Below are 64111 nucleotides of genomic sequence, written 5' to 3'. Positions count from 1 at the left end.
AGTAACCAATATAAATAACAGAGTAACCAATATAAATAACAGAGTAACCAATATAAATAACAGAGTATCCAATATAAATAACAGAGTAACCAATATAAATAACAGAGTAACCAATATAAATAACAGAGTAGCCAATATAAATAACAGAGTATCCAATATAAATAACAGAGTAACCAATATAAATAACAGAGTAACCAATATAAATAACAGAGTAGCCAATATAAATAACAGAGTATCCAATATAAATAACAGAGTATCCAATATAAATAACAGAGTAACCAATATAAATAACAGAGTAACCAATATAAATAACAGAGTAGCCAATATAAATAACAGAGTATCCAATATAAATAACAGAGTAACCAATATAAATAACAGAGTAACCAATATAAATAACAGAGTAGCCAATATAAATAACAGAGTATCCAATATAAAAACAGAGTAACCAATATAAATAACAGAGTAACCAATATAAATAACAGAGTAGCCAATATAAATAACAGAGTATCCAATATAAATAACAGAGTAACCAATATAAATAACAGAGTAACCAATATAAATAACAGAGTAGCCAATATAAATAACAGAGTATCCAATATAAATAACAGAGTAGCCAATATAAATAACAGAGTAACCAATATAAATAACAGAGTAGCCAATATAAATAACAGAGTATCCAATATAAATAACAGAGTAACCAATATAAATAACAGAGTAAGCCAATATAAATACAGAGTGTCCAATATAAATAACAGAGTAGCCAATATAAATAACAGAGTAGCCAATATAAATAACAGAGTGTCCAATATAAATAACAGAGTAAAATAACAGAGTATCCAATATAAATAACAGAGTAACCAATATAAATAACAGAGTAGCCAATATAAATAACAGAGTAGCCAATATAAATAACAGAGTATCCAATATAAATAACAGAGTAACCAATATAAATAACAGAGTAGCCAATATAAATAACAGAGTAGCCAATATAAATAACAGAGTATCCAATATAAATAACAGAGTAACCAATATAAATAACAGAGTAGCCAATATAAATAACAGAGTAGCCAATATAAATAACAGAGTATCCAATATAAATAACAGAGTAGCCAATATAAATAACAGAGTATCCAATATAAATAACAGAGTATCCAATATAAATAACAGAGTAGCCAATATAAATAACAGAGTAGCCATATAAATAACAGAGTAGCCAATATAAATAACAGAGTAGCCAATATAAATAACAGAGTATCCAATATAAATAACAGAGTTGCCAATATAAATAACAGAGTAGCCAATATAAATAACAGAGTAGCCAATATAAATAACAGAGTAGCCAATACAAATAACAGAGTAGCCAATACAAATAACAGAGTAGCCAATATAAATAACAGAGTAGCCAATATAAATAACAGAGTAGCCAATATAAATAACAGAGTATCCAATATAAATAACAGAGTAGCCAATATAAATAACAGAGTAGCCAATATAAATAACAGAGTAGCCAATATAAATAACAGAGTAGCCAATATAAATAACAGAGTAGCCAATATAAATAACAGAGTATCCAATATAAATAACAGAGTAGCCAATATAAATAACAGAGTAGCCAATATAAATAACAGAGTAGCCAATATAAATAACAGAGTAGCCAATATAAATAAACAGAGTAGCCAATATAAATAACAGAGTAGCCAATATAAATAACAGAGTAGCCAATATAAATAACAGAGTAGCCAATATAAATAACAGAGTAGCCAATATAAATAACAGAGTAGCCAATATAAATAACAGAGTAGCCAATATAAATAACAGAGTAGCCAATATAAATAACAGAGTAGCCAATATAAATAACAGAGTAGCCAATATAAATAACAGAGTAGCCAATATAAATAACAGAGTAGCCAATATAAATAACAGAGTAGCCAATATAAATAACAGAGTAGCCAATATAAATAACAGAGTATCCAATATAAATAACAGAGTATCCAATATAAATAACAGAGTAACCAATATAAATAACAGAGTAGCCAATATAAATAACAGAGTAGCCAATATAAATAACAGAGTATCCAATATAAATAACAGAGTAACCAATATAAATAAACAGAGTAGCCAATATAAATAACAGAGTAGCCAATATAAATAACAGAGTAGCCAATATAAATAACAGAGTAATCAATATAAATAACAGAGTAACCAATATAAATAACAGAGTAGCCAATATAAATAACAGAGTAGCCAGTATAAATAACAGAGTAGCCAATATAAATAACAGAGTAGCCAATATAAATAACAGAGTATCCAATATAAATAACAGAGTAGCCAATATAAATAACAGAGTATCCAATATAAATAACAGAGTAACCAATATAAATAACAGAGTATCCAATATAAATAACAGAGTAACCAATATAAATAACAGAGTAGCCAATATAAATAACAGAGTAGCCAATATAAATAACAGAGTAGCCAATATAAATAACAGAGTAACCAATATAAATAACAGAGTATCCAATATAAATAACAGAGTAGCCAATATAAATAACAGAGTATCCAATATAAATAACAGAGTAACCAATATAAATAACAGAGTATCCAATATAAATAACAGAGTATCCAATATAAATAACAGAGTAACCAATATAAATAACAGAGTAGCCAATATAAATAACAGAGTAACCAATATAAATAACAGAGTAGCCAATATAAATAACAGAGTATCCAATATAAATAACAGAGTAACCAATATAAATAACAGAGTATCCAATATAAATAACAGAGTAACCAATATAAATAACAGAGTAACCAATATAAATAACAGAGTAACCAATATAAATAACAGAGTAACCAATATAAATAACAGAGTATCCAATATATATAACAGAGTAACCAATATAAATAACAGAGTAACCAATATAAATAACAGAGTATCCAATATAAATAACAGAGTAACCAATATAAATAACAGAGTAACCAATATAAATAACAGAGTAACCAATATAAATAACAGAGTATCCAATATAAATAACAGAGTAACCAATATAAATAACAGAGTAACCAATATAAATAACAGAGTAGCCAATATAAATAACAGAGTATCCAATATAAATAACAGAGTAACCAATATAAATAACAGAGTAACCAATATAAATAACAGAGTAGCCAATATAAATAACAGAGTAACCAATATAAATAACAGAGTATCCAATATAAATAACAGAGTATCCAATATAAATAACAGAGTAACCAATATAAATAACAGAGTAGCCAATATAAATAACAGAGTATCCAATATAAATAACAGAGTAACCAATATAAATAACAGAGTATCCAATATAAATAACAGAGTAACCAATATAAATAACAGAGTAGCCAATATAAATAACAGAGTATCCAATATAAATAACAGAGTAACCAATATAAATAACAGAGTATCCAATATAAATAACAGAGTAACCAATATAAATAACAGAGTAGCCAATATAAATAACAGAGTATCCAATATAAATAACAGAGTAACCAATATAAATAACAGAGTAACCAATATAAATAACAGAGTAACCAATATAAATAACAGAGTATCCAATATATATAACAGAGTAACCAATATAAATAACAGAGTAACCAATATAAATAACAGAGTAGCCAATATAAATAACAGAGTAACCAATATAAATAACAGAGTATCCAATATAAATAACAGAGTAACCAATATAAATAACAGAGTAGCCAATATAAATAACAGAGTATCCAATATAAATAACAGAGTAACCAATATAAAGAACAGAGTAACCAATATAAATAACAGAGTAACCAATATAAATAACAGAGTATCCAATATAAATAACAGAGTAACCAATATAAATAACAGAGTAACCAATATAAATAACAGAGTAGCCAATATAAATAACAGAGTATCCAATATAAATAACAGAGTAACCAATATAAATAACAGAGTAACCAATATAAATAACAGAGTAGCCAATATAAATAACAGAGTATCCAATATAAATAACAGAGTATCCAATATATATAACAGAGTAACCAATATAAATAACAGAGTAACCAATATAAATAACAGAGTAACCAATATAAATAACAGAGTAGCCAATATAAATAACAGAGTATCCAATATAAATAACAGAGTAACCAATATAAATAACAGAGTAACCAATATAAATAACAGAGTAGCCAATATAAATAACAGAGTATCCAATATAAATAACAGAGTAACCAATATAAATAACAGAGTAACCAATATAAATAACAGAGTAGCCAATATAAATAACAGAGTATCCAATATAAATAACAGAGTAACCAATATAAATAACAGAGTAACCAATATAAATAACAGAGTAGCCAATATAAATAACAGAGTATCCAATATAAATAACAGAGTAGCCAATATAAATAACAGAGTAACCAATATAAATAACAGAGTAGCCAATATAAATAACAGAGTATCCAATATAAATAACAGAGTAACCAATATAAATAACAGAGTAACCAATATAAATAACAGAGTGTCCAATATAAATAACAGAGTAGCCAATATAAATAACAGAGTAGCCAATATAAATAACAGAGTGTCCAATATAAATAACAGAGTAGCCAATATAAATAACAGAGTATCCAATATAAATAACAGAGTAACCAATATAAATAACAGAGTAGCCAATATAAATAACAGAGTAGCCAATATAAATAACAGAGTATCCAATATAAATAACAGAGTAACCAATATAAATAACAGAGTAACCAATATAAATAACAGAGTAGCCAATATAAATAACAGAGTATCCAATATAAATAACAGAGTAACCAATATAAATAACAGAGTAACCAATATAAATAACAGAGTAGCCAATATAAATAACAGAGTATCCAATATAAATAACAGAGTAACCAATATAAATAACAGAGTAGCCAATATAAATAACAGAGTATCCAATATAAATAACAGAGTAACCAATATAAATAACAGAGTAGCCAATATAAATAACAGAGTAGCCAATATAAATAACAGAGTAGCCAATATAAATAACAGAGTAGCCAATATAAATAACAGAGTATCCAATATAAATAACAGAGTTGCCAATATAAATAACAGAGTAGCCAATATAAATAACAGAGTAGCCAATACAAATAACAGAGTAGCCAATACAAATAACAGAGTAGCCAATACAAATAACAGAGTAGCCAATATAAATAACAGAGTAGCAAATATAAATAACAGAGTATCCAATATAAATAACAGAGTAGCCAATATAAATAACAGAGTAGCCAATATAAATAACAGAGTAGCCAATATAAATAACAGAGTAGCCAATATAAATAACAGAGTAGCCAATATAAATAACAGAGTATCCAATATAAATAACAGAGTAGCCAATATAAATAACAGAGTAGCCAATATAAATAACAGAGTAGCCAATATAAATAACAGAGTAGCCAATATAAATAACAGAGTAGCCAATATAAATAACAGAGTAGCCAATATAAATAACAGAGTAGCCAATATAAATAACAGAGTAGCCAATATAAATAACAGAGTAGCCAATATAAATAACAGAGTAGCCAATATAAATAACAGAGTAGCCAATATAAATAACAGAGTAGCCAATATAAATAACAGAGTAGCCAATATAAATAACAGAGTAGCCAATATAAATAACAGAGTAGCCAATATAAATAACAGAGTAGCCAATATAAATAACAGAGTAGCCAATATAAATAACAGAGTAGCCAATATAAATAACAGAGTAGCCAATATAAATAACAGAGTAGCCAATATAAATAACAGAGTATCCAATATAAATAACAGAGTAACCAATATAAATAACAGAGTAGCCAATATAAATAACAGAGTAGCCAATATAAATAACAGAGTATCCAATATAAATAACAGAGTAATCAATATAAATAACAGAGTAACCAATATAAATAACAGAGTAGCCAATATAAATAACAGAGTAGCCAGTATAAATAACAGAGTAGCCAATATAAATAACAGAGTAGCCAATATAAATAACAGAGTATCCAATATAAATAACAGAGTAGCCAATATAAATAACAGAGTATCCAATATAAATAACAGAGTAACCAATATAAATAACAGAGTATCCAATATAAATAACAGAGTAACCAATATAAATAACAGAGTAGCCAATATAAATAACAGAGTAGCCAATATAAATAACAGAGTAGCCAATATAAATAACAGAGTAACCAATATAAATAACAGAGTATCCAATATAAATAACAGAGTAGCCAATATAAATAACAGAGTATCCAATATAAATAACAGAGTAACCAATATAAATAACAGAGTATCCAATATAAATAACAGAGTATCCAATATAAATAACAGAGTAACCAATATAAATAACAGAGTAGCCAATATAAATAACAGAGTATCCAATATAAATAACAGAGTAACCAATATAAATAACAGAGTATCCAATATAAATAACAGAGTAACCAATATAAATAACAGAGTAGCCAATATAAATAACAGAGTATCCAATATAAATAACAGAGTAACCAATATAAATAACAGAGTATCCAATATAAATAACAGAGTAACCAATATAAATAACAGAGTAGCCAATATAAATAACAGAGTATCCAATATAAATAACAGAGTAACCAATATAAATAACAGAGTAACCAATATAAATAACAGAGTAACCAATATAAATAACAGAGTATCCAATATAAATAACAGAGTAACCAATATAAATAACAGAGTAACCAATATAAATAACAGAGTAGCCAATATAAATAACAGAGTATCCAATATAAATAACAGAGTAACCAATATAAATAACAGAGTAACCAATATAAATAACAGAGTAGCCAATATAAATAACAGAGTAACCAATATAAATAACAGAGTATCCAATATAAATAACAGAGTATCCAATATAAATAACAGAGTAACCAATATAAATAACAGAGTAGCCAATATAAATAACAGAGTATCCAATATAAATAACAGAGTAACCAATATAAATAACAGAGTATCCAATATAAATAACAGAGTAACCAATATAAATAACAGAGTAGCCAATATAAATAACAGAGTATCCAATATAAATAACAGAGTAACCAATATAAATAACAGAGTATCCAATATAAATAACAGAGTAACCAATATAAATAACAGAGTAGCCAATATAAATAACAGAGTATCCAATATAAATAACAGAGTAACCAATATAAATAACAGAGTAACCAATATAAATAACAGAGTAACCAATATAAATAACAGAGTATCCAATATATATAACAGAGTAACCAATATAAATAACAGAGTAACCAATATAAATAACAGAGTAGCCAATATAAATAACAGAGTAACCAATATAAATAACAGAGTATCCAATATAAATAACAGAGTAACCAATATAAATAACAGAGTAGCCAATATAAATAACAGAGTATCCAATATAAATAACAGAGTAACCAATATAAAGAACAGAGTAACCAATATAAATAACAGAGTAACCAATATAAATAACAGAGTATCCAATATAAATAACAGAGTAACCAATATAAATAACAGAGTAACCAATATAAATAACAGAGTAGCCAATATAAATAACAGAGTATCCAATATAAATAACAGAGTAACCAATATAAATAACAGAGTAACCAATATAAATAACAGAGTAGCCAATATAAATAACAGAGTATCCAATATAAATAACAGAGTATCCAATATAAATAACAGAGTAACCAATATAAATAACAGAGTAACCAATATAAATAACAGAGTAGCCAATATAAATAACAGAGTATCCAATATAAATAACAGAGTAACCAATATAAATAACAGAGTAACCAATATAAATAACAGAGTAGCCAATATAAATAACAGAGTATCCAATATAAATAACAGAGTAACCAATATAAATAACAGAGTAACCAATATAAATAACAGAGTAGCCAATATAAATAACAGAGTATCCAATATAAATAACAGAGTAACCAATATAAATAACAGAGTAACCAATATAAATAACAGAGTAGCCAATATAAATAACAGAGTATCCAATATAAATAACAGAGTAGCCAATATAAATAACAGAGTAACCAATATAAATAACAGAGTAGCCAATATAAATAACAGAGTATCCAATATAAATAACAGAGTAACCAATATAAATAACAGAGTAACCAATATAAATAACAGAGTGTCCAATATAAATAACAGAGTTGCCAATATAAATAACAGAGTAGCCAATATAAATAACAGAGTGTCCAATATAAATAACAGAGTAGCCAATATAAATAACAGAGTATCCAATATAAATAACAGAGTAACCAATATAAATAACAGAGTAGCCAATATAAATAACAGAGTAGCCAATATAAATAACAGAGTAACCAATATAAATAACAGAGTAACCAATATAAATAACAGAGTAACCAATATAAATAACAGAGTATCCAATATAAATAACAGAGTAACCAATATAAATAACAGAGTAACCAATATAAATAACAGAGTAGCCAATATAAATAACAGAGTATCCAATATAAATAACAGAGTAACCAATATAAATAACAGAGTAACCAATATAAATAACAGAGTAGCCAATATAAATAACAGAGTATCCAATATAAATAACAGAGTATCCAATATAAATAACAGAGTAACCAATATAAATAACAGAGTAACCAATATAAATAACAGAGTAGCCAATATAAATAACAGAGTATCCAATATAAATAACAGAGTAACCAATATAAATAACAGAGTAACCAATATAAATAACAGAGTAGCCAATATAAATAACAGAGTATCCAATATAAATAACAGAGTAACCAATATAAATAACAGAGTAACCAATATAAATAACAGAGTAGCCAATATAAATAACAGAGTATCCAATATAAATAACAGAGTAACCAATATAAATAACAGAGTAACCAATATAAATAACAGAGTAGCCAATATAAATAACAGAGTATCCAATATAAATAACAGAGTAGCCAATATAAATAACAGAGTAACCAATATAAATAACAGAGTAGCCAATATAAATAACAGAGTATCCAATATAAATAACAGAGTAACCAATATAAATAACAGAGTAACCAATATAAATAACAGAGTGTCCAATATAAATAACAGAGTAGCCAATATAAATAACAGAGTAGCCAATATAAATAACAGAGTGTCCAATATAAATAACAGAGTAGCCAATATAAATAACAGAGTATCCAATATAAATAACAGAGTAACCAATATAAATAACAGAGTAGCCAATATAAATAACAGAGTAGCCAATATAAATAACAGAGTAGCCAATATAAATAACAGAGTAACCAATATAAATAACAGAGTAACCAATATAAATAACAGAGTAGCCAATATAAATAACAGAGTATCCAATATAAATAACAGAGTAACCAATATAAATAACAGAGTAACCAATATAAATAACAGAGTAGCCAATATAAATAACAGAGTATCCAATATAAATAACAGAGTAACCAATATAAATAACAGAGTAGCCAATATAAATAACAGAGTATCCAATATAAATAACAGAGTAACCAATATAAATAACAGAGTAGCCAATATAAATAACAGAGTAGCCAATATAAATAACAGAGTAGCCAATATAAATAACAGAGTAGCCAATATAAATAACAGAGTATCCAATATAAATAACAGAGTTGCCAATATAAATAACAGAGTAGCCAATATTAATAACAGAGTAGCCAATACAAATAACAGAGTAGCCAATACAAATAACAGAGTAGCCAATACAAATAACAGAGTAGCCAATATAAATAACAGAGTAGCAAATATAAATAACAGAGTATCCAATATAAATAACAGAGTAGCCAATATAAATAACAGAGTAGCCAATATAAATAACAGAGTAGCCAATATAAATAACAGAGTAGCCAATATAAATAACAGAGTAGCCAATATAAATAACAGAGTATCCAATATAAATAACAGAGTAGCCAATATAAATAACGAGTAGCCAATATAAATAACAGAGTAGCCAATATAAATAACAGAGTAGCCAATATAAATAACAGAGTAGCCAATATAAATAACAGAGTAGCCAATATAAATAACAGAGTATCCAATATAAATAACAGAGTAGCCAATATAAATAACAGAGTAGCCAATATAAATAACAGAGTAGCCAATATAAATAACAGAGTAGCCAATATAAATAACAGAGTAGCCAATATAAATAACAGAGTATCCAATATAAATAACAGAGTAGCCAATATAAATAACAGAGTAGCCAATATAAATAACAGAGTAGCCAATATAAATAACAGAGTAGCCAATATAAATAACAGAGTAACCAATATAAATAACAGAGTAGCCAATATAAATAACAGAGTAGCCAATATAAATAACAGAGTAGCCAATATAAATAACAGAGTAGCCAATATAAATAACAGAGTAGCCAATATAAATAACAGAGTAGCCAATATAAATAACAGAGTTGCCAATATAAATAACAGAGTAGCCAATATAAATAACAGAGTAGCCAATATAAATAACAGAGTTGCCAATATAAATAACAGAGTTGCCAATATAAATAACAGAGTAGCCAATATAAATAACAGAGTAGCCAATATAAATAACAGAGTTGCCAATATAAATAACAGAGTAGCCAATATAAATAACAGAGTAGCCAGTATAAATAACAGAGTAGCCAATATAAATAACAGAGTAGCCAATATAAATAACAGAGTAGCCAATATAAATAACAGAGTAGCCAATATAAATAACAGAGTAGCCAATATAAATAACAGAGTAGCCAATATAAATAACAGAGTAGCCAATATAAATAACAGAGTAACCAATACAAATAACAGAGTAGCCAATATAAATAACAGAGTAGCCAATATAAATAACAGAGTAGCCAATATAAATAACAGAGTAACCAATATAAATAACAGAGTAGCCAATATAAATAACAGAATTGCCAATATAAATAAAAGAGTAACCAATATAAATAACAGAATAGCCAAAATAAATAACAGAGTAGCCAATATAAATAACAGAGTAGCCAATATAAATAACAGAGTAGCCAATATAAATAACAGAGTAGCCAATATAAATAACAGAGCAGCCAATATAAATAACAGAGTAGCCAATATAAATAACAGAGTAGCCAATATAAATAACAGAGTAGCCAATATAAATAACAGAGTAGCCAATATAAATAACAGAGTAACCAATACAAATAACAGAGTAGCCAATATAAATAACAGAGTAGCCAGTATAAATAACAGAGTAGCCAATATAAATAACAGAGTAGCCAATATAAATAACAGAGTAGCCAATATAAATAACAGAGTAGCCAATATAAATAACAGAGTAGCCAATATAAATAACAGAGTAGCCAATATAAATAACAGAGTAGCCAATATAAATAACAGAGTAACCAATACAAATAACAGAGTAGCCAATATAAATAACAGAGTAGCCAATATAAATAACAGAGTAGCCAATATAAATAACAGAGTAACCAATATAAATAACAGAGTAGCCAATATAAATAACAGAATTGCCAATATAAATAAAAGAGTAACCAATATAAATAACAGAATAGCCAAAATAAATAACAGAGTAGCCAATATAAATAACAGAGCAGCCAATATAAATAACAGAGTAGCCAATATAAATAACAGAGTAGCCAATATAAATAACAGAGTAGCCAATATAAATAACAGAGTAGCCAATATAAATAACAGAGTAGCCAATATAAATAACAGAGTAGCCAATATAAATAACAGAGTAGCCAATATAAATAACAGAGTAACCAATACAAATAACAGAGTAGCCAATATAAATAACAGAGTAGCCAATATAAATAACAGAGTAGCCAATATAAATAACAGAGTAACCAATATAAATAACAGAGTAGCCAATATAAATAACAGAATAGCCAAAATAAATAACAGAGTAGCCAATATAAATAACAGAGTAGCCAATATAAATAACAGAGTAGCCAATATAAATAACAGAGTAGCCAATATAAATAACAGAATAGCCAAAATAAATAACAGAGTAGCCAATATAAATAACAGAGTAGCCAATATAAATAACAGAGTAGCCAATATAAATAACAGAGCAGCCAATATAAATAACAGAGTAGCCAATATAAATAACAGAGTAGCCAATATAAATAACAGAGTAGCCAATATAAATAACAGAGTAACCAATACAAATAACAGAGTAGCCAATATAAATAACAGAATTGCCAATATAAATAAAAGAGTAACCAATATAAATAACAGAATAGCCAAAATAAATAACAGTGTAGCCAATATAAATAACAGAGTAGCCAATATAAATAACAGAGTAGCCAATATAAATAACAGAATTGCCAATATAAATAAAAGAGTAACCAATATAAATAACAGAATAGCCAAAATAAATAACAGAGTAGCCAATATAAATAACAGAGTAGCCAATATAAATAACAGAGTAGCCAATATAAATAACAGAGTAGCCAATATAAATAACAGAGTAACCAATACAAATAACAGAGTAGCCAATATAAATAACAGAGTAGCCAATATAAATAACAGAGTTGCCAATATAAATAACAGAGTAGCCAATATAAATAACAGAGTAGCCAGTATAAATAACAGAGTAGCCAATATAAATAACAGAGTAGCCAATATAAATAACAGAGTAGCCAATATAAATAACAGAGTAGCCAATATAAATAACAGAGTAGCCAATATAAATAACAGAGTAGCCAATATAAATAACAGAGCAGCCAATATAAATAACAGAGTAGCCAATATAAATAACAGAATAGCCAAAATAAATAACAGAATAGCCAATATAAATAACAGAGTAGCCAATATAAATAACAGAGTAGCCAATATAAATAACAGAATAGCCAAAATAAATAACAGAGTAGCCAATATAAATAACAGAGTAGCCAATATAAATAACAGAGTAGCCAATATAAATAACAGAGTAGCCAATATAAATAACAGAGTAGCCAATATAAATAACAGAGTAGCCAATATAAATAACAGAGTAGCCAATATAAATAACAGAGCAGCCAATATAAATAACAGAGTAGCCAATATAAATAACAGAGTAGCCAATGTAAATAACAGAGTTGCCAGTGTAAATAACAGAGTAGCCAATATAAATAACAGAGTAGCCAATATAAATAACAGAGTAGCCAATATAAATAACAGAGTAACCAATACAAATAACAGAGTAGCCAATATAAATAACAGAGTAGCCAATATAAATAACAGAGTAGCCAATATAAATAACAGAGTAACCAATATAAATAACAGAGTAGCCAATATAAATAACAGAATTGCCAATATAAATAAAAGAGTAACCAATATAAATAACAGAATAGCCAAAATAAATAACAGAGTAGCCAATATAAATAACAGAGTAGCCAATATAAATAACAGAGTAGCCAATATAAATAACAGAGTAGCCAATATAAATAACAGAGCAGCCAATATAAATAACAGAGTAGCCAATATAAATAACAGAGTAGCCAATATAAATAACAGAGTAGCCAATATAAATAACAGAGTAGCCAATATAAATAACAGAGTAACCAATACAAATAACAGAGTAGCCAATATAAATAACAGAGTAGCCAGTATAAATAACAGAGTAGCCAATATAAATAACAGAGTAGCCAATATAAATAACAGAGTAGCCAATATAAATAACAGAGTAGCCAATATAAATAACAGAGTAGCCAATATAAATAACAGAGTAGCCAATATAAATAACAGAGTAGCCAATATAAATAACAGAGTAACCAATACAAATAACAGAGTAGCCAATATAAATAACAGAGTAGCCAATATAAATAACAGAGTAGCCAATATAAATAACAGAGTAACCAATATAAATAACAGAGTAGCCAATATAAATAACAGAATTGCCAATATAAATAAAAGAGTAACCAATATAAATAACAGAATAGCCAAAATAAATAACAGAGTAGCCAATATAAATAACAGAGCAGCCAATATAAATAACAGAGTAGCCAATATAAATAACAGAGTAGCCAATATAAATAACAGAGTAGCCAATATAAATAACAGAGTAGCCAATATAAATAACAGAGTAGCCAATATAAATAACAGAGTAGCCAATATAAATAACAGAGTAGCCAATATAAATAACAGAGTAGCCAATATAAATAACAGAGTAACCAATACAAATAACAGAGTAGCCAATATAAATAACAGAGTAGCCAATATAAATAACAGAGTAGCCAATATAAATAACAGAGTAACCAATATAAATAACAGAGTAGCCAATATAAATAACAGAATAGCCAAAATAAATAACAGAGTAGCCAATATAAATAACAGAGTAGCCAATATAAATAACAGAGTAGCCAATATAAATAACAGAGTAGCCAATATAAATAACAGAATAGCCAAAATAAATAACAGAGTAGCCAATATAAATAACAGAGTAGCCAATATAAATAACAGAGTAGCCAATATAAATAACAGAGCAGCCAATATAAATAACAGAGTAGCCAATATAAATAACAGAGTAGCCAATATAAATAACAGAGTAGCCAATATAAATAACAGAGTAACCAATACAAATAACAGAGTAGCCAATATAAATAACAGAATTGCCAATATAAATAAAAGAGTAACCAATATAAATAACAGAATAGCCAAAATAAATAACAGTGTAGCCAATATAAATAACAGAGTAGCCAATATAAATAACAGAGTAGCCAATATAAATAACAGAATTGCCAATATAAATAAAAGAGTAACCAATATAAATAACAGAATAGCCAAAATAAATAACAGAGTAGCCAATATAAATAACAGAGTAGCCAATATAAATAACAGAGTAGCCAATATAAATAACAGAGTAGCCAATATAAATAACAGAGTAACCAATACAAATAACAGAGTAGCCAATATAAATAACAGAGTAGCCAATATAAATAACAGAGTTGCCAATATAAATAACAGAGTAGCCAATATAAATAACAGAGTAGCCAGTATAAATAACAGAGTAGCCAATATAAATAACAGAGTAGCCAATATAAATAACAGAGTAGCCAATATAAATAACAGAGTAGCCAATATAAATAACAGAGTAGCCAATATAAATAACAGAGTAGCCAATATAAATAACAGAGCAGCCAATATAAATAACAGAGTAGCCAATATAAATAACAGAATAGCCAAAATAAATAACAGAATAGCCAATATAAATAACAGAGTAGCCAATATAAATAACAGAGTAGCCAATATAAATAACAGAATAGCCAAAATAAATAACAGAGTAGCCAATATAAATAACAGAGTAGCCAATATAAATAACAGAGTAGCCAATATAAATAACAGAGTAGCCAATATAAATAACAGAGTAGCCAATATAAATAACAGAGTAGCCAATATAAATAACAGAGTAGCCAATATAAATAACAGAGCAGCCAATATAAATAACAGAGTAGCCAATATAAATAACAGAGTAGCCAATGTAAATAACAGAGTAGCCAGTGTAAATAACAGAGTAGCCAATATAAATAACAGAGTAGCCAATATAAATAACAGAGTAGCCAATATAAATAACAGAGTAGCCAGTATAAATAACAGAGTAGCCAATATAAATAACATAGTAGCCAATATAAATAACAGAGTAGCCAAAATAAATAACAGAGTAGCCAATATAAATAACAGAATAGCCAAAATAAATAACAGAGTAGCCAATATAAATAACAGAGTAGCCAATATAAATAACAGAGTAGCCAATATAAATAACAGAGTAGCCAATATAAATAACAGAATAGCCAAAATAAATAACAGAGTAGCCAATATAAATAACAGAGTAGCCAATATAAATAACAGAGTAGCCAATATAAATAACAGAGTAGCCAATATAAATAACAGAATAGCCAAAATAAATAACAGAATAGCCAATATAAATAACAGAGTAGCCAATATAAATAACAGAGTAGCCAATATAAATAACAGAATAGCCAAAATAAATAACAGAGTAGCCAATATAAATAACAGAGTAGCCAATATAAATAACAGAGTAGCCAATATAAATAACAGAGTAGCCAATATAAATAACAGAGTAGCCAATATAAATAACAGAGTAGCCAATATAAATAACAGAGTAGCCAATATAAATAACAGAGTAGCCAATATAAATAACAGAGTAGCCAATATAAATAACAGAGCAGCCAATATAAATAACAGAGTAGCCAATATAAATAACAGAGTAGCCAATGTAAATAACAGAGTAGCCAGTGTAAATAACAGAGTAGCCAATGTAAATAACAGAGTAGCCAGTGTAAATAACAGAGTAGCCAATATAAATAACAGAGTAGCCAATATAAATAACAGAGTAGCCAATATAAATAACAGAGTAGCCAGTATAAATAACAGAGTAGCCAATATAAATAACATAGTAGCCAATATAAATAACAGAGTAGCCAAAATAAATAACAGAGTAGCCAATATAAATAACAGAATAGCCAAAATAAATAACAGAGTAGCCAATATAAATAACAGAGTAGCCAATATAAATAACAGAGTAGCCAATATAAATAACAGAGTAGCCAATATAAATAACAGAATAACCAAAATAAATAACAGAGTAGCCAATATAAATAACAGAGTAGCCAATATAAATAACAGAGTAGCCAATACAAATAACAGAGTAGCCAATATAAATAACAGAGCAGCCAATATAAATAACAGAGTAGCCAATATAAATAACAGAGTAGCCAATGTAAATAACAGAGTAGCCAGTGTAAATAACAGAGTAGCCAATATAAATAACAGAGTAGCCAGTATAAATAACAGAGTAGCCAATATAAATAACAGAGTAGCCAGTATAAATAACAGAGTAGCCAATATAAATAACATAGTAGCCAATATAAATAACAGAGTAGCCAATATAAATAACAGAGTAGCCAATATAAATAACAGAGTAGCCAATATAAATAACAGAGTAGCCAATATAAATAACAGAGTTGCCAATATAAATAACAGAGTAGCCAATATAAATAAGAGAGTAGCCAATATAAATAACAGAATAGCCAATATAAATAACAGAGTAGCCAATATAAATAACAGAGTAGCCAATATAAATAACAGAGTTGACAATATAAATAACAGAGTAACCAATATAAATAACAGAGTAGCCAATATAAATAACAGAGTAGCCAATATAAATAACAGAGTAGCCAATATAAATAACAGAGTAGCCAATATAAATAACAGAGTAGCCAATATAAATAACAGAGTAGCCAATATAAATAACAGAGTTGCCAATATAAATAACAGAGTAGCCAATATAAATAACAGAGTTGCCAATATAAATAACAGAGTAGCCAATATAAATAACAGAGTAGCCAATATAAATAACAGAGTAGCCAATATAAATAACAGAGTAGCCAATATAAATAACAGAGTAGCCAATATAAATAACAGAGTAACCAATATAAATAACAGAGTAGCCAATATAAATAACAGAGTAGCCAATATAAATAACAGAGTATCCAATATAAATAACAGAGTAGCCAATATAAATAACAGAGTAGCCAATATAAATAACAGAGTAGCCAATATAAATAACAGAGTAGCCAATATAAATAACAGAGTTGCCAATATAAATAACAGAGTAGCCAATATAAATAACAGAGTTGCCAATATAAATAACAGAGTAGCCAATATAAATAACAGAGTAGCCAATATAAATAACAGAGTAGCCAATATAAATAACAGAGTAGCCAATATAAATAACAGAGTAGCCAATATAAATAACAGAGTAGCCAATATAAATAACAGAGTAACCAATATAAATAACAGAGTAGCCAATATAAATAACAGAGTAGCCAATATAAATAACAGAGTAGCCAATATAAATAACAGAGTAGCCAATATAAATAACAGAGTGGCCAGTATAAATAACAGAGTAGCCAATATAAATAACAGAGTTGCCAATATAAATAACAGAGTATCCAATATAAATAACAGAGTAGCCAATATAAATAACAGAGTAACCAATATGAATAACAGAGTAGCCAATATAAATAACAGAGTAGCCAATATAAATAACAGAGTTGCCAATATAAATAACATAGTAGCCAATGTAAATAACAGAGTAGCCAATGTAAATAACAGAGTAGCCAGTATAAATAACAGAGTAGCCAATATAAATAACAGAGTAGCCAGTATAAATAACAGAGTATCCAATATAAATAACAGAGTAGCCAATATAAATAACAGAGTAGCCAATAAAAATAACAGAGTATCCAATATAAATAACAGAGTGGCCAGTATAAATAACAGAGTAGCCAATATAAATAACAGAGTATCCAATATAAATAACAGAGTAGCCAGTATAAATAACAGAGTATCCAATATAAATAACAGAGTAGCCAATATAAATAGCAGAGTAGCCAATATAAATAACAGAGTGGCCAGTATAAATAACAGAGTAGACAATATAAATAGCAGAGTAGCCAATATAAATAACAGAGTAGCCAATATAAATAACAGAGTAGCCAATATAAATAACAGAGTAGCCAATATAAATAACAGAGTTGCCAATATAAATAACAGAGTAGCCAATATAAATAACAGAGTAGCCAATATAAATAACAGAGTAGCCAATATAAATAACAGAGTAGCCAATATAAATAACAGAGTGGCCAGTATAAATAACAGAGTAGCCAATATAAATAACAGAGTAGACAATATAAATAACAGAGTATCCAATATAAATAACAGAGTGGCCAGTATAAATAACAGAGTAGCCAATATAAATAACAGAGTAAGCAATATAAATAACAGAGTAGCCAATATAAATAACAGAGTAGCCAATATAAATAACAGAGAATCCAATATAAATAACAGAGTAGCCAATATAAATAACAGAGTAGCCAATATAAATAACAGAGTAGCCAATATAAATAACAGAGTTGCCAATATAAATAACAGAGTAACCAATATAAATAACAGAGTAGCCAATATAAATAACAGAGTAGCCAATATAAATAACAGAGTAGCCAATATAAATAACAGAGTAGCCAATATAAATAACAGAGTAGCCAATATAAATAACAGAGTAGCCAATATAAATAACAGAATAGCCAATATAAATAAGAGAGTAGCCAATATAAATAACAGAATAACCAATATAAATAACAGAGTAGCCAATATAAATAACAGAGTAGCCAATATAAATAACAGAGTAGCCAATATAAATAACAGAGTTGCCAATATAAATAACATAGTAGCCAATGTAAATAACAGAGTAGCCAATATAAATAACAGAGTGGCCAGTATAAATAACAGAGTAGCCAATATAAATAACAGAGTAGCCAGTATAAATAACAGAGTATCCAATATAAATAACAGAGTAGCCAATATAAATAACAGAGTAGCCAATAAAAATAACAGAGTATCCAATATAAATAACATAGTAGCCAATGTAAATAACAGAGTAGCCAGTATAAATAACAGAGTAGCCAATATAAATAACAGAGTAGCTAGTATAAATAACAGAGTAGCCAGTATAAATAACAGAGTAGCCAATATAAATAACAGAGTAGCCAATATAAATAACAGAGTAGCCAATATAAATAACAGAGTAGCCAATATAAATAACAGAGTAGCCAATATAAATAACAGAGTTGCCAATATAAATAACAGAGTAACCAATATAAATAACAGAGTTGCCAATATAAATAACAGAGTAGCCAATATAAATAACAGAGTAGCCAATATAAACAACAGAGTAGCCAATATAAATAACAGAGTAACCAATATAAATAACAGAGTAGCCAATATAAATAACAGAGTAGCCAATATAAATAACAGAGTAGCCAATATAAATAACAGAGTAGCCAATATAAATAACAGAGTAGCCAATATAAATAACAGAGTAGCCAATATAAATAACATAGTAGCCAATGTAAATAACAGAGTAGCCAGTATAAATAACAGAGTAGCCAATATAAATAACAGAGTAGCCAGTATAAATAACAGAGTAGCCAATATAAATAACAGAGTAGCCAGTATAAATAACAGAGTAGCCAGTATAAATAACATAGTAGCCAATATAAATAACAGAGTAGCCAATATAAATAACAGAGTAGCCAATATAAATAACAGAGTTGCCAATATAAATAACATAGTAGCCAATGTAAATAACAGAATAGCCAATGTAAATAACAGAGTACCCAGTATAAATAACAGAGTAGCCAATATAAATAACAGAGTAGCCAGTATAAATAACAGAGTATCCAATATAAATAACAGAGTAGCCAATATAAATAACAGAGTAGCCAATAAAAATAACAGAGTAGCCAATATAAATAACAGAGTAAGCAATATAAATAACAGAGTAGCCAATATAAATAACAGAGTAGCCAATATAAATAACAGAGAATCCAATATAAATAACAGAGTAGCCAATATAAATAACAGAGTAGCCAATATAAATAACAGAGTAGCCAATATAAATAACAGAGTTGCCAATATAAATAACAGAGTAACCAATATAAATAACAGAGTAGCCAATATAAATAACAGAGTAGCCAATATAAATAACAGAGTAGCCAATATAAATAACAGAGTAGCCAATATAAATAACAGAGTAGCCAATATAAATAACAGAGTAGCCAATATAAATAACAGAGTAGCCAATATAAATAACAGAGTAGCCAATATAAATAACAGAGTAGCCAATATAAATAAGAGAGTAGCCAATATAAATAACAGAATAACCAATATAAATAACAGAGTAGCCAATATAAATAACAGAGTAGCCAATATAAATAACAGAGTAGCCAATATAAATAACAGAGTTGCCAATATAAATAACATAGTAGCCAATGTAAATAACAGAGTAGCCAATATAAATAACAGAGTGGCCAGTATAAATAACAGAGTAGCCAATATAAATAACAGAGTAGCCAGTATAAATAACAGAGTATCCAATATAAATAACAGAGTAGCCAATATAAATAACAGAGTAGCCAATAAAAATAACAGAGTATCCAATATAAATAACATAGTAGCCAATGTAAATAACAGAGTAGCCAGTATAAATAACAGAGTAGCCAATATAAATAACAGAGTAGCTAGTATAAATAACAGAGTAGCCAGTATAAATAACAGAGTAGCCAATATAAATAACAGAGTAGCCAATATAAATAACAGAGTAGCCAATATAAATAACAGAGTAGCCAATATAAATAACAGAGTAGCCAATATAAATAACAGAGTAGCCAATATAAACAACAGAGTAGCCAATATAAATAACAGAGTAACCAATATAAATAACAGAGTAGCCAATATAAATAACAGAGTAGCCAATATAAATAACAGAGTAGCCAATATAAATAACAGAGTAGCCAATATAAATAACAGAGTAGCCAATATAAATAACAGAGTAGCCAATATAAATAACATAGTAGCCAATGTAAATAACAGAGTAGCCAGTATAAATAACAGAGTAGCCAATATAAATAACAGAGTAGCCAGTATAAATAACAGAGTAGCCAATATAAATAACAGAGTAGCCAGTATAAATAACAGAGTAGCCAGTATAAATAACATAGTAGCCAATATAAATAACAGAGTAGCCAATATAAATAACAGAGTAGCCAATATAAATAACAGAGTTGCCAATATAAATAACATAGTAGCCAATGTAAATAACAGAGTAGCCAATGTAAATAACAGAGTAGCCAGTATAAATAACAGAGTAGCCAATATAAATAACAGAGTAGCCAGTATAAATAACAGAGTATCCAATATAAATAACAGAGTAGCCAATATAAATAACAGAGTAGCCAATAAAAATAACAGAGTAGCCAATATAAATAACAGAGTAGCCAATATAAATAACAGAGAATCCAATATAAATAACAGAGTAGCCAATATAAATAACAGAGTAGCCAATATAAATAACAGAGTAGCCAATATAAATAACAGAGTTGCCAATATAAATAACAGAGTAACCAATATAAATAACAGAGTAGCCAATATAAATAACAGAGTAGCCAATATAAATAACAGAGTAGCCAATATAAATAACAGAGTAGCCAATATAAATAACAGAGTAGCCAATATAAATAACAGAGTAGCCAATATAAATAACAGAGTAGCCAATATAAATAACAGAGTAGCCAATATAAATAACAGAGTAGCCAATATAAATAAGAGAGTAGCCAATATAAATAACAGAATAACCAATATAAATAACAGAGTAGCCAATATAAATAACAGAGTAGCCAATATAAATAACAGAGTAGCCAATATAAATAACAGAGTTGCCAATATAAATAACATAGTAGCCAATGTAAATAACAGAGTAGCCAATATAAATAACAGAGTGGCCAGTATAAATAACAGAGTAGCCAATATAAATAACAGAGTAGCCAGTATAAATAACAGAGTATCCAATATAAATAACAGAGTAGCCAATATAAATAACAGAGTAGCCAATAAAAATAACAGAGTATCCAATATAAATAACATAGTAGCCAATGTAAATAACAGAGTAGCCAGTATAAATAACAGAGTAGCCAATATAAATAACAGAGTAGCTAGTATAAATAACAGAGTAGCCAGTATAAATAACAGAGTAGCCAATATAAATAACAGAGTAGCCAATATAAATAACAGAGTAGCCAATATAAATAACAGAGTAGCCAATATAAATAACAGAATAACCAATATAAATAACAGAGTAGCCAATATAAATAACAGAGTAGCCAATATAAATAACAGAGTAGCCAATATAAATAACAGAGTTGCCAATATAAATAACATAGTAGCCAATGTAAATAACAGAGTAGCCAATATAAATAACAGAGTGGCCAGTATAAATAACAGAGTAGCCAATATAAATAACAGAGTAGCCAGTATAAATAACAGAGTATCCAATATAAATAACAGAGTAGCCAATATAAATAACAGAGTAGCCAATAAAAATAACAGAGTATCCAATATAAATAACATAGTAGCCAATGTAAATAACAGAGTAGCCAGTATAAATAACAGAGTAGCCAATATAAATAACAGAGTAGCTAGTATAAATAACAGAGTAGCCAGTATAAATAACAGAGTAGCCAATATAAATAACAGAGTAGCCAATATAAATAACAGAGTAGCCAATATAAATAACAGAGTAGCCAATATAAATAACAGAGTAGCCAATATAAATAACAGAGTTGCCAATATAAATAACAGAGTAACCAATATAAATAACAGAGTTGCCAATATAAATAACAGAGTAGCCAATATAAATAACAGAGTAGCCAATATAAACAACAGAGTAGCCAATATAAATAACAGAGTAACCAATATAAATAACAGAGTAGCCAATATAAATAACAGAGTAGCCAATATAAATAACAGAGTAGCCAATATAAATAACAGAGTAGCCAATATAAATAACAGAGTAGCCAATATAAATAACAGAGTAGCCAATATAAATAACATAGTAGCCAATGTAAATAACAGAGTAGCCAGTATAAATAACAGAGTAGCCAATATAAATAACAGAGTAGCCAGTATAAATAACAGAGTAGCCAATATAAATAACAGAGTAGCCAGTATAAATAACAGAGTAGCCAGTATAAATAACATAGTAGCCAATATAAATAACAGAGTAGCCAATATAAATAACAGAGTAGCCAATATAAATAACAGAGTTGCCAATATAAATAACATAGTAGCCAATGTAAATAACAGAATAGCCAATGTAAATAACAGAGTAGCCAGTATAAATAACAGAGTAGCCAATATAAATAACAGAGTAGCCAGTATAAATAACAGAGTATCCAATATAAATAACAGAGTAGCCAATATAAATAACAGAGTAGCCAATAAAAATAACAGAGTAGCCAATATAAATAACAGAGTAAGCAATATAAATAACAGAGTAGCCAATATAAATAACAGAGTAGCCAATATAAATAACAGAGAATCCAATATAAATAACAGAGTAGCCAATATAAATAACAGAGTAGCCAATATAAATAACAGAGTAGCCAATATAAATAACAGAGTTGCCAATATAAATAACAGAGTAACCAATATAAATAACAGAGTAGCCAATATAAATAACAGAGTAGCCAATATAAATAACAGAGTAGCCAATATAAATAACAGAGTAGCCAATATAAATAACAGAGTAGCCAATATAAATAACAGAGTAGCCAATATAAATAACAGAGTAGCCAATATAAATAACAGAGTAGCCAATATAAATAACAGAGTAGCCAATATAAATAAGAGAGTAGCCAATATAAATAACAGAATAACCAATATAAATAACAGAGTAGCCAATATAAATAACAGAGTAGCCAATATAAATAACAGAGTAGCCAATATAAATAACAGAGTTGCCAATATAAATAACATAGTAGCCAATGTAAATAACAGAGTAGCCAATATAAATAACAGAGTGGCCAGTATAAATAACAGAGTAGCCAATATAAATAACAGAGTAGCCAGTATAAATAACAGAGTATCCAATATAAATAACAGAGTAGCCAATATAAATAACAGAGTAGCCAATAAAAATAACAGAGTATCCAATATAAATAACATAGTAGCCAATGTAAATAACAGAGTAGCCAGTATAAATAACAGAGTAGCCAATATAAATAACAGAGTAGCTAGTATAAATAACAGAGTAGCCAGTATAAATAACAGAGTAGCCAATATAAATAACAGAGTAGCCAATATAAATAACAGAGTAGCCAATATAAATAACAGAGTAGCCAATATAAATAACAGAGTAGCCAATATAAATAACAGAGTAGCCAATATAAACAACAGAGTAGCCAATATAAATAACAGAGTAACCAATATAAATAACAGAGTAGCCAATATAAATAACAGAGTAGCCAATATAAATAACAGAGTAGCCAATATAAATAACAGAGTAGCCAATATAAATAACAGAGTAGCCAATATAAATAACAGAGTAGCCAATATAAATAACATAGTAGCCAATGTAAATAACAGAGTAGCCAGTATAAATAACAGAGTAGCCAATATAAATAACAGAGTAGCCAGTATAAATAACAGAATGGCCAATATAAATAACAGAGTAGCCAGTATAAATAACAGAGTAGCCAGTATAAATAACATAGTAGCCAATATAAATAACAGAGTAGCCAATATAAATAACAGAGTAGCCAATATAAATAACAGAGTTGCCAATATAAATAACATAGTAGCCAATGTAAATAACAGAGTAGCCAATGTAAATAACAGAGTAGCCAGTATAAATAACAGAGTAGCCAATATAAATAACAGAGTAGCCAGTATAAATAACAGAGTATCCAATATAAATAACAGAGTAGCCAATATAAATAACAGAGTAGCCAATAAAAATAACAGAGTAGCCAATATAAATAACAGAGTAAGCAATATAAATAACAGAGTAGCCAATATAAATAACAGAGTAGCCAATATAAATAACAGAGAATCCAATATAAATAACAGAGTAGCCAATATAAATAACAGAGTAGCCAATATAAATAACAGAGTAGCCAATATAAATAACAGAGTTGCCAATATAAATAACAGAGTAACCAATATAAATAACAGAGTAGCCAATATAAATAACAGAGTAGCCAATATAAATAACAGAGTAGCCAATATAAATAACAGAGTAGCCAATATAAATAACAGAGTAGCCAATATAAATAACAGAGTAGCCAATATAAATAACAGAGTAGCCAATATAAATAACAGAGTAGCCAATATAAATAACAGAGTAGCCAATATAAATAAGAGAGTAGCCAATATAAATAACAGAATAACCAATATAAATAACAGAGTAGCCAATATAAATAACAGAGTAGCCAATATAAATAACAGAGTAGCCAATATAAATAACAGAGTTGCCAATATAAATAACATAGTAGCCAATGTAAATAACAGAGTAGCCAATATAAATAACAGAGTGGCCAGTATAAATAACAGAGTAGCCAATATAAATAACAGAGTAGCCAGTATAAATAACAGAGTATCCAATATAAATAACAGAGTAGCCAATATAAATAACAGAGTAGCCAATAAAAATAACAGAGTATCCAATATAAATAACATAGTAGCCAATGTAAATAACAGAGTAGCCAGTATAAATAACAGAGTAGCCAATATAAATAACAGAGTAGCTAGTATAAATAACAGAGTAGCCAGTATAAATAACAGAGTAGCCAATATAAATAACAGAGTAGCCAATATAAATAACAGAGTAGCCAATATAAATAACAGAGTAGCCAATATAAATAACAGAGTAGCCAATATAAATAACAGAGTTGCCAATATAAATAACAGAGTAACCAATATAAATAACAGAGTTGCCAATATAAATAACAGAGTAGCCAATATAAATAACAGAGTAGCCAATATAAACAACAGAGTAGCCAATATAAATAACAGAGTAACCAATATAAATAACAGAGTAGCCAATATAAATATTAGAGTAGCCAATATAAATAACAGAGTAGCCAATATAAATAACAGAGTAGCCAATATAAATAACAGAGTAGCCAATATAAATAACAGAGTAGCCAATATAAATAACATAGTAGCCAATGTAAATAACAGAGTAGCCAGTATAAATAACAGAGTAGCCAATATAAATAACAGAGTAGCCAGTATAAATAACAGAGTAGCCAGTATAAATAACATAGTAGCCAATATAAATAACAGAGTAGCCAATATAAATAACAGAGTAGCCAATATAAATAACAGAGTTGCCAATATAAATAACATAGTAGCCAATGTAAATAACAGAGTAGCCAATGTAAATAACAGAGTAGCCAGTATAAATAACAGAGTAGCCAATATAAATAACAGAGTAGCCAGTATAAATAACAGAGTATCCAATATAAATAACAGAGTAGCCAATATAAATAACAGATTAGCCAATATAAATAACAGAGTAGCCAATATAAATAACAGAGTAGCCAGTATAAATAACAGAGTAGCCAGTATAAATAACAGAGTAGCCAATATAAATAACAGAGTAGCCAATATAAATAACAGAGTAGCCAATATAAATAACAGAGTAGCCAATATAAATAACAGAGTAACCAATATAAATAACAGAGTAGCCAATATAAATAACAGAGTAGCCAATATAAATAACAGAGTAGCCAATATAAATAACAGAGTAGCCAATATAAATAACAGAGTAGCCAATATAAATAACAGAGTAGCCAATATAAATAACAGAGTAGCCAATATAAATAACAGAGTAGCCAATATAAATAACAGAGTAACCAATATAAATAACAGAGTAGCCAATATAAATAACAGAGTAGCCAATATAAATAACAGAGTAGCCAATATAAATAACAGAGTAGCCAATATAAATAACGGAGTAGCCAATATAAATAACAGTGTATCCAATATAAATAACAGAGTAGCCAATATAAATAACAGAGTAGCCAATATAAATAACAGAGTGGCCAGTATAAATAACAGAGTAGACAATATAAATAGCAGAGTAGCCAATATAAATAACAGAGTAGCCAATATAAATAACAGAGTAGCCAACATAAATAACAGAGTAGCCAGTATAAATAACAGAGTAGCCAATATAAATAACAGAGTAGCCAATATAAATAACAGAGTAGCCAATATAAATAACAGAGTAGCCAATATAAATAACAGAGTAGCCAATATAAATAACAGAATAGCCAATATAAATAAGAGAGTAGCCAGTATAAATAACAGAGTATCCAATATAAATAACAGAGTAGCCAATATAAATAACAGAGTAGCCAATATAAATAACAGAGTTGCCAATATAAATAACAGAGTTGCCAATATAAATAACAGAGTAGCCAATATAAATAACAGAGTAGCCAATATAAATAACAGAGTAGACAATATAAATAACAGAGTGGCCAGTATAAATAACAGAGTAGACAATATAAATAGCAGAGTAGCCAATATAAATAACAGAGTAGCCAATATAAATAACAGAGTAGCCAACATAAATAACAGAGTAGCCAGTATAAATAACAGAGTAGCCAATATAAATAACAGAGTAGCCAATATAAATAACATAGTAGCCAATGTAAATAACAGAGTAGCCAGTATAAATAACAGAGTAGCCAATATAAATAACAGAGTAGCCAGTATAAATAACAGAGTAGCCAGTATAAATAACAGAGTATCCAATATAAATAACAGAGTAGCCAATATAAATAACAGAGTAGCCAATATAAATAACAGAGTTGCCAATATAAATAACAGAGTTGCCAATATAAATAACAGAGTAGCCAATATAAATAACAGAGTAGCCAATATAAATAACAGAGTAGACAATATAAATAACAGAGTAGCCAATATAAATAACATAGTAGCCAATGTAAATAACAGAGTAGCCAGTATAAATAACAGAGTAGCCAATATAAATAACAGAGTAACCAATATAAATAGCAGAGTAGCCAATATAATTAACAGAGTAGCCAATATAAATAACAGAGTAGCCAATATAAATTACAGAGTAGCCAATATAAATAACAGAGTAGCCAATACAAATAACAGAGTTGCCAATATAAATAGCAGAGTAGCCAATATAAAAGTTATTTTACTTTCAGACAATTATAAATGATATACCATACGAGTGATGTATTTTGTTGATAAATTCCAACAAGGTGGTTTCAATCATCACTTGTATAAACTATTTTTCCTGGTGTTAGTACACTAATAGATTTTGCTGCATATTGATCATTGTGTTATGTAGTCTTTATTTAAATGAAAAATTGGCTACACTAACTCATCAATGTTTGACCCCAAATGTGACGTAATACATGCCACAATTAGCAGCTACATCCCATATATCACTAGATGACACATTATTTAAAAATACTGATAATTAATTTATATATATATAATTAACGTGTAGGTTGTTTCACTAATCACATAAGAGAGATAGGTTACTATATTCAAACCATAACATTGAAAATCCATCCTTTGGTTCAATTTATCAAGTTGAACTTAGATTTGGAAAAGTTTCGAGGCAACGTTCCTGAAATCTGCCTAACTGTGATGTTGATAATTTATAGTAGAGAATTGTGGATTTTTTGTATTTTTTAATAAATGCACAGTTTTGAAATCCCTTGTAATTTTCAAAAACTAGTTGTTGATGCTGTCGGAGTTTAAGCTTTTAACGCATCGTGGAAAGTAAATCAAAGTGATAGAAAAGTTGTGCAAAGTGTTGCAAAGTTGGTAGAAGTATTTGTATATATGACCTAATTGTTGGCATATAGAACTCCGCTGTTTTAAAGTCCACAAATTTTAATAAAAGCCAGTTGAAAGCAGTCTATAGATGTTCTCATGAGGTGACTATAAAATGTTAAAATACAACGTGCAAAGTTGGTAAATGTGATTGAATTCTTGTCGGAGTTGCTTGTACATTTAACCTGAGTCATAGTCATGACAACCCTGCAGTTAAATTTCGAAAATATTAAGTAAATATCTCGAAAATGCCTCAAATATAAGCATTTTATGACAACAGCGAACCCAGAAAACGACGACAAACTGCTTACAAAGTTGTGAAAAGCGATTGCAAAGTTGGTAGATTTATTTGGAAATGTTATCTGTGATATTATATCAGCAAGTCCCATAATTGAAAGTTTGAAAATGTGAATACATATTTTGTAAATTGCCGTTAAATTAGTGTAGCGTTACTCGGAGAGGTCATAGGTCAATTCTAGAAGGTACTTGAGCAAATGATATCAATTTTAAAACATTCCAAATCATGAAATAGCCGCCAGTTCGGCTGAATTTCAAATAACTAATGCAGTTATGTAGTTGGGTGATCGATCAATGTCTAGAGTAAAGCACAATCGGGCATGGTTAGTACTTGCCTGGGAGATTCCCCGATCAAACAAGCTGTTGGATTTTTTCTATTTATTTCATCACATACCTAGACAAGTTTTGGAGAAACATTCCTGCATTCTTTCTTACTGTGGTGTCAATCATTTATAGTAGAGAATCGTGGATTTTTTGTAATTTTATAAATTAATGGACAATTTTCTATTTTATTGTAATTATCATAAACAAGTGTTTGATGCTATCGGCGCGTATTGGATTTTAAGCTGTTAACGGACCGTGAAAAGTTGTATAAAGTGATTGCAAAGTTGGTAGATGTATTTGTATATATGACCTAAGTCTTTGGCATTTAGAACCCCGCTGTTTTAAAGTCCACAGATTTAATAATAGCCAGTTAAAAGCAGCCTATATTAGCTGAAGTTCATATGAGGTGACTGTAAAATGTTAAAAAGCAGCGTGCAAAGTTGGAAAATGTGATTGAATTCTTGTCGGAGTTGCTTGTACATTTAACCTGAGTCATAGTCATGACAACCCCGTAGTTAAATTTCGAAAATATTAAGTAAATATCTCGAAAATGCTTCAAATATGAGCAGTTTATGACAACAGCGAACGGAAAAATCGACGACAAACTCTTTACAAAGTTGTAAAAACTGAAGACTCATTTGGAAGTGTTACCTGTGATATTATATTAGCAAGTCCCTTCGTTAAAAGTTCGAAAATGTGAATAAATATTTTGTTAATAGCCGTTAAATTAGCGTAGTGTTACTTGGTGCATGTAGATGTCATAGGTCAATTCTAGAAGGTGCTTGTGGAAACGGCAATAATTTTAAAGCACTCCAAATCATGGAATAGCCGCCAATTCGGGTGAATTTCAAATAACAAATGAAGCTATATGGTTAGGTGATTGACCAGTGTCTAGAATAAAGCACAATCGAGGGTGGATAATACTTCCATGGGAGACACCACGCGCAAATAAGCCGTTGCACTTTTTCTTTTTGTTTCATTACAGACATGGAAAAGTTTATAGGCAACGTTGCTGTATTGTTTCTTACTGTGATGTGATTAGACTTCCTGTAGTTGAAATAATATTATAGTCACCAAAAAAAAATAATATGATTTCATAATTTGTCAAACACTAGAGAAAGGTCAAATATTTTAGGTAATATAAATTTTGTTCAGCTTGTGTATATACCTGTCACACGCAACGTAATATTACCGTAATTGGTATAGTACAGGTGTGATGGTTCAAATACCAAAATGGCAACAGTAACATAAAGACTTCCCTGGCGGCGATGATAACATACGAACACGAAGTCAACAGATGAGGTTTCAACTGGTACTCGTATTATTATACTCTGCAAACATCAAGTACAATAACTCGGTAAAACTCCAAACCTCCAATAACTAGATACTTAAACTCCAACACAATTCAAGATCTCCGATCTGATCTCAGTGCTGAACAACTCCCCTATATATACCCACACTGTCTATAAATAGACCATTACATCAGCATACATAATGAGTCTGGAACATACTACAAATTTCTAGAATTTTCCATTACCTTCTATTGCCTTCTACAGTGTCCTATTACCTTTTCAATCAACATCTAAAAATTCCACCCAGACACAGTACGGTTCTAGAACATTCTCAGTCACACGGAAGTGGTAAACAAGTCGTATGCGACAATACCTTATATTCAAATGACCGTAATATCTTGTTTAGAGAGTATTTGTTTTAAATTTTCATCGTTTTATTACGTCATTGCCTTCACTGCTGAAATATGTTGTTGCATCAATGAAATTGTGGAAGCGATGATGGAGGAGAAAAGAACACAAGGAACAACAGACCATTTTCCGTACACTGCGAGAATCACGCGTTATGCGTGAAATCGAACGTAAAAACAGGACAAACAAAGGTCATAGCGTCGTAGTGGCGTCAAACATCGCGTGGGATTCGACAAACGCGAAAGTATTTCGGGGACATTTCCATGCTTAATAATGTGCTGTCCACATTTGATGATAGGCAATTTCGATTAAGTGAGGGTATTCGGAAGCAATATTCCTCTGTCGAAGATCGGCCGGTCAATGTAAGCTGCGAAATAAAGAAATTCTAGTTCAAAATCAAATCGTTCGATTTTTGCGGCAGACGTTCGACGCGCGTCTTTCATGCATCTCGCGAGATCTCGCAATTGTTCGGAAAATCACCTATTTGGAGGCCATTTACGTTGTGGAAACATTATGTAATGAGGACAACAATCTTGTGTAGAATTAAATAATTTGAATATAGTAAATAACAAAGCAAGTAAATTACCGAATGGGTGATTTTTTTTCTCTCATCCCAAAAAAAAAATCAATCAATTTCATGTAAAACATTTAAAAAAAAGGTGTTAAATTCGACAGAGAAATAAATCAAGCAACCGAACATGTCACACTTTAAGCGTTCACATAAACAATGATTGAATGGAATTATTATCCAAAACGATGGTACGAAGGAGACCCTATGATAGGAGTTAAAGGGGCACCTTCCAGTTAAGATTAATCTCACAACAGATTTACTTTCTGGATTAAAATAACAATGGATAACAAAAGATAGATTAACATTGTAAACAACATAAACAATATTGTCCCATGATTCTTTGGTGCAATCCATGGGATTGAGCGGTTCCCCTTTAAGTAACAAATAAATGTTATAGCGGTTCTCTTTCGTGTGGATATTCATCAAACAATGTAAACGTTTAAACATACTTATACAATTAATTCGCTTCACGTCTTATACTATCTGACTGATTTCGTTGAAATTGCAACTCATAGTCCAGCATGTAAGAAAACGTGATAGATGGGGACGTACGTGTTAACGAAATGTCAGTCCAGATGTCAAAACACAAACAGTACATTTCAAATTTCCTGTTAAATTGAGTCAAAGAAAAATACAATGTAGGTGTTTTGGGGTTTTATGGATTGTGCAGATTTCACTTACTTTAAAAGTGTTTCAGTCCAATAAATATGGCTCGAAAATGTTAAAAGAATTTGCCTCAACCATTCTGTGCTGTTATAGCTTTCTAAACGTTTGAAAGACAATATTTTACAATTACAATTTACAATTTAACAATCCACAAAACCCAAAATACAGTCACAAGTGTTTTGTGTATAACAAATGTTAAAATACAATATTTTTCACAAGAAAATTACAATGTGGCGTATTTGTAAATTATTACCAGTAGCACGTGTCATTAGGGCTGTTTGTTTTAAAATATATAAATCAATATTATCAACACAGGGTCACGATAGGATGTTAACTCCAATCTCGGGTCATATGTTGTCACAGTGTATGTGAATTATATAGCTCTTTTTGTACAGACGAATACTGGGCAAACGATCTGTAACAATAGCACCTGATCTATGTATCTATTACAGTGAACTGCATATTGCATTGAAATACAAATCACCTATTAAGCATATTTTGAATAATGATCGTGCATCCACACAGTCCGTCGGCCTGAACATCGTTTGTTCAAATACAGGCTACTTTTCAAAAAAGAGTGTCTCACTTTTAAGTAGTGAGTTGTGTCTTTCACATAGATCATGGTAGCCAAGATCGTTCTGAAAAACAGTTCTCTCCACTAGTAAATGGACATTGTTGAGAACAAAGAGACAAGTAAACAGGTACTGAAGCTAGGTAAGATTACGTGAATGCGAAAATAACTGTCAGCTATCCACAGAGACAAGTCAAAATATAACATTACTTCAAATTATATATTTTTAAACTGAGCATTGCGAACAAATAAATCCAAGCATGACTAAAGCTTATCGAAATATGAACAAGAAACGAAATTGATTGATGCTATATATTTTAATGTTAATGCAAGTAAAATAATAATAATGAGTTGTAGATACAGCTGTTCTATATACTGGATAACTATATTGTAGATACACGGTAATTGTGTGAAACAAGCAGAGATTACTCACTAAATGCGTACACGAAACTATGATAACAATATTACATTGTAATACAGTAACGGCATATCGGTATAGTATAATAGTATTGCAATAGAAATAACAGTTTCTCAATATAACAACGATATTGGGATATAATAAAGATTATGAAATGTAATATCCATATTGACGTTTCGCGAGTTTTCTATTCGATACATCATATCTAGAAGGGTTATGGACACGCCGTTTCAAAACCTGAAATGAGACAGTTTTACATTTTTAATATTAAACACTTTAAACATTATTGGTAAAACTTAGAGGCCCAGACAAAAACAAAAATAATGGGTGCCTGATGTGTGTGTTATTGTAATTTATTTTAAGGGCTGCACGCATACTTTTTTATAATATACAATAGATATGGTCTGAAACTGGTTAATATGTAAATGAGCACAGGACGATATTCGTTTTAAAGGTAAAAGACAAATGAGAATTCCGAAGGAAATTATTGGAACAGAGATAGGAAATAACGGTTGGACCAGACAGGTGTGAAATAGTAGTATAATAGAAAATAAATACTAATCTGAAGGTCAGGATTGCCATATGTACCTGTCTCAATGCTGGCGTGGTATCACATACATATACGTATCGCATTTACTGAGCTTAAATTCTAAGGGGTTTAATTGATATAGAAATAAAAAATACAAATACACATATACAAATAACACTTACTGTATTCGCATACAAATCCAGCACGCCGATCACAATAACTATCGTCCCACTTAAATGCATTCTTTTTCCTACGAAAATAAATAAAGAAAATACGATTTAACATTCGTTGGCTACATTTCATAGTCATCCATGATTATAATAAATTTACATGTATTGTGTATTTTATCAGTTAAATTGTCAACGTGGCTGTCCGAGTATATTTGTGTTAAATGTTACTTATTCTTTTGTTAATCCATTCTAGGTTAGAAATACAGTTGACCACTTGAATAGCATAGCGTAGTATATTCACTGTATTACGTATTCTATTCAACTATTCTGTAGTGTCTGTGTTGTATTTTCTTCAAAAATGAAGTCTATACCAGACAAGTGACGTAAATACCGTCTGAAACCATCTTCGTACCAGTGTTATCATAATTAACCACAACCTCTCAAATATTTTCTAAAATACAATTAGTGATTTGCTAGAAAAATCAAGGTTAATTAGTTTTAGGAGAGAAGGACAACATATGCTCCAGATGGACAAATACTAGAAACCAGTAAAGAGCTATGCTGTGTAACTCTAGGCAATTGATGATGATGATAACGTGACTACAACCATCTAAGTTTTGTAGTAGAAAAAACAACAGCCAAACGCGACGCTTACCATAACTGCACGCAGTCTTGACCTAGTGGGTTTTTGTTGACGTTATTGTTCGGCTCATTTTCTGCCCATCTCGTGAAGTCACCAAGGGCAGTTCCATCAGTCCAGTAAAATGTCCCTTCCGTGTCAATATCATTTAAACCAAACCAGAAGTTATTATTATCAATTCCATATTCGGATATGTATCTTCTAATTGCTTTATCGACTGAATGTGTGTCGATCTTGGCAAGCATCCCACCTCTAACTTCGCAAGTGTTTTTTGCTGTAGTCCAATTCCTTTTCTGTGTAATAACCTCAAAATACCGTTCACCCACACATATCTTGTCCGTAACTGTAAATAAACAATGTAAACAAAGTACACTGTAGCCTCGTTATAACGAACTGTTTGAGAGACATACAATTAGTTTGTTATAGTGAAATGTTCACTATATTGAAGCACATATTACATTGGGTTTGTTGTAAGCGGGAGACATGTTATGTGTTCATTATATCAGGAAATTCATTATAAAAGTGTTCATTATATTGAGGTTACAGTGTAATACTTGCAGTTTATCGATATTTACAAATATAATCCAGTCAACCATTACACATCTGTATTATGAAATATATCATTAAATAAAATATATCACATTACAGTATCCCTGGACCACCGCGATAAAGAGATTCTGTTTTCGACAATGTTGATTTTTGTTTTGGGGAAAGTGTGAATACAGTGTATAGTATATACTCACCGTTGCAACAACAATATTTCTCATTTGGCAGTTCTTCATGAAACTAAACGAAAACAATTGAAAACACATAAATACATAAAACCTGGAATTCACGTGTTTGATTACGAAATCTGCATTAACCCGGTTGTATGTCAAAACTAAATACAAAATTCAGTGTTTCATGAATACCGACAATGTGTTTGATTAAATACATTATGTTTGACATGTTTGATAAAACACATTACCCTGTACAGCGTTTCCAAATAGTAGCAACCACACTTAGATTCCTCAACACAGACTCCACCTTCATCCAAGACTAATCCGTCCGCACAAAAGCACCCTTCGGTACATTTTTCAACACATGATTGTAACGGGTGGGGCTCCAAGCATGTCGGTGGGCAAAGTGGACCACAGTGATTATAGGCCGTTCCAGCGACGGGACAGTCGATTTCTACTCAGTATGTAAAAAAAAAACGAAGCACATGGGGCTTAGATACATATCAAATTGAAGTGTTTGATAATTTTCATTTTGGACGATTATAATCCAAAATATGCATTAATTAATAATTATTTGACTAGGTTTTACATACCACACTGGGTGCCACTTCGCCAGTCACCGATTTCAACACCAGCAACATTACACTGGTTTACATAGTCAGCAACTACACTACAGCCCTCAGTGGTACTAGGCAGAGAGTACTGAACGTCCATAATACAGGAGTCTTGGTAAAAACCCGGATCAACTGTGCCGGCACAGTCGCGAATATTCCCTGTTGATAAGTGTATGAAAGAAAGAATACATATCTCAAAAAAGCATTCTGACCAATAGCATGGCAGCAGCTCATCTCAGAAAAGCATTCTGACCAATAGCATGGCAGCAGCTCATCTCAAAAAAAGCATTTTAACCAATAGCGTGGCAGCAGCTCATCTCAAAAAAAGCATTTTAACCAATAGCGTGGCAGCAGCTCATCTCAAAACAGCATTCTGACCAATAACATGGCAGCAGTTTAACATTTGTAAGCATTTATAGGACTTCACACTGCCAGATTATAGTTATAAACACACAATATTATTCACAGCGGGCACACTTCTGATTACAGCGACCGGGCGCTTTATCTTGGTCGTGGAGTCGAGTCGCGTCTTGTGTTCGTAGTAAGCCCGTGATTTCCATACAAGTAATGTATATTAAACATAATACACCAGACAGAGATGTTAACGACATACCTGCATTGAATAAATCGTTGCAAATTGTTTTAGCTGAGCTACGGGTAACTAGTCTCTCAACTGATCTCCGAGCTGGGTTACAATCTGCATTTGCTATTATCCAGCTATCGCCAAATGTCGCAGCGTTATTAGTCTGTTGAGTATGAAATTCTAATTTAACAAATATCAGATTGACTATAACCAGTATAATTGTATTGGGAGGAGAAATAATAGTGTCGTTCACTGCTGATATTAGTAGGTGTACATGTATGTGTAATTACAAGAACTTATATCAAATCATTTTCACCACTTAAATGTGATCAAACTAAATGTATTTATATTCTGAATAGAGACTGTTCATTCATAAAATGTGCAACATTGTCTCTAAAAAACATTTTCACCACAAAAATCAAAATGGAGTTTTTTTTATACAAAAGGATATTCTGAATAGACATTGAATAAGAACTGTTCTTTCATTGAATTTTTTTATAATACTGTGGAATAATTTATTTTTGCTGGAATTAATTTTCGCTGAAAAGGCTTTTTGGACGTTTTGTATGGAATTTTGTATGTTTAATGTGAAATACATGAACAAAAGTATATACGCTGGATTTTATTTTCACAGAATCATCCCTTCATCGTAAATAGCAAAAATAAATTCCAAGCAAAAATAAAATATTCTACAGTACAAGACTTTCCTATACTTCTGAAGGTCTAGATAATCTGAAATGTCCAGATATGCGCATATGTAGTTTGTTTTGTTCTTAGCTCGTTGAAAAGCATTTGTATGATGATAAAAAAATGGTTCACTGGACCTTCAAAAGTGTCATTGGTCATGTAGTTTGACTGTCATATTGGTTTCCCGGATGCAAAATTCCCTGTTTCTAATGTACTTGGTTTGGGAAATATGTAATTTTTTTTGTCATAGTATAATTGACATATTGCCTAAAGACTTACCATCATATATCATTTTAACCAAAATGCAAAATAAAGAATTGTAAAAACTATCATAGATCGATTTATCAGTGTGACAAGCATGAGTTGCAGCACAAAATCACCTAACGACATTGGTGGGGGAAATTGTTTTGTCCATCTGATCAAAATATATTATTTAACTTAGTGAGTGATACAGCGGTCATGCAAAACTGGCAGTAGCAGCTTTTTTTTAAAAACAAGCCGCTCCATTCAAAAAACAAGCAACTGTTTCCGGCTGTTGCCTTGCTAGGACATGAACGTGAAGCTAACGTGGGTTCATAACTAAAGCCGGGTTTCGTATACGAATCGAAGTTTGCAAAAAGCATTCAGTCTTTATAAGTCACGTTACTTTATTACTAGTCCGTACCCTGTTGTTAGAATTATTATTTCCGACCGTTCTTTGATTTAATGCTGCAGTTACAGTACATTCAAAGTTGGTAAAGTAACAATGGCGGCGCCGGTTATCCCTCATCGGTGCGGAACTTAGCCAAAAGAAAAAGCATGATAATCTTCTGGAGGTAGATGCACGTCAAGGGATTGAGTAGCTAAGTAAAGCTACCTGTCACATGGCGGTTATCAATAAGTTGCTTATTATTAGTATTCCACACAAGTGACTTTTACGAAGAGGTTGCTAGAACTTAGGTGAGGTTACAAATGGACTGATTTAAATTCAGGTTTTCGTTCAAAGGATGAACAGTATGTTTATATTAGACCAGAATACACAAAGTAGTACATTGCAAAGTTAGCTCACTGTTGAAGGAAACTTGTATTAGTGCCACTTGAATATATCGGAACTACAATATTGACATAAAATTGAACGAGCGCCAGAGTATTCACTCACTTCTAACCTTCTAAAGACAGTGTGCCGAGATGTGGCCCTTGTACTTTTGGAACATATACACAGTGATGAAAGAATATGTACAGTACATACCATGCAAATCAATGGCAACTTCATGCAGTGTGTTGAATATGTAACTAGAGACGATTATTGTATTGGTCCAGCACGGAGACTTTCGCCATATAACGAACCACTATGACTAATCAGTAATACAGTAACAATAACCCAGTAGATAACCAGAATCAGTGGTCAGAATGGACAGACTGTAGTGGAGGCAACCAGGTGTGATAGATGGCTAGTTAAACCAACGATCTCAGTGCACAATCCCACCAAAAGACAATGCAACGCATGTTACGTGAAATTGGTGAGTGATAATATCAGAAAGTGCATAGAGTAATGCTCTCCAAACAAAAAATATGAATGAATAACTTGAGGTAAGTTTGTATGAGTGATGTACCGAAGAGGGCATTTAAAGAGGAGCATGGTTATGATTAGAGTCATGGGTGTGGGGGACGTGTGTGACTGAAATTATAACCATGGTTTCAGGAATTGAGATCATCATCTTGTATGTTGAACAGATTGACATAAATGAAATACTGATACAAAAGAATGGAACTCAGGGAAGTATAGATGGATATATCATCTGAAGTGATTGGATTTGAGTATTTGAAAGACCTATGCCGTACGCGAGCGCCGGTTCGAGTCACGCACGCAGTAAGTGTTTACTATAATTAGACGTAGTATTTACCTTGCCGTTTATTCGGTGTTATTTGCTTACTATACCATATAAGCAAGGTTCAATTGACTAACACAAAAATGTGAAAATGTGCAAAGTTTTTACAAGATGACGGAGAAAAAACAAAACAAGTGAAAGTAACATTGGTCGTATAGTGAAACATGGCATTCACATAGGGGATCACGTTCTTAATTAGTCAGTCACAATGGCAGTTACAAATCTGATAGCATCTTGCACCAGATATGTGGGTGGGGCACATATTTAGGTATAAATACTTAAAGCATCTATTCCACGCATTTTATGAATTAATATTGTTTACAAATCTTAGGAAATGCGCTTTATTTTGTATTCTGTATCAGCCATCATGTTATGCTTTATATGTTGTTATAAATGGTATCTTACAATTTTGCAACGTGTTAATATGTATTCCTCATCTTATTTGGTATACCATTCCCGAATGACCCAGTAACTGTCTTTACTACTATATCGTTAAGTGGAAAGCTGAGATATTTCTTATTATTCATTACTGTTTAAGAATGCCTCCTAATTATCGATTTATCAGACATTAGAAATGTTCTACCCCTCTCTGCTCGAAAGTGCTGGGGTAAACTGGTAATCAACTGTGTACATGGAAATACCACTAATACGATATTTATACATTTTACACAAAAATACTCTTAGTTTGACTTATCATTAAATTTGATGACTAATTTCAAAATTCAATTCTATATGGGTTTTGTGTTATTTTTTAAACCTATTGTGACCAGTGTTTATGGAACACATTAGTTTGATTATTTTAATGTTTCTTTTACCTCTGGTGTGACAAGGGCTCACAGAATCTTGTTATAGAGTTTGAATTATTGTACTTAACAAAAACAAACGTTTTACCAAGATCACCTGTGATGGCGCATTTCATAACATGTGAGTTCCTCTGCGATGACCTTTAACCCCACCTGCCAACTTTTGTGTGTTTATAGGTGAGTGATTTTTGTCATCCTTATAAAGTTCTATCAAGATAGTAATCCTTTACATCCCACTTGTTGAACTACTTGTATGAGTCGATAATGTGTTATTCGTTGTTGACATTTTTTGAAGTTTATGATCATTCTTTTGTATCTTTTGATATCTATAAAAAGTGTTGATGATCGTCCCATTGCTATGTACATGCTGCCGTGTTGCCAAATACTATTTCTTGTTTTGATATGAATGATATGTATTTTAAAAACCCCACCTGCCATCTTTTGTGTGTTTCTAGGGGTTCGAAGGAGAAATAAAGATCAACAATGTAGAATCGGTTCATCAATCCACAATTGCATTCTCTGGTGTGTTATTATATTTCCATGTATGATCACCCAAAATTATATACAACGCAAATCTCCGACTGACCGTCGAGTAGCCCTTTCACACTATAATCATGCAAATTGTATAAAGACTATTCGCATCTTGGTAATATTACAATTATATCATTATTGTAAAGTTCTAACAAGTAACAATCGGACAGCCGGTGTACATGTACAATACATTCGACAACTGCAATGGAGTCAGTCACATGTGTGGAATTAACACATTCAAAATATCTATGGTTCTTAAATAAGAAAAACAAAATCTCACCAGAGTGCCATCAGGCCTTGTAAAATCATTCCCCCAATTACCATCAAAGTTTCCACAAAGTCCGCATAATCGTCCACGATGTAGATTGGATGCTTCTATTCGAAGGTTGTATATTCCGTCAAAATATACAACAATTCCATACCCAGTTGTTACAACCTATTACAAAATATTTTATATATCAACTGAATTCGTATAGAAAACATGCATGAGAAGAATCCTGGACAAGCTAGGTGGTTTTAACATACCAGATATATCCCGGCTAGCGTCACCCTAGTTCTTGGGGTAACGTCAACAGGCACCGCGGTGAGTGTACCATCAATCATCAGTTTATTGCCCTGCATCAGCAATATATCCTGTAAAAAGTGACACACTATGTAATTAACACATATGAATATAATCTGAACACGCATTTGCTTGTACTCTGGTTTTAAAAGGCCGCAAATGCATCTAATTTCTAATTTACCATTACACCATAAAAAAGAATAATTACAATTTCACCTAAAATAAGAGAACATTTTTTTATTTCAGACAAAAGAAAATAATGAAAAATCAACGTACTATGCCTTCCACTATCACATGGACTTCTTTGGTCGTGGTTACTGGGCTTCCAGGATAAGGCCAATCACGATTTTTCACGATTATTTCAAGCTGCATGTATGGTTGTGGGCATCTGCTGGACATCATAACATATTCACACTTTCCCTGGTAGTCGAAACGTCTGTTATCAAAATTCGTGTAATGTGGATCACCGCATCCAGAGCAGCTACCGTAACCTGTGATGCAGATTAATTGATCAGTTAATCAATAAAATAACCGCTTATAATAAAATTTTTTCAGAGACTATTTTTTGTCTCTTTAGATAGAGTTCTAGTTTGTTCTGTCATCGCATCCACATTTATATATTCGTGGTATCTGAAGCAGTGGGTTCGATGACAAATGTAAATATATCTCTATTTCATGGGCAAAAGTGTTGTCTTCTCGGTCTCGTTCTCCGCGAGATCTTGGCGGCCATCTGTGCATATTTAGTATTTATGATTGTATTTTATATATTTTTAGTATTTTTATTAGAGTGCATATCGAGACAACAACTTCATTGAAAGTAAGGTACTTTAAAAACTTTCACACACACAATCTATCATTTTGAAACAGCAATATAAACGATGTATATTATAATGAAACAAATTGTGAGATTTGGGAAACAATATTACAGTTAAATTAAAATACCTGAGCAGTCGACCATATGATCGTCACAACAGTCTCCATATTTTACACAGTCGTCATCACACCAGCAATCTCGCTCAATAATCTTTTTTCCACAGTTATCTTTGCAGAATTCTGCAATTTGTTTGAAAGAAGAATTCATTCTGAAGGTTACAGCATTACTCAAATGTTAAAAATAATGGTGGTACTGTTTTTTGTTCATTGTCACATGTCATGTAACAAATTATAATATTGAATAAACAAAACGGGTTACCATCCGTATAGAATGTATGTACTAAATTATGTTTGTTCAGAGCATTTTACTATTGTTTCCTTAAAGTTGAAATATTGTGGACACATTTTATGTATCAAAGCAGTGTCTAGAAGTCTACGTTTTATATAATTTACACTAATTTAGCTTGGATTTTCTATTGGTCTTTGAAAATTACAACCCAATTGCTATTCCTGTATCTTATTTGAGTGTCAGCGAACTAATACATTTTGCACAGTTAACTAATACTAAATAAGAACAACGTTCTATAGGCGCGAATATATGACATATTTATAACTTTCTACCTGAATTAATGGTTTAGTGGAATTCATTCTGTTTGTATTTTTTCGTCGGGATTACACATGATCACTGTTCAAATTTGTCGATTTACTTGACTAATTAAATTGTTCAACTATTCGACAATATGGCAATATGCCTCACTTTTTTCACAACAGATCGCAACCGGAGTCGTTGTTGTCCCTCCAACCTTGTGACAATATTCTGTTGCGCGGCAAACAGTCGGAGGCAGTGGAGTTCGAAAAGGAGGACCCATACACAAACCAGCAGATTCAGTACCATCTGGACACATCCATGCTATATTCGTATGAATAAAAAATAAAATAAAAAACGATGAGTTGTGATTTTGTAATAAAAGGTTCTCGTATATTTTCGATAAAAAATGCTCAAAAGTGAACAGTTTTCCCTTCCAAATAGTGATGTAACATTTTCAAACCTGATATGCATATTCCTACAATTTTTTATAACTGTGCTGAAATATACACAATTTTATTTCACATATTGCGCAAAGGAGAGTACTGGCGAAGTACTATAGATTCAAATTGATATGTTATTTGTCTGTTTCATATTTATTGTGTTATATATATAATAATTAATCATTTGTTACGTGTGATTTCATAGACATCGCAACCAGTCGAAGTTCCTTCTCCAAATCGACATGATTCGTCTGCACCCCCTTCTTCATAATCTGCTGAAGTTGATACGGCGTAGCAGTCCCCATTGTCTTTCAACACAAAATAGTCATATCCTCCAGAATATGCAGCCCTTGCACATCCCTAAAAAACGTAATCGAAATACATTTTACCCTCTATGACGTAAATAAATAAGAGAAATGCATCTTTTTCATCTTTGGACGTTCATTAAAAATGTTGTTTTCATTTAAATAAAGATGATGAACGACAGCACATCCAGAATCATGTTGACTCACAAACTACATTTTTAAACAAAAAAACAATTCTGCTATATTTCTAAACGATGTTTTTTATATAGTTGGTATCATATTTTGTGTGTGTGTGATCGTTTTTCTGTCTTTTGAAACAAGAAACAATTTCTCGCAGATCATTCAAAACATCTATTCCGAAATTGTTAATATTTGCATATTTATTCTTCTTCTTATTATTATTTCTAATTGGCTTTGGCTGTAATTTCAGAACCCTTTGACATCGATCAATGGTGCTTGCAGCTGTCTTAGTTATCATGAATAAAAGTCAGTTCCGCTAGAGATTTCACAGTGAATCAGACTAGACTAGCTGTAAGCTACTTTCTGATTTCCTTTTCACTCAGTTTCATTAAATACTTGTAATTATTCTTGTAATATTATCTCTACATTAAATTATTACTTGGTGAATGAACATCAATTGACATCAACATTAAATGTTCCGTTGGTTGTAAGTAACTCATTCAGGCTGTAACAGTTCACCGTGTAATCTGTATGACCTCCGACGTGAAAAATGTATTGTGTGATTGGATGGACATAAAGTGGTGAAAACGCACTTACTCTAGCTGGGTCGTTTGCATCAATATACCCATTACGAGTATTTTCCAATTTAACCATTTTCTCTGTGCAAGCCCAACATCCCTTATGACCATAGTCTACACAGTATCAAGCAAAAAGTATGACGTATTATACAAATACAGCCTTGTGGACACAGTGACGGGTACTAAAAATCAATTGGTTTAGAAACAAATCCACACAAAGTGAAACATGGAATCAAGTCGTACAGTCTATTCGTCAAATAAAATATGTCAAGGCCAAATACAAGTATTTTTTAGAAGAATTTTGCAAAATTATTTTTTTGGAATCTGTTCTGTCTAATATTTCTTGATAACTGTACAAAATTAAAAGAAACGTTTACAATACGTCGAAGAGTCAGTAGGAGGATTGCTACGGATCAAACCTACTTAGAATGCAACTTTAAGTTTCAAGCTTAACGGACTTTTGGCGGATAGCATGTCCTAAGCAGCAATTTATAAGTGCTTATGGGTATGTAGGTACAGATGCTAATGGGTCATGGTTACCGCGTATGTAGACGTCATCTGTTTCCTCATTCTGGACCAGAATGTACAGCACGGAATCAAGATAACACTATGCAACGCCATACATATGCCACATGCTAAGATAAATCGTTATTTCTCGTGCTCACCTATTTCCAATGGGCAATCGACGTCCATACAAGTTTGTTCTTCGGTATCACTTCCAACGCATGGTTCAACGAGACAGACCCTTTTTCTAGTCTGCGTTCCGCCACCACAAGTTACTGAACAATCGCTCCAACTAGCATCCCAATCAGACCACGTTCCCCCTACATAATAATATATGAGAATACGAAGTTATTTGTTGCCACTTTACTGATATAAGTACGGCATAAGGAGTTCCACAAAAACAAGAGCAACTGTTGATTGATGGAAAATGGAAATTGACCCTTCTTTTTAATTAAATGAGAAAAATTGAAACAGCTTAATTTTATTCAACCAGGTAGTGTCTTTTCCTCTTTGTGCATTGTGTTTGGTTAAGATGGAACTCCGAAAACAACAAGGTCTCCACTACCAAAACACTTTTTTGTTGTCTTGACTTTTGAGTAGCTATCAGTTTTTTGAAAGTACGCGTACATGTCATTCAGAACGCTCATGCGTACCCCTCGACCAGCCAAGTACCCCTCCAGGGTTCTCTCCTTTACTGAATGCGGTATATAAGAATGACACCCATTTATCACAATACTCAACAAGCTAAACCCATTTCCCAATTATATATATATATCGAGCTAAGGAATCTTCCGGGTTATCAAGGTGCTAACAAACTGCACAGTATACAGTGATCAATAAGATAGCAACATTCATTGTGAAAACTAAAACTAATGTAAACTTGCCCATCACTACTGTCCAAGACATAATGTGAGATAAATTTGTTTTACAGGTCACGTGACATACTTTTGTCAAACGCCATAAAACGCAATGGGTTGAAACATAACCTGTTTTGTGTGTGTGATTTCTATTTGGAAAACAGAGCGCAAAATAACAAACATAATTGATAGCAGCATAGACAGAAAATGCGACATTCCAAGCTGAAACATCACATTTGAAACATGCGGTAGCAGCTTTTGCATTCACACCCTAACACGACGTCAACCACCAAAGTCAAATTGATGAATGTAAACGTTCTTTTTTTGTCTCAGTAATTATATATGGGTAATGTCACAGAAATGAAATATCTAAATCAATCGATAAGACAGTACTCACCATCTTCAGCAAAACAAAGCTGTAAAGAAATGAATCTTTGAATTAGAGTCAATAATAACAGACCGATCGGCACCCTGACACATCTATACAAAAAATGGGCTATGTGGCTATACGCGTTACTGGTGTTAAAGGTAACGAGTTGAACATGGTATTATACTGCTAGGTCTGGCGCAAACTTTAAGGGTGTAAGAGTGTTTCCTTCATTAAATATTGCATTGTGGGTACTTTCATAGACAATTCTCTGTTCACACCGTGACCCTGCTTTATGTGTAAAATGTAATACACAAAAACATGACAAACAATTTAAGGTCATAGCGTTGCCATTGGGCGCGATTTGACAAACGTGAAAGTATTTTGGGAATATTTTCACGCTTAATAATGTGATATATATATATATATATATATATATATATATATATATATATATATATATATATATATATATATATATATGATTGAAGTCAATTTTGATGAAGAAAGAATATCTCAACTCTATATACCGCCTGATAGATTGGCATATCGATAATGGATAATTTGTGTACAATTTGTAAACTCATTCGAACTTTTTGTCCCACGGTCAGCGCCCTCAAACCATACGCGAGACTTCCCAATGAACGGGAAACCATGTTTGCAGCACTCGCGTAATGTAATAAGCGATCGCAATATACTCACAAATTGACGTTGTTTTGTTTTGTTATGCGCATGGCCACGCATATAAGACTGGACAAGATGGCATTTAGCAGGGAGTGGAAGATTTACATGAAATCGGCCTCGTACAAGGTCAGACAACAACGAAGTATATCATAGATTGATTACGTGCATGTGCATTCGTGTACAGAAAAATAATTTTAATCCGGTTCTGCATTTACTGTCATAAATATAAACAGTTGACTCAACTAGAATCATTTAAATATACTTTAAGTCACGTGAACCACAAAATCTATCCCAGTACGTATATCACTTTCGACATGAGCCGACTTTTGTTAGACACGTTTCAGCTATAGAGGGCGCTATTACACATATCAAGTGGCAGCTTGAGTCAATAAACAAACACTGAGGGCGATATTTTGGAATCCTGAGGGTGGTCTATTGACAATGATATATCTTATTATTATCTTATTGTAATCTAACAATAACTTTAATTAATTTGTTTGCAAGTAATATTATGATCAGTGTTTTATTAACCTGTGTCCTGCCAGCTCCATGTGCTTTTACAATGTCATTGGCTTACTTGAAATACTAATTTTGCTTACAAATATCTTTTAGCAAAAATAAAATCTTTGCCGATCACCTGACACCAATTTCTACCTTTTGGTAGAACTTTAATTTGAGTATCGATGACGTCAATATCACTTATGTGATGAGGTCAGATAACTTTTGAGTAAAAAATACAAGTACAAAACTTTTCCACAAAACATTTCTAGTTTTTGGTTTTGGTCCAGCTTCGTGTCCTATATTGAATTTTTAAAATGTTCATCTAATTATATATTTCCTCTTGTCTTGGGGTGTGGCACCTCTTCCCAGAGTTACGCTACCGCCATTGAACCACTTTCAAACAAAATCAGAAAAAAAATATTCAATGGCTAACTAACTGAATGCACTTCCATTCACTCCACACTAAAATGTAATTCATGGTGCATTATAAGTCCGCCATTCTAGTGTTATTTTCTTGCACCTTGCTTCCTTATAAACATTACCTTTCATATAAAATAAAAAATGATAAATAAATAAAAAAAATATTTATTAAAAAAAATTACCTTTCAAAAGTCAAAGATTACATAGATATGAAGTTATTCATGTACGATTAGAACTGGCGACAAGGACACCGAGCGTCTATGTGATATTCCCGGCGTTTCTTCCATTCAACCATAGATCAACGTCAATGAAAAGTTGCTTAATGAGTTAGCTTATTCCACGCCTCTAACGTGCAAACCGACAAGGTCAATGAACAAACACAGCTTTATTCTGTATTTTTTTTCACTGCATACAGTGATATACAAATATATTTCTATTGTATTTGTTGTAGTGATTGATTAGGTTTGAGACAGCGCTGGTCTGGAAAATTGTTTTAAAATAAATATGCGATAGTAGTGAAAAATAAAATTGCAAAAAAAGAAAGAATATTTAATATGGCACAGAGCTACTTTATTATCAAAATGTATGTTCGATAAAATAATTATTATTTTTTTTCTTTAAAAATATTGGGATCTATACATGTATCAATCATACCAAGAAACTTGTTCATTTTACGTTATCAAACATTTCAAGAGAAATAGTTTCACACTAGAAACCAGGTGGAAAATGTCAATGTTGTTTTTTACATGACATTCCAGGCTTATAATAATGTATAATCGTGCTTTCAATAATTTGTGGTATAAGTGGAATTAAATAAAGAATTGGAAAATCTTATCTGATTTTAGTAATCATCAGTCCGGTTAGAGAAGACAGAACTAATTCTAGTAGGCGATCAGAATGGGGGGATGGGTGCTTCCACAGGGCTTATCGCCGTCTTTGGGTCCCGTTAGGGTACTTGGGGTGTATGTAGGTCACGATAAATACGAAAAAGAAAAACTTAATTTTTGGACAAAAATAAAAAAAAATGAAAGATAAACTTCAGATACGAAAATCGAATTGGAATTGGAATTTGGGGTATTCCAAAACTTATAAGATATGTATATTTTCACGTATTCTATATAATTAATACTTTTCAAGGCTGATTTGAGCAACTGACTAATTAACATCATCATGCATATGTATTTTACAATTGATAATTGATACTATCAATATCAGAAATATACTTCATAATTCGAAGGTAACTTCAGAAATGATTCCTTATTTTAATAAACAGTTTGTTCCTATTCTATCTAACAAATACACGCAAACAATATCATTCAATTACAAACGAACATCTCATAACTTTAAATGTGGACAATTTTGGTCAGAGTCAGATTCTGTGTGGCTGGTTTACCTTGTTATTTAATTATAGCACCAGGTTTTCGGGTTTTTACTGGGGATGTGAACATGTTTTAACATGATTCTCTTCGAAAGATAACAATTAGGGTCACAAATTAAAAATCATTATGAACTCAGTTGAGAAAATTGTAAGTAAATGTACTGAACGAAGGGAATTAGACCTGATACCTTAAGCTTGTTGGTGAATGCTATAAGAATTTAGCTACATTGTTAAATCAATAGACTTCGAAACATCTGTCAGCATACACACATAATTGGGCCTATTATTTTCCCCTTTACAATGCATATAAACTGGTTATTCCATTCACTGGGGCATATTCAGAAAAAACAGTATCTGAATAGGAAAAATCAAATGTAACTAATATTAATTTGATATCGTGCACAGTTTTGACATTTTCATTTATTGAATTGTCAGAGTTGATATCCGGAAAGTTCTATATTCTTTCGTTATTGCCATGATGACGATTCACAAAACATATCTCCTTAACTAAAATATTCATACTATTTTAGCAACAATCGAGGTATCGATGATATATCCCCTTAACTAAAATAGTCATTCAGATCCCAATCAGGCTTATTCCGCCTTTTATGACATTTTTCATGGTATATCATTTAAGCATGTACAGGTAAAAAAATAAAACAAATTACACAAAAGTCCCGCAAACCTTGGATATCTAAAGCCTTATTTAAATCAATTCATACAAAATATAACTTATTTAGTAAAATGAAGAAACACCCACAAAACACTGAACTCAAAAATAAATATAACTGTATAGAAATACATTGACAAAACTCCTTAAGTCAGCAAAAAAAGGTGTTTTATTCAAAGAAAGTATCATCTGCGAATGGTAACACGAGTAAAACGTGGCAAGTGGTCAATAAAATTCTAAATAAAACTATTACAAAAATGGCCCCCAAAAACTGCATTTCACTACGCTAAACAAATAACAATACCTGACAATAACTGACAGTTTAGACATTGCAAATAGTTTTAACTCGTACTTCACCAACATTGGGCCCAATCTCGCTGCCAATATCAATTGCCCGCCACACAATTTTAGAAAATATTTAAGCGGAAATTTCAAACAAGATGTTTTAAATACAATTAAATCACTAAATCCCCGTAAATTGCCTGGGCATGACCAAATTACTCCAAACAAGTTATCCATGCTGCTGACGTCATCTCTGGTCCCTTAGCCTACGTTATCAATTGTTCACTGAGCCAAGGAAAATTTCCCGACCCGCTCAAGATCGCAAAAATTACCCCAATCTTCAAAAAAGGTTCGGTAACAAATGTCAGTAATTATCGTCCAATTTCCATTTTACCAATTTTTAGCAAAACTATTGAATCGCTTGTAAATAAACAATTTATTGACTACTTAGAAAAAACACATATAAAGATAAACACCCAATTTGGTTTTCTTAAAAAACACAGTCCCAAGCTTGCTCTTGCAGACTTACTTTCAGACATAGCTACAAACCTTGACAATAGATCCATCACCTTTGGCATTTTTTGTTGATCTCAAAAAGGCATTCGACACAATTAACCATGACATCCTCATTTCCAAATTAGAGCATTATGGCATTAGGGGGGCTCCCACTTTTAAGGTTTAGAGACTATCTTTACAATCGCCACCAATCAGTTACTTTAAATAACATTTCATCATTATACAATCTAATTAAATGTAACATCCCTCAAGAGTCTATTCTGGGTCATATTCTATGACATTGCAAATTCAACTAACGCCTTCAGTTTTCGGCTCTTCGCAGATAAAGCAAATCAATTTAAATTCCTCAAAGACAGCCACATCAATCTTTCCGATATCAGCAATGACTTTCAAAGAGTCTGCGAATGGTGCAGTGCTAACAAACTCACAATAAATGTACAGAAAACAAATTATATAATTATTAAAACAGCACAACGAGCTGTTAACACCGAGATAAGTCTGCTTATCCAGAAATCTCCAATTGAAGGGGTTCTATCAACTAACTATTTGGGAATTGCAATTGATCATCATATCAATTGGAAATCCCACATTGACAAAGTCAGAACAATAATTGCCCCCAAAGTTGGAATCATTTCTCAAATTCGACACTATATTCCTAAATATATACTTCTTTTGCTATATTACTCGTTGATATTGCCACACATAATTTACTATATAGAGATTCGGGGAAATACTTATTCAATGCTATTAAATCCAATTACGCTTCTACAAAAAAACATTGTCCACCTAATCTCATTTTCTGACTTTCGTTCCCATACCGCTCCTCTCTTCAAATCTCTTGATATTTTAAATATTCATAAGCTCTCTATGTTACTCACCTGTTTGTTCGTTTTTGACTTAAAGAAGAAGCAATATGCCCATAGTATTGATAAATATTTAGACACACTACCCCATAATTACCCTACAAGATATGTTGCAGGCGACAACTATTATACTCCCAAGGTCAATCTCACATTAAATCAACATACTCTCAAATACGCTTCCACTCACTTTCCGATCACATAAAATGTATACAAAATAGACAGTCTTTCAAATGCCACTTTAAAGGGTATCTTCTAGAAGATATGTAAATTTTACTTTCTTATCAGTATTATGTGCATTTGTATGTTACGTTGTTTTATTTTATCAGAGCGTGTGAGTGTTTCTGTACTGCTTTATGTATTATAGTATTCATTACATGCTTTAACTATGTCTTGTGTATCTTAGCTTATCATTATTTTATTATATATCTTGGATCATTGGTCACAGACTAGACGAGCTTGAATAAGCTAATTCTGTGACCCCACCAGAAACAAAAAAATATACACTATATTACTATCATTGTAATTACTACTATTATTAATTTTAAGTATTTATTTATTTATAATTTACTACTCAATGTATACACTGTTTCTGGTGAAAAATATGTCATTCATTTATTCATTCATTCATTCATTCATTCATTCATTCATTCATACTATTTAGAGCGAAAATCGAGGTATGGATGACATATTCCCTTCACTAAAATAGTCATACTCTTTAGAGCAACAATCGGGGTATTGATGACGAATCGCTATGAATAAAATAACTGGTAAACATATTGTATTCATTTCGGCTTCAGAATGTTTCTTGCCGGCTTTTCTTTGTTCAAAACATAGACCAATATGTATGTCTTGTATGTTATTGACATCCCGTCTAAGGTTTTCACAATCGGCTAACCAAAACGAATGTTTTTGTTTTAACATGAAAATAACTGGCTTTGTGTCTACCCAAACAGGTTGGCAAAAAGGATCATACCTGACCCTACTCTTGATCATCACAATTATTGTTGTTGAATATTTGTCACAAGAATACAATTCCAATCAAAACAAATTCGAGTGGCGATTTAAAAACACATACTTAGTAAGTACATACTTAGCCATCACTCTTTCTTATGATGCATTGCAGAACACGAACAAAAATGTGAAAAATCATTGATATTTTTTTTTTCTCAGTAATGGAATGGTGATTTCAAATTTAGTAGTTGTCAAACTGAATTTATGTGAATGTGAAGAAAAGAAGAAATATCAAAAGAAGTTGCCGATAAAGTGATCAACGTGATGTTTATTTACTTCTCTTGTGTATCAAATATAACTAGCATGGAAGCACTACTTACCTTACTTGTATGTACGAGTGCGATGGCAACAAGCATGCACTGTAGTCTACTCAGCATGATTGCTTCAGAATGATGACGATTCGCAAAGCTTGTTGTCTTAACTAGAATATTCATACTATTTTTAACAACCTGGGACGAACTGAATAAAGTAGCTGGTAAACATATGTCATTATTGTTGTATTGTATTGTTTGTAACATCAAAAATAAACAGCTTTTATGTCTACCCTATCACGAATTTTTTTAATTTATTATTGCAGGTTCGCAAAATGGATCATAACTTTCCTCACCCCCACTCCTATTCTACATAACCACAATTGTCACAATAATATAATTCCAATTAAAACTAATTAGAGTGGCAATTTAAACTATAAAGCACACACTTATTACCAGCACTCTTTATTATGGTGCATTGCAGAACACGAAAAACAAATGTAAAATAAACATTGATATTTTTTTTCCAGGAATGGCTTGAGGCTGTGTTGAAAATAAATGTGATATGTTAGTTGGGGATTGCAATTTCAAATTCAGTAATTGTCAAACTAATATTATGTGAATGGGGAGCAAAAAATAAAAAAAATATATAAAGAATTTGCCGATAAAGTCACAAGACTGATAAAGTATGTGAATGTCAGTGATGGAATACATTTACAGCTAGAATTATTGTTACTAATTTAGTACATTATTTATCACTTAATACATTTATCTTCTATTCATCTGTCATGTCGGTAAGACCACTACCATATGCCACTTGCTCTGGTATATTTTTGAAAACTGAAACGTGGCTCTGTAATAAATTACAATTATATCTAATTATAATTTTTAATATTTCAAATCATATTACACTTTTTTTTGTACCAAGCGACAGTTCCGGACATTAGATGTCACTGTTGTCTCTTTTGACTTTTTTTATGTGCAAATTCCAAGTGCTACATGACAGGACTGTGCGGCCATCTCTCTATCAAATGTCGATTCAATACGCTATCCTGGCGTCAACCATGCTTGGTCGAACACAAGCACCTGCGGACCTTAACCAAGGTTCCCCCAAAGTCGGATTCGTTAGTGAATGAATCTCGGCCGGTGGAATTGGCCTTCCCATTGAGTCTGTGGCGCACTCACCCAGGGTAGGGGTCAACCCTTTTGATGTTCAGCCTAAGGGTCTACCAATCATGAGTCTGATGCTACAACCACTATGCTACCAGTGACCGGTGGTGTAAGTGTAATCATATTACACTTACACCACTATTTAGATTTTACTTGGACTCTTGGACAATTTAACAGCAATAAAATATCTTCTTTTGTGTTTTTATATCGTGCCCAGTCATCACGTTTTCCTTCCATGTGCTAGACGATGAGTTGTCATTTCAACAAAATCAGTCAGAAAGTCAGTATAATACGTTACACAGGATTTATTATATTTTTGATTTACAAAAAAGAGAATAACTAAAACTGCTAAGACGATAAAAGGGTTCGATGTACACATTGTTTTGATACAAGATATGATCAATGAATTCATGAATATTCATACGAAAAAGACCCCCTATGACATTCATTTTTATCTAAATCCTATCCTAAGGTCTCCTTAGTTCTATTGTTTTGAACAATAATTCTTGTCAATTGTTCTTTATATGCATGGTAAATGTGTGAAATTTCTCGATAGTTAATAGTTTATTTTGAAGATGTTTTTTTATATGTTTTATGTGCAACTGGATGTTGTGAGAGTTATTAGAGAAAAGCTGCCACACAAAAATCGGAAGACATGTTTGCATACAATTGATACCAACTATCGTGCCAGTGGCGCCAAGTGCTTTCATTTTAAATGGCTCATTGGCACATATTAACAAGCACAGTTTCAAATTCACAAGAAATGACATTTTTAAATGATTGTAAATTTTAAAAAACGCTAGAACTATTAGAATATTAGTTTTAAAGTATGGAAACAGACACCTATTACAATCACTGCAATAACGACTTTCCATTTTCGACAATGTGAATTGTTTTCGCTTTTATGCAGAAAAATACAGTATTTTCACCAAGTAAAATCATATTTATTAAAGTTATTGTTCATACATGAGTTGTTGAACACACTACATAGTTTGTAATTTTATCTAGCTCCTTTCAGTCATAGTTCAAGACAAATAAAACGCAAAAATATAGAGAATATAGCAAATTATCTTTTTTTCTGTAATATTCGTGTGTAATCAGTAATTATGAAAATTGAATTATTCTTAATATAAATTTCTGAATTATTTTGTCAAAAAAGTTTTTCAGTTTTTTTTTCCACCCAGTAAACGAACACATTTCACAGTGTTTATTGTGGTGTTTACAACGCTATGTGGTAAGCCAGCTTTTAGCGTCTTTTTTGCCATATGTAATTTCATAAACAGAGACCATAAAACGGATTAGAAAAGGGTTTACATTTTTTATGTGAGGTTTGGTGATTCATTGTGGTTAACTGTGGTTTCCATCATGCGTGATTTGTTGAATCCAGCTTGAATCAAAGTTTTCAGTTAGTTTACCAAGCATATTATAGTCCTTAGTTCAACGCATGTGCACCTTGCTTCAGTACATGGAGAGTTGTGTTTAGAGTCACCGAGTTTGCAACTCTCAATGCCATGGCAAAAAATACATCTGGTGCTTGTCGCAGATATGCAAGATTACGTCTGAATCACATATTGCCAGATTTCTTGAGCCACCACATTTAAAAAAGAGACATATGTTGTGACCATTCTATATTTGCCATTATTCTCCCTTCTAGTGTTATTTTATATACTTGATGCTTGATTTGTGAGTGGTGCTTGTACAATGTTTCATGGTCGGGGTTAGCAAAGTACAAATATATGCAGGAGCATGTATGACAGTCACTCTAGGACTGAACAAGCTGTCGCACCAACTCTAACATTTTCAGAATTTGCATTGAAGTAAAACTAGTGGCTTGGCTGGTGAAACAGGTAATGTAGGACGCAAACAAAAAGGCTAATGATCGGTCCCTTGTTGGATTATTGGGAGTTGTCAATGCGCTCTCCAAAAATATAAGAAACAAATGTCCGAACATAAACTTGACACTTTATTCCTTTCCACCACTGAGAAACGATTGACTGAAAGGTATACAGAGAAATAAAGCACATAAGTAAACAATATATTTCACGTAATCGATTGATATGCATAGTATACATGTACATTTTGTACAGTAATATTACTATCATCACAGTTAGCGACTACCTCACAAAAGGTAAAGATATCACAACACATCTTAGAAATACATGGAATTACACGCAGTAGATCGTAAAGCGTAAAGACTAGCATGATCGGTAAACACGAGTCACATGTATACGAAGCAATGACCTCAAACAAACGTCGCAAAAGTCAGCAGTTCGTAACAAAGAAATCATATTTATGCTCACCGTAATATTAGACCCCAACAACCAACAACCTAAACTTCGCTTAGTGTAGTTCACTCGACTGCTGTAATTCATGCAAATGCGTCAAAACACCAGCAAGACATGATGCGATCCGCCATTTCTCTCTGCTTTTTCCCGGTGCTATAAATAGCTACCTTACCAAATCTCAACTACAGAGGGCGATGGACTGTACAATAGCAAATTAGTATAACGTTATTTGGCCATAACATCCCGGCCTCCTAATTGTGTAAATACTTGAAACAATTACAAATAAGAAAGAAGGACAAATAAATCAACATGAATACGATGAGTCCATCGCATGTAACAACATGTGTTGATGCCAAAAAAGGAACGCTGCGAGCAAAAACGGGTACATAGTGCACACAACGCAAACAACGCAAACAACACAAACAGCGCGCAAAACACACACAGCCAGGATAGCCCACACAGCAATCCGACACACAGGCTCCCAGATCTCCAAACCGGATATCCTGAAACAGTCATCCTGGAAAGTCAGAAAGTCAAGTACCACCACAGACAACATCAGCTTCCAAAATTATGCACAACTTGTCAATAGGACATTCAAGGACATTTGAGCTTGTTTTCACTTTGGCTACTCTGACCAAGTCATTGCGGTCCCTCATAACTTCAATAACTCTTCCCATCGGCCAGGAGTTCCTTGGTGATGAGTTGTCTACCACCAGAACTATATCATCTACTGCCAGGTTTCTCCGAGGTTTTAACCACTTCTGGCGCTCTTGAAGCATTGGTAGATACTCTCTTAACCACCGTTTCCAAAACATGTCTGCGAGATATTGGATCTGGCGCCACCTACGACGTACATAATTATCATGACTTTGGAACACTCCTGGTGGTAAACTCTGATTGGACTGAAGAAGTAGCAAATGATTTGGCGTAAGTGGTTCTAAGTCATTCGGGTCATCTGAAAGCTGTGTTATTGGCCGACTATTTATAATGTTTTCCACTTCACAGAACAATGTAGCAAGACCCTCGTCATCCAAGTGAATGACTTGTTCTTTCAACAATCCAAAGAGAACCTTCCGCACCGTTCTGACTTGTCGCTCCCACACTCCACCGAAATGGGACCCAGCTGGAGGGTTAAACTCCCATCTAATATTGCTTTGTTGTAATGTTCCAGAGATTCTACTATGGTTCCACCTATTTATTTCATCACGTAACTCATGATTGGCTCCAACCAAATTTGTTCCATTATCCGACCGCACAATCTTGACCTGACCTCTTCGTGCCATGAATCTGCGCAATGCATTAATGCATGAGTCAGTAGTAAGCGAATGAGCCACTTCTAAATGTATAGCTCTGGTTGCCAAGCACGTGAAAACAACACCGTATCTCTTGATAACACTCCGAGCACGTTTAACTAATATAGGTCCAAAATAATCCACACCACTACGTGTGAAAGGGGGTTCATCTGGTGTTAAACTGTCCACAGGCAAACTTGCCATCTTTTGCTCACCAGCTTTGGCTCGATATCTGCGGCATATAACACATTTCGAGATAATTCTCCGAATGATTGTATTTGCACAAAGGATCCAAAAGTGTTGCCTTAGCTTAGCTAACATCGAATTCCTTCCTAGGTGCCCAACAGTTTTGTGTACGTCTTGCACAATTAGATTTGCTACAGGAGAATCCTTAGGTATAATAATTGGATGCTTCTCATCATTTGACAGTGCTGCACGATGCAGGCATCCACCAACTCTGATAAGACCATCTTCCAGAATTGGATCAAGTTTATAGACACGGCTTGTCTTCTTAACAGTCATTCTAGTCTTACTATGAAGACCTTTGAGAAGTATATCCAACTCATCTTGGAAGTGACTTCTTTGTACATAAGTCACAATGCATCTTTCTGCCTCTTGTAGTATGTCGATATCAAGAGATGCAGACTTGAGGTTTACTCTGGACCTCATTTTTCTCATCTTGTAATCAACAAGCTGCTCTTGTTTTTTAGGATCTACATCTGCAGAGATACTTTCTCGCACTTGTTTTTGCAGATTGGCCCAATGTTGTAAATTTCTCTTACCAGTTAAGATCCATCCAACTGTCCGCTTCAGTGACATCCAGCTTGAAAAACGAGAAATGAGACTACTCATGAAGCTAGATTGCTCATCTATCAGAACAACATTTGAGAGCCTTTTCACTTCAGGATCCTCATCATGAATCCTCTCTAAGACTACTTGATTCTCTGGCCATTCCGATTCTGGAGACCACAGAAAATCAGGACCAGTAACCCATCTCTTGCATTTTATGAAGTCAGTTATTATCAAACCCCTTGAAGCATCATCTGCTGGGTTTAATTTCGTATTTATGTACCTCCACTGAGACACTTCTGATCCCTCACGAATTGTAGACACACGGTTAGAGACAAACGTATGGAAGCGTGTAGTCTCATTAGTGATGTATCTCAGCACTGACATGCTATCTGTCCAAAAATAGGACTTGTCAATGTTGTAATCCAACTCTCTCTTCAGTTTCTCATTCATTCGTACTGAAAGCGTTGCTGCAGTCAGTTCCATGCGGGGTATCGTCACCTTTTTAAGGGGTGCAACCCTAGATTTTCCCAGAAGTATGGAGCAATGAATTTCTCCTCTCTTATTGACCAGACGCAGATACGATACCATCCCATATCCTTGTTCACTGGCATCACTGAAATTATGTACTTGACATGAAAGTACTTCGCCAAAATGTTTAGGTTTATAACACCTCGCAACTGAGAATGACTCCAATTTTGGCAAGCCAGACAGCCATTTATGCCACACCTGAAGACCAGCCCCTTCAATAGGCCTATCCCATCCACTGCCTTGCTGCCACAAGCTTTGTAAAAGTATTCTTGCTGGGAGTATAAATGGTGACACAAGGCCGAGAGGATCATAGATGGAACTGACGATGGACAATATTCCCCTCCTAGTGGTTGGTCGGTCTTGCACAATAATTTTGAAGTCAAGCATGTCTGGTTCAACCAACCAAAACACCCCTAAAGCACGCTCAACAGGAAGATCATCATAGTCGAGGTTAAGTTGCTTAACTTCCTTAGAACGCTCTTCAGTCTGAATCGATTCTAAGACAACGCGACTGTTAGTCATCCATTTTGTTAGGTTAAACCCACCTCGTTGACACAGATCTCTCAGGTCATGTACCAAACTTATAGCCTTAGTTTCAGATTCTACAGACTTTAAACAGTCATCAACATAGAAGTTTCTGAGGACTGTATTCACGACATCTGCACCAAAGAAGTTTTTGTTGTCTTCAGCGGTTCTTTGAAGTGCAGTATTGGCACAGCTGGGGGAAGATACCGCCCCAAACAAATGAACTGTCATGGCATATACTTCCGGTTGTCTGTCTAAGTCACTATTAGGCCACCACAAAAACCGCAGACAGTCACAGTCACCTTTTGGGATCCATACCTGATGAAACATTGCTTCAATGTCAGCCATCAAAGCGACGGGCTCTTGTCTGAAGCGTAGCAACACACCAAGTAAGTTGTTTGTTAAATCTGGCCCTTGTAACAGATGATCATTCAATGCTGTTCCCTGGAACCTGGCTGCACAGTCAAAAACAACACGTATCTTCCCTGGTTTTCGTGGGTGGTAAACACCGTGATGAGGAACATACCAAACTTTACCATCACTTCTACCAAGTTTATCTTCATGAACTTTCACTGCATATCCTTTACTAATAATACTTTCCATGAAGGCTGTGTAATCCATGTAGAATTCAGGATACTTTCTCAACTTCTTCTCAATACCTTTAAGTCGTTTGGTAGCATATTCTTTGTTGTTTGGCAGCTTCACATCATCATCTCGAAACGGTAAACTTATCTGATAATGTCCATTAACATGACTGATGGATTCATTCACTTTCATTGTGAACATCTTGTCTTCCTGGGAGGGCTCCCTCTTGTCGTCAACTGCACGCTCAGGAAAATCAAAATTGATAGAGCTTCTTACCATAAGGTCCAACTGCTTCAGCTCTTCTGATTCCTGTACAGCAATAATATCAGCTCTGTTAACTGTGTAGCTACCTTGCTCTCTGTTATCTTCACCGCGAACTACATTCCACAAAGTCCACCCAAGACGAGTTCTGGAGGCATGAGGACTACCTTGTGGGCCGGTGACTATTTCCAGAGGCGTGTATGCATCTGGTATCGCATTCCCAATCAACAAACCCACATCAGCGTTAATCTGGGGGACATGAACTCCCTGAAGATGGGACCAATGAGAAATATCATCCTGGGTTGGAATGTAATGTCGAGACACTGGCATCTTATCCTTTGTGTAAACCTTTGGAAGATCAATAGCATTTTTACATTGGAGATCACACACTTCAAGACCATGAACAATATAGGTGTTCATGACATGTGGTACTCCCATAGTGTCAAGTGTAATCTTCACTTTTCTTCCGCTCAAACCAAGTTTCCTTACTAAACTTTCAGTACAGAAATTGATGCTGCTCCCAGGGTCAAGAAATGCGTAAGTTTCAATTGCCCGGCTACTATGCTTAACTCGTATTTTCACAGGAACAATTGTCATGGTACATTCACCATCTCCGGCCCCCATATAACACTGTTCCTTTGAAGCCATACTTGCCCAGGCACTCACAGGTCCAGGCTCAACCTTTGAGTTACCACCATTTCGTCTATCACCATTCTGAGATTTATCTTTTTCTTTAATATGTAAAAGTGTGGGATGCAGTCTTTTGCAATGTACACACGTCTCTTTAAACCGACAGTACTTCTTCTGGTGACCTATTTTGAGACATCCAAAGCAGAGTCCCTTGGACTTCAGGAAACTGATTCTGTTATCATGTGATTGTGCTGCCAACAGGCGACAGGCTTCCATAGCATGACTTGTACCATCACAATATATACATGGCTTGTCTTGAGGCTTCCTTGCTTGCTGAACATCAGTAGCACTCTTCTCATTCTCTTTATAACAAGAAGTTTCCTTTGGGTCTTGTTTCTGAGTATTTTGTTGTGCATCTGTAACCGTAGCAAAACTTGCCTTAGATGCTCTAGATTGTTGTCGTCTTTGGTTGCCGTCCTTGTTTTTGCCCTCTTCATGGTCAGTCCTGAGTGCATCTTTGCCATATATAGGGTCATTTACCTTTTTGGCTTCTTTCTTAATGAACTTTACAAGGACTCCAAACTCAACAATATCACCCCTTTCCTTAATGCCCTGCACAACACCTCTCCACTTCTCCTGCAGACTGGATGGTAACTTCTTAACTAGACTTGCCATGTTTTGGGGAAATTGTATTATTTTCACTGCATCAATACTTTGAACAGCATATTCGCATTCTTGTAGAAAAATGGAAAACGCATCCAATGCCTTCACATCATGAGCCTTTATGCTTGGCCAGCGTAAAGCTTCTTCCACATATGAGTTGGCAATCACCTCATTATCACCATACCTTTCTTCCAGTTCCCTGCGGGCAGCTGGATATCCCTGTTCTGGACTCAGATTACCATACCCAGTTACAATCTTATTTGCTTCTCCCACTGTGTATAATTCTAAATAATTCATCAGCTCCTCTGCGTTACTTGTGTTAGCTACAACTCTGGAAGTGAACTGACGCATAAACTTTCTATATTGCATAGGGTTACCACTAAATTTGTTGATGTCGGATTGGGGTTTCTTTAATTCCCGCACAACTGCCAAAATGACTTCATCAGATGATTTGTGATTAGAGACAAGGGAACCGGAATCAGAATCACTCCGAAGACCACCCACGCGGCGCATGTCATGCACACTGCCCGCAAAGCCAGGGCCGCAATTATTGTGCACACTATCACCCCGCGCATAATGCATAGAATTCGCGCTGCGCTCATCAACACACCTGTCACATGAAATGAACTCACCTCTATCCAGTGCTGGTGCCTTCACAACTGGTTGTGACTCATCATGTTTCCAATCTTTGGCAGGCTGTTCATCAATGCAAACATTATCTTGACATCTTGAATCATATTGTTCTTGTTTTATCACTTGATGTCTGTATGGTATATAGTCTCTACTCTGCTGATCATATCCACTTAATTCAAATTTATCGAGAACTTTGGTCTTTGCCTCTGCGATGGCCATCTCTGTTTCCAAGGCTAATTTTTCCTCTCGCAACTTTAAAGCTATTTTTGCTTCCTCTTGTTGAATTCTTTCAATCTCCAGTTTCTTGCACTGGTCTAATGCAGCAACCCTAGCCAACAGTTCTGCTTTACGCTGTTCTTCCTTCAATCTAGCAGCAGATAGTGAACTGGATCGAGAAGAGGCTACACTACTTTGATATCTTCCTAATCTATTTCGTGTATAAGTACCAACACTGGAAACGCTGTCTTCTGGACTTATTCCGTGTGTCTTCCTTGATTGAGAATCTTGTTTACTAATCCAGTCACTCACTTTATGGTTAAAGCTATGAAACGCCCTTTCATGCTTTTCAAACCAACTTGACTGAAATTCCCACTGCTCTTGGCCGGACAGGTATTTGACATATGCATCATGGGTATCCAGAAATTCTTCATATACTTCCATCCACGCTGTATATTTTTTTCTCACAACGTTTACATCTGTGGGTGTTTCCATTTGACCCAGTATTTGGTCTGTCATGGCATGCAGCTGCGTGCACAGTGACTTCAGTTTCTTTCTATTAATTTCCATTGCATATTCAAAACCCTTATCAGTGGGTATTTTTATCCGGGTACTGCGACGGACATCTGAATGATCACTACTCACGTGACTTCCCTTTCTGGCGGACCCTTGTGCACCAAGTGTTTCTTTGATGAAACTACGCATACTCAAATTTGGGTCAGTATATCGATGATCCATGTTCAAGACAACAACTTGCCTATTACGTCAATAGAATGTAGGACGCAAACAAAAAGGCTAATGATCGGTCCCTTGTTGGATTATTGGGAGTTGTCAATGCGCTCTCCAAAAATATAAGAAACAAATGTCCGAACATAAACTTGACACTTTATTCCTTTCCACCACTGAGAAACGATTGACTGAAAGGTATACAGAGAAATAAAGCACATAAGTAAACAATACATTTCACGTAATCGATTGATATGCATAGTATACATGTACATTTTGTACAGTAATATTACTATCATCACAGTTAGCGACTACCTCACAAAAGGTAAAGATATCACAACACATCTTAGAAATACATGGAATTACACGCAGTAGATCGTAAAGCGTAAAGACTAGCATGATCGGTAAACACGAGTCACATGTATACGAAGCAATGACCTCAAACAAACGTCGCAAAAGTCAGCAGTTCGTAACAAAGAAATCATATTTATGCTCACCGTAATATTAGACCCCAACAACCAACAACCTAAACTTCGCTTAGTGTAGTTCACTCGACTGCTGTAATTCATGCAAATGCGTCAAAACACCAGCAAGACATGATGCGATCCGCCATTTCTCTCTGCTTTTTCCCGGTGCTATAAATAGCCACCTTACCAAATCTCAACTACAGAGGGCGATGGACTGTACAATAGCAAATTAGTATAACGTTATTTGGCCATAACAGGTAACAACTGCATACTTGTTGGCTTTCCTCTATAGAATAGTTGGTATCAACACGTCATGTTTCAATAAAAGATACACTGATGGGTTTGAGGGCATAGTGAATGGGGAGTCAGTTTTTCATATTCTTACTAGACTTCACAAAATGATGATATATGTTTATTCAAAGTATTTATCATACATTTGTCCATTATAAGTACATTAAAGCATTTCAAAATATTGTTGGGAATACTGATACAACACTACACGACCTGTTTACAATATATTCACAATAAAA

The 64111-nt window shown here is 32.2% G+C and overlaps 2 protein-coding genes and 3 long non-coding RNA genes across 5 annotated transcripts; 1 reads left to right on the top strand and 4 right to left on the bottom strand.

The window, feature by feature from the left end:
* Positions 1 to 33713: 33713 nt before the first annotated feature.
* Positions 33714 to 52977, bottom strand: LOC102808606 (IgGFc-binding protein-like). The gene is made up of 17 exons (XM_078008946.2): positions 52878 to 52977; positions 46263 to 46281; positions 45170 to 45328; positions 44524 to 44618; positions 43633 to 43801; positions 43170 to 43322; positions 42482 to 42592; positions 41816 to 42030; positions 41503 to 41610; positions 41258 to 41413; positions 37119 to 37251; positions 36485 to 36664; positions 36140 to 36345; positions 35916 to 35958; positions 35188 to 35515; positions 34545 to 34612; positions 33714 to 34070 (listed from the first exon to the last, which is right to left on the bottom strand). Exons 1-17 carry the CDS (start codon positions 52932 to 52934, stop codon positions 34048 to 34050), a joined length of 2223 nt encoding a protein of 740 aa, XP_077865072.1. The 5' UTR covers positions 52935 to 52977; the 3' UTR covers positions 33714 to 34047.
* LOC144350878 (uncharacterized) lies at positions 40594 to 41560 on the top strand. The gene is made up of 2 exons (XR_013420371.1): positions 40594 to 40623; positions 41454 to 41560. It is a non-coding gene; the product is annotated as an uncharacterized LOC144350878 (long non-coding RNA).
* Positions 52978 to 55920: 2943 nt separating the features above from the next.
* LOC144356149 (uncharacterized) lies at positions 55921 to 56761 on the bottom strand. The gene is made up of 2 exons (XR_014927794.1): positions 56279 to 56761; positions 55921 to 55972 (listed from the first exon to the last, which is right to left on the bottom strand). It is a non-coding gene; the product is annotated as an uncharacterized LOC144356149 (long non-coding RNA).
* A 35-nt stretch (positions 56762 to 56796) lies between these two features.
* LOC102802430 (uncharacterized) lies at positions 56797 to 63126 on the bottom strand. The gene has a single exon (XM_006819069.2). It carries the CDS (start codon positions 63124 to 63126, stop codon positions 56797 to 56799), a length of 6330 nt encoding a protein of 2109 aa, XP_006819132.2.
* A 127-nt stretch (positions 63127 to 63253) lies between these two features.
* LOC146729997 (uncharacterized) lies at positions 63254 to 63818 on the bottom strand. Its single transcript, XR_014927814.1, has 2 exons — positions 63612 to 63818; positions 63254 to 63305 (listed from the first exon to the last, which is right to left on the bottom strand). It is a non-coding gene; the product is annotated as an uncharacterized LOC146729997 (long non-coding RNA).
* Between the last annotated feature and the right edge of the window lie 293 nt (positions 63819 to 64111).

The sequence above is a fragment of the Saccoglossus kowalevskii genome, chromosome 20, assembly GCF_978046115.1.
Source record: "Saccoglossus kowalevskii chromosome 20, keSacKowa6.1, whole genome shotgun sequence".
Lineage (NCBI taxonomy): Eukaryota > Metazoa > Hemichordata > Enteropneusta > Harrimaniidae > Saccoglossus > Saccoglossus kowalevskii.
Note: the sequence above shows the minus strand (reverse complement) of the source record. Positions and strands in the feature narration are given on the sequence as shown.

Bases quoted from the DNA above. Each gene is read 5' to 3' on its own strand.
- LOC102808606 (XM_078008946.2), bottom strand. From the start codon at position 52,934: ATGCTGAGTAGACTACAGTGCATGCTTGTTGCCATCGCACTCGTACAT. The intron at 42,593-43,169 runs GTGAGGCATATT...AACAAATTGCAG, and splicing joins TGCGATCTGTTGTGAAAAAA to AATTCTGCAAAGATAACTGT. The intron at 36,665-37,118 runs GTATGTCGTTAA...ACTTATCAACAG, and splicing joins CAACGATTTATTCAATGCAG to GGAATATTCGCGACTGTGCC.
- LOC102802430 (XM_006819069.2), bottom strand. From the start codon at position 63,126: ATGGATCATCGATATACTGACCCAAATTTGAGTATGCGTAGTTTCATC.